The following is a 61,966-nucleotide window of genomic DNA, read 5'->3' as shown; positions in this document are numbered from 1 at the left end:
CTATTGGAAATGGATTTTGGCAAACATACATCCATGTCAAGATAGGATAGCAAATGGACACGGACGGTGCATCTGAGAACATATTTTGTTTGGATAAATCTACTATGCCACTTCAAGTGTACCACTCCATTTGACAGCCCCTCAAATTATTTTTTTTTAAAAAAATTTTTACTTAATGATTAAAAAAATATTTTTAAAGTAAAAATATTTTTAATATATTGGTATATTTTTTTATTTTTTAAAATATTTAGATATATTTAAAAAATATGAAAAAAATAAAAATAAAAAATCACATTTTTCGCCTAGCACAACTCATTTTGTTTCTCTTGTTTTGCATATGGAATAAATCGAATGATCAATGTCAGTTGTAATCCCACTAATGAGCCCATTTGCTCTCACCCTCTACACATTTAACAGTAATAACCCAAAAATGCCACCCCGCTTATTTCTAGGACGCACGAATTAAAAACCAAATCAAATAAATAAGTAAACAGACAACGTAAACCTATAACTCCCTACGATCGCAAACGAGAAAGACGAAGGCAAAAAACTCGAGAAATCTGAAACTAGAATTCCACCATAAATCAATAATGATGAATATGAACCCAGATCCCGTAGCCACGGAAAAATACAAGATCTCCGTACCAAAGAAAATCGGCCAAAGTGCAGGAGATTCTCGAAAATCCAGAGAATCAACATTAAAAAATAAAATAAAATAACATATGAGTTTATCAAAATTTTGAATACTATTTTGGTGACCATTTCAGTTAAGATACTGGAACGAAATATTTTAATATCGATACTATTTTGAGATTAATTATATATTATATATAAATATTTATATGTATATATAAACTAACAACTAATAGAATAAATATATATATATATAAGTGTGTGTACATATATATATATGAAAGAATTGAAAATTTATAAAATGAATATATGTTAAAAAAATTACACACTTGAGTTGAGATACAAAAACAAAGAAAAAAATAAAAAAATATTTAAATTATTAAAAATAATTATTTTTAAAAAAGGAAAGAATTGGGGGATATATTTAGAATTACAAAAAAATTAAAATTATATCAATATATTTTGTATTCTAGAATTAATTAAATACTATCTAGATTTAAAATTTACAAAATACCATCTAAATATAAGAAAATTACAAACATAATCCAAAAATAGAATGATGATCGAAATGCCAATTCCGGCCAAAATGGGCCAGAATTTGAAGTGAAATGGAATATGGTAGTATAGTGTACTAAATACTATACCGGGATGAAAAATTCTGCCTGTACCAACTAGTACAGAACGGATTTAAAAACTTTAGATCTGACTAATAAAAATAAATCAAATAGAGAGATACAGAAGGCACAATGGCCCTACCTTGAGAAGTATAACCTCAAAAATATGGTCCGTGTCATGGATGTGTTCGAGAGAGGCGAGTATGACAAACAAGAAGCACAATGAAGAGAAGAGGGAACCAATAGAATATGGGAACCATCAAGGAAATGGAAGCACAAATTTCTAGACACGGGAACAGAGAGAAAATGGTGAAGAGGGAAGAGTAGCGTGATGGAGAGTAGAGGATGAGAAACAAACAGGCTCGGGCCAAGAAAGAGAAAATTTCGAGAGAAAAGAGAGATGGTAGTTTTGGACTGGATTTTTATACAATAGAATATTCATATGGTCTGTATACAGTAACTTGCCAAATATGACCAACGGATGCTTGTCACTATAGCTCAAAGTAATAAACTTATTACTTTAGCTAAAGAAATGCAGGTAATTTTAGAACAAATAAGGCAAATATTTGAAGGGTGTCCAAGGTGGTAACACTAGAGCTAGACACAATAGCTTTCGGTTTGAGAAGAAAATTGAGATATCTCAATCACGCTTTAACCTTGTAGATAATAGAGAGATTGTTGATCTAGGTACATCAAACTTGGCTTTATTCCTGACAAGCTAAATCTCCCCAAAAAATGAGAGCATGAATAAGAGAGGCAATCAAGTAGAGTTGAGTATTGCCTAGAAAGTAATACAACTGGTGAATGGCACCACTTAATTTCTAGTTAGGGAAAGAAGTGGGAGTGTAGCAAATAACATTATAAAAGTAGCATTTGTTAAAAGGCAGGTTATTGATCAACTCAAATGCCAATCTCATGTTCAAAAGACCTAGTCTATAGTCACTATAAGAAAACTGCTTATTTACGACTAGTTAATTTCAGTGAAATGATTATTTTCAGCTAAAATTGGTTACAAATGATCTTTTGATTGTAATAAATTAATCACAAAAGTTCGATTTTCTTGTAGTGAGCCGAGATCCGAAGACCAATTTGATGTCATGTAGGAACAAAAACAAATTAACCTTGTTTTTTAACATAACTAAATTGAATACAAAATACGAAACATAAATACAAAACTCAAATTGAATGTAAGTATATATTGGCTAGCTATCAAGTTTGTTTTAATCACAGATCGACGATCTCGATCGGGTTGTACATTATCATGTTATGATCATTAGCTTTCACCAATATGTGTGATCCATTATGTGAACGATTGAGTTTTGTAAGCATGGGCTTCTGTGACCGAGGGAGAGTATAAAGATCACATATTCATTGTCGATTAATTTTGTGCATATGACGTTAAACTTGATTTCCCATGCCTAGTTTCCTTATATCTTCGACTAACAATGTAATGTTAAGAAATGAAGACCCTCCCTTTTCTGTTGCCTCCTTTGCCATCTCTGCAAGCTTTCTTGTTCTTTCTCTTATGTCTTCCCTTTCTTTTCCTTCGGTCATTATCTTTTCTATAGTCGCCCTAACTTCCTCCCTTTTCACCAAGACTCCAAACTTCCCTTCCTCCCTTGCGGGAACTGCTATCTCCTTCCTCACTCTCTCACCAATCTTCAAGACTTGCACAACTAACTTCTCATTAAATAATTGATTTGCAGAAAGAGGCCATGTTACCATTGGCACGCCAGCACAAACCGCTTCTAGCATTGAATTCCAGCGGCAATGAGTGAAAAACCCTCCGATCGCAAGGTGTGACAATATCAGTACTTGAGGAGCCCATCTGCAGATCAAGAGGCCTCTCCCTTTCGTCCTCTCTTCGAAACCATCCTCTGATATCCACTTCTCCAGCTCATCTTTTCCATTATTTTCTCTAATGACCCAAAGAAATGGCCTTTTGCAAGCTTCCAAGCCTAGACCAAGCTCTATTAATTGTAAAGATGTGAGGCAGCTAATGGATCCAAGACAAGCATAAACAACAGAGTTCTCAGGCCACGAGTCAAGCCACTTCAGGCACTTGTTTTTTTTTATCAATGGAGGATGTGCTACCTCTTCGAGCCTTCTCCAAGTCCGTCTTGTTGGCTAGTGAAACCGGGCCAATACACCAAACTTTATGATCTCCTTTTGCCTTGCGATACTCCTTAACATATGCTGATTCCAACTCCTCAAAACTGTTGATCACTATACCATATGCTTCTTTTTCAAAAGCCCTTATCTTTGCTTGATGATCTTTAAAGTCTTGAATGGAGTGATTCAAGCCCGATGGTAGTTGTGCTTTAGTTAACTCAATTCTTTCAGGTAAACCCGGCACTAAAAAGGGCTTTGAATTGGAGGCACTCATGTGGACCTGAGATGCGTGCAAACTATGACAACACAAGAGATTGAAACAACTTATACCATCAAATAAAAGTCTTGGAATGTTAAACTTTGCAGCAACATCAATTGTCCAAGGAAGATTCTTGTCAGCCAATATGCAGTTCGAACTCGATTCCATGTCGTCAAGTAATTCTTCTATTGGATGTTTAAGCTTACTAACAGCAACAAAGAAGTTTCTAATTAAGCCGCGTGAAGGGATTGAATCGATACTTTCACATCCCTCTGGCAGGCCCACCTCATGGAGTGGCAATTGAAGTTGGACAAGTTGGATTGGGAGGCCGGATTCAACAGCACAACCAATGATTGGCCGGAGTCGGGTAGCATTGACGGTTGTGGTGACAATCGTGATGATGACACCACGTTGTGCGAGTAGCCTGGCCATGTCAGTCATGGGAATAATGTGTCCCGGTGACATCAACGGGATCATCACAAAGTGAAGTTGGTGGTCGGCGCCAGAATATCATGATGCCATTGCAGTATTGGGATTGCTGGATCAATTGAAAAAGAATTAACCAGATTAATTATAAGGTTCAAATCCTAGACGAATACAAGTTGGGGTGTGGCTCTTCCTGCAAAAGTAGATCAACTCATCCGTCGTCAATCGCCAGTGTTTCGTGGAGCTGTGGTGACCTTTGAGCAGAACGTAGTACATACGCGTCGATATTAAAGATATATTAAAGGAATCTAGTTGGCTGTCTGTGTGGCGTTCACGTCTCCCTCAAAATTTTATGGGACGTCGTGTTTTTGTTGCATTTAGGTCCGGTTGCAGTTAATTCTCTGCTCAAAATTAAAATTTTTATTTTACTATTATAATTTTTAAATTTTTTTATATAAAATATAATAAATAATTTAATTTATTTCAATTTTTTAAAATTTTTAAATAATAATAATATTAAAATATAATATTTTAATATTTTATTTTAAAATTCAAAATTTTTTACTATCAAACCGAACTTAGGAGCTTGACCCTACTCATCATAAGATGGTTTATTGGGAAAAGATAATGGGATAACCAAATAGCACATCCAAGCGGAAATACTAATAATTTTAGGAAGGAGTTATGTTGAAGTTACTTTTGTAATTTTTTTTTAAAGTATTTTATTGATAGAAAAATTTTATATATTATATTATTATTTTATTTTTATTTTATTAAATAAAATGTAGTATATTTATTATTATTAAATGATAATTTATTATATATATTTTTTTATTATTTAATGATGATAAATATGTCACATTTTTTTTAATATAATAATAATAAGACGAGAGTATGGTATATATTATTATTTTAATAGATATAATTGATTAAAATAATTATTTTATATTTAAAAATATGAGATAACTAATTACATTAATAAAATAAATAAAAAATACGTAAAAATTAACTGTACTTAACATTTCTGTTAAGGAAAAATTACGATTCGGAGTTTCCTGCGGTCTGCATCTTTCCAAAAGTTTTATGTTCGATCGGTTTACTAAAAAGTTAGAAGTAGTATCCACAGATATGATCAAATTTCAAAATTATCGTTCTATTAGGACTGTAATGATCATCAGTACGTCATCACCAATATAAAGATGAAACATATCGTATTATGTACTGCCAGCACTTCAAAAGTTCGAGAAATGCGCAACGATCAGCATCCTAGGTCATGCTAGATCAACATGAACATTTGTCTGGTTTAGACAATGAATTGAAATGAAATTAAATAAAAATTAAATTAAATATTATTTTTATTTTGGTATTGAAAAAGTTGAATTATTTATTATATTTTATTTGAAAGTTTAAAAAATTTATAATGATTAGATGAGATAAAATTAAATAAAATCATTTCAGTATCCAAAATAGACCGGTTTTGAGAAGTTGAAAAAGTAATAGATCCTATCAATTATTGATTTGAAATAAGTTGACAACCATAGCCTGAAATTTCGATTTTAATGTGCTACGGTGGCCAATAGTCTGTCCGTCATGTCAACATTTTCTATCACGTTTTGTTTGGATAGTGAAATGAGATTAGATAATCTGTAAATAATAGTAAAATAGTTTAACTGTAAAATAGTTTAACTAATATGTTTTATGGAATTTTAGGAAGGGAATGAGAAAAAGTTAGATAAAAATATTATAATGTTAAAATATTATTAAAATATAAGTTTTTAATATAATTTTTATTTTAGTATTTGTAAAAGTTGGAATTGTTTTTTGTATTTTGTTTAGAATTAAAAATGTTTTAATGATTAAAAAAATATAGGATAAAATCAATCAACATTCAAAAAATTAAAAGAAAAACTCAGGTAGCCAAAAATTTTGTATTCAGATTCACTTTACTCAAGCACAAGTTTCTATTCATGTCTTCAAATGAAGTCATTTCAATGATGCTAACTCCTGAACAGCCATCCCCTCCACTGTCTCTCATCATGTCCCTCATCCTTGCTACATCATCCCACCTCCCTTTCATAGCATAAAGATTTGACATTAACACGAAAAACCCACCATTGCTGCAATCCAAGAAAAGTAACTTCTTGGCAAAACATTCCCCAAGCCTGACCTCTTGATGGATGCAAGCAGCGCTGAGCAAAGCTCCCCACACGGCAGAATCAGGCTTAATCTCCATATCCTTGACACAATCCATTGCTTCTTCAAACAAGCCTGCCCGAGCAAGGAGACCAACCATGCATGCATAGTGCTGCAAACCCGGCACCATGCCAAACTCTTCTCTCATGATTTGGAAGTACCTTCTTCCTTTATCAACAAGACCCCCATGAGTACAAGCAGCTAAAACACCCAAGAAGGTAATTTTATCAGGTTTTAGTCCTTGAACTTGCATTTCAGAATAACAGCCAAGAGCTTTATGCTCATGCCCATATAAACTGTAGCCTGAGATTATCGCATTCCATGTTGCCAAACATGGCTCTTTGATGCTCTTAAACACCCGTTCAGCACAATCTATTCTTCCGCACTTGGTGTACATGTCTATAAGAGCAGTTCCAACAAAATCTTCCACTTCTAGATTGTTTCTTAGGACGTAAGTATGAAGTCTCTCCCCAAACTGTAGGTATCCAAGTTGGCAACAACCTGAAAGTAAACTCGCAATGGTAATCGCATCTGGACTGTGATCAAACCTCTGCATTTGACAGAACAACTCCATGGCGTCACTTGGCCTTCCAGCCTGTACACAGCCAGATATCACAGAATTCCAGCTGATCAATGTTTTCTCACGCATCTCAAAAAACAAAGAAAAAGCAGCTTCTATATCATCAAAGTTGGAGTACATGCTTATCAGGCCATTTGCAACCAAACTATTATCACTCAACCCAATCTTTAATCCATAACCATGGAATGTGAGTCCAATGCCCAAGTGAACAGGATGTGTAATCCCATGGAGGATGCTGACCATAGCAACTGCATCCATCTTCATCTCTAATTGCTGCATTTGATTAAAGCAACCCACCACCAAATCCATCTTTCCTTTCTCAGCATGGCTTGAAATAATTGCTGTAAGGGAAACCAAGTTCTTCTGGGGAAATGACTCATAAAGCAGCTCGGCTAATTCTGTGTTCATGTACCTTGCATAAACACAAACAAGTGTAGTAATCACAGAAGTGTCATTGACAACACCAGTTTTGATTGCATAACAATGTATAGATTCAGGATGAGCATTTGCTGACAGAAGGCTCACAATGGTTACTGAATTGGCTTCCACACTCTCCTCCAGCATTTGTTTGAAGACAAGCATAGCGTCATCAAAATAACAGTTCTGCCCATAGGCGCCAATCATGGTATTCCAAGAAACCACGTTTCTCTCAACCATTTCCTCAAACAAAAGTTCTGCAGCTTCCAAATCTGCACACTTAGAATACATAGAAGTAAGCACATTCTTGACTTGAGAATCCAAATCAAGGCCAGCCTTAATTCCAAATCCATGAATAGATTTCCCTTGAAACACTAGCTCATGCTGACCACAAGATGGAACCAAACTAACCAAAGTCGTCTGACAAGGACTAAAACCCTCTCTAAGCATTTGAACAAAGAGTTCCAACGCATCAGAATCATACCCATTTCGCGAATACCCACAAATCAATACATTCCAAGTCACAACATCTCGATCACGCATATAATCAAACAACTTCTGTGCATTCTTTATACATCCCAATTTCATGCATAAATCAAGAAATGCAGTACTCACATATACAAATTGGTCAAAGCCCAATCTTACCAAGTGGGTCTGAATCTGATTTGCTTGTATCTTTTGATTGGGTGAATTCAAAGAAGAAGACGACGACGATCTACAAGCTTTAAGGAGCAAAGAGAAAGTAAGGTCATTTGGTTTCACGTTTGATTGCAGCAATTGGCGGAAAAGGCCCAACGCCTGGCCAGAGTTATTGCTTTCAACGAGTGATTTAAATACGGAATGGAAGAGAGAAAGGTTAGGACTTTTAAGGAGACTAACCGAGTAGGACAAGTTCATACTCCGGACATGTGCAGTACGGATTAAACATCCAAGCGTAGTCTCAGCGTCTTGGGTTCGACTTGCCTCCCGTAACTCACCAACAAGACATCTCCCGTTAATATTAAGACCGCATTTGGACACTGAAAAATGTCGTAATTACGTGAATACTATTAAAATAATTTCAATTAGCATATTTTATTAATATTTAGAAAGTGATAGGAGAAATTCTGAATAAAAATATTAAAAAAATAAAAAATTAATTTGAATTTATTTTTTTATTTTATTTTAAAGTTTATAAAATATTAATTTTTATATTTAAATAATGATTAGATAATAATTAAATAAAAAATTTAATACTTAAAATTAAAAATATTTTATGTTCGAATAATATTTAAAAATAAAATTACATAAAATTTTGAAAATTTTGTATTTCTCCTATGCGTCCCAAATGTCCCTAAAACTATAGGCTTACACGTCATTAAAAGAGAATGAAAAAAATAGATGACATGGGATTATGTTTTGCAAAATGACATCGCTTCGTTAGTAACCACTTAGCACCGGCAAAATGGGATTCCACAATTGGCGGTAGGGGTGGTGATTGGTATTTGTTGGTCGTCTTCATATTGTATTAAGGCATGAGTACTACATTATATGAATCAACTCGAAACATGATAATTTTAATTAAATGGACCTTAAAACTCTAACATGACCTATATAAATAATAGGTGATACGACACGATCTGCTTAATCCATTAACAATTATATTTTGTTGAGTTAATTTGAAAAATGCCCATTTTACCTGTTTGACTCGTTTTAACCTATTTCATATAAATTGGTTGAGCGACTCGTCTATTTATTTTTTAATCTAATTAATATAATTTTATATAAAATGTAAGTATAAATATATAAATCATTCACAATTACAATTGGCTTCATAATAAAATAATTTATTATTAATATCCAAATCAATAATATATAAGAAATTAATATTTTCATATAATAAAATTATATTTAAAAAAAAAAAAAAGCTTAAGGGCATGGTTGGAGTTGCGTTAGGGGTATTAAAAAATGCTTAAATAACTTTTAGGAGACTTAAAAAAAATGCATAAATAGTCTTAAAGAATCTTTAAGGATAAAATTAGGTTATTTGGGTATTATATATTAAAGTACTTTCCTCAAACAATTTGATATTTTTCCTCAAACATTCTTTTTTCGGATAATGCGGAACATAATTTAAATTTTAAGAAAGACTATCAATGAGAATACATATATAACTTTAAGATAATTACAACTTTGCGCTTTAATCTTATCATAGCTACTACACTGCAACCTTCAAATGACTTTTTATGTCAGTGCTAACTCAAAAAGCACTTCTTCTTCTTTTTTATATATTGTTTTCAAATAAATATAACATATTTGAAAGTGCTTTAAACGTATGACTACTAGACAGTAAATAACTTTTTAATAGAAAAGCTTATTATTTAAACTCTACAATTATAAACCTTAAGCTAAAAGTTATATTACCCATCACAATCTCAAACATGTACTAATTTTTTGAGATATTGAATAGTCAAATACTAATATTAATATTACATATTTTCAACAATAAAAAAAATATTTTATTGTGAATGTGGAGATAAGTGCCTCGACCATGGTTGGCAAGCTAGAAAAGTTGCCAATTGTGAAGGTTAGAATGAGGAGCTGAAGAGCCTAGTGAACTCAAACAAGACAAGAGTTACCAGCCCAAGGCAAGATATGATTACTCACCCAGGATGAGCATGATCAAGGATTAACCAAACCAAACATGAAAACTTTTTGACATAACATGGAAGGGCTTAGAAAAGTGATAGTGCCATAGGTAGAAGCCACATTCCATCTGAAGAGTCAAATCTGAAGTGGTTTTGCAATAAAAGGTGAAGGCTAGACGAGTCACATCGTTCGACACAGCAGTACGACTTAAGCCATGCTCAAGGAAAGTTAGAGGACTAAGCGTGCAGACTATGCTTGGCAGTCTATCTTTGTCATCATGTAATGTGATAGAGAATGATTAAAGGAAATCCTTACTATATATATGGAATCAGAGATCGGTCAGAAATGACGTATGACAATCCCACTCCATCTAAAGGATCTAAATGTGAGACAATATCTCACTTTTGAGACTTTATTTACCAAGATCTGGCAACTGCTTCGGAGAGTAAGAAGAGAAGAGGCAACGAAAGAACTTCCGACGTAGGAAGGTAGGTTAGCTTCTAAGATAAAGTTGAGTAATGTGGGGGTGAATGTTATATGTAAGAGGAATTGCATATTTATGTGATTTTCCCCTATTCTACAAAAATGAATAAATGTTTCAAGCATTATGTTTATAATATTTTTGATGTTTTAACTATTTTTTATCTCTGATGCTAAAACTCTGTGTGGTAACCCTTGATCTTGGTATAGGTGAAACAAAAATCGGTGAACTAGTAAACTGGACCAGATTAGTGGGTTTGGTCCAGTCCCGATTGAGGGTTCGATCGCCATGCCAAATATCAAAGAAAAAATAGTTCCTAGATCCCTTTCAAATAGCATAACTAACAAGGCTAACAAAACTCTTACAACCTTTTCTAATGAACTTCTAAAGACCCGCACAACCTCCCTTACCCCATTAGAACACCAATCCCCCAAAAACTTGCATATTTTTGGTCAATAACCTCATTCCAAAGTGACTTCCCGGTCAATAACCTCATTCCAAAGTTACTTCCCTTCCAATTAATATCTCCATAATCATTTTCCTAACAAAGTTTTATTAAAGACCCTTGAATTAAGAATACACAAACCTCCATTCGAAATAGGAGAACAAACTTTATTCTAACTAACCAGATGGAATTTAGTTTCCTCTCTCTTCCTACCCCACATAAAGGCATGTAAAAATTTCTCAATTTGGTTGGCCACCCCTATAGACAATTGAAATAAAGATAAAAAGTAAGTGGAAAGATTGGAAACGGTACTCTTGATTAAAGTAGTTTTGCCCCCTTCAGATAGATATAACCACTTCCAATTAACCAACATTTTCTCAATCGTCTCAACAACCCTATCTCATATGTCATTAGCCTTAAAAGGCACCTCCAATGGAAGACCTAAATATTTCATAGGTAAACTTGCCTAACTATTAATGTTTTACACCATCTCACTATAACCATCTCAGACTTTCCAATATTCATCTTAAGACTTAAGACAGTTTCAAAACATAATAAGAGCACTCTTAATGGAATATGCATATGCAAAAAAAGAGTCACTTTTAGCTATTACAGACCAAAAGTTGGCTGCAATGGATTATGTAAAGTCAAAAAGTTTGGCTTTTAGCTACAATATTTGCAAAAGTAAAGTCAAATTTGGTGTAAACTGTTCAATGACCAAATGTTTAGTTTATTATTTTTTTGGTAACACTCTCTTTCTTCCCTCAACATTTTTTTTAGAAAACTGTCAGTTTCTTTGGCTTTTACTGCAACAATTAATATCAATAAGGTTTATTAGAATTATATTGAATTTATTCTTTGGCATTTATATTGAATTTTAGATAAGTTTAATTAGACATTTGTGGTTATTAATATTAAATGACAATTAAAAATATGATTTTTAACCAATAATTTAATTAGAATATAATTACTAATTAAAATATAATTAGTATAATGGCAAAATATGATATAAATAAATATATTAAAAAATATATTAAATTAATATTATTTTATTATTATATAAAGAATAAATAGATAATTCAATGTGGGGACTTGTGTGAATGGAATAGTCAAAAGTTAAATTTATCTCATATTCATCAAAAATATCATTTCACTTTAGCTAATCCATTGAAGATGCTCTAACATTGCCATTAGGACATGAATCTAACCACAAGTAGCATCGCATGAAATAAAAGTGTCCTATGCAAAAAGAAGATGAGAAAGTGTGATGGACTCATTATTAGCATTCCACCAAAACATCCGAAATAAACCTCCCCCCAACAGCGATATCCACCATCCGACCCAATGCCTCTATAATAATGACAATTGTGAAAGTGTCCAGAATTGGAGTTTGTGGCTGTTGATATGTTGCTAGACTTTAAGTGGGTCAACACTTAGGTAGTGGGTGTTTATGAAAGAATTCTCTGTTTATGAAAGAATACTCGTGTTTAAGTGGGTCAACACGAGTATAAGGTTTAAATGGAACAAAAATTCTCTGTGTAATTACTTTTGTATACACTTCTGTGCATTTCAGTGATATGATTGATTATGTATTAAAAATAATTAATCTAGCCAATCATATTAGTGGAGTGTACAAAGAGCACGTAAAATTGGTTGTACGTAACATTACTCTAAATAGAATAAGAGAAATTATCATAGTGATAACGTGTTTTTGTTGAATGGGGAAGAAATGAAATCTAATTAGTTGTTGGGAGTCTGGAAATAAATGAAAGACTAAGGTGCCGTTTGGATTGTGAATTGCGATGAGATGAATTGAGACGAAAGTTGAATAAAATATTATTTTTTTAATATCATTATTGTTTTGGAATTTAAAAATATTAAATTTTTTTATTATATTTTGTATGAAAATTTAAAAAAATTATAGTGATAAGATGAGATGAGATGAAATATTTTTACTATCCAAACAGGGCCTAAATTGGACCATGAGCAATTTTTGTCTACATTGTTTTCTATTAAATAAACCATATGGACTTGGGTCCCGTTTAGATAATGAAAGTATTTCATCTCATCTTATCATTATAATTTTCTTAAATTTTTACATAAAATATAATAAACAATTTAAAACTTTCAAATCTAATAAGATTTTATTTAACTTTTAATTTTTATCTCATCTTAACTCACTATCTAAACAGCACCTTAATATCTATATTGATAACTGTGATAATGCATTTAAAAACCTTGAAATTTTGTTTCAACTCTCGTTATTGGTCTTGTGAGAGCATTGGCATTGGCTTCATCAAAGTCATCTTTAAAATTTGATGAAAAGTGCATGTTTTCCATAAGTCGAAGACCTCCTTAGCCATATCCCTACATTGGATTAGCCATTTGATTCATCAAAATAATAATATAATATTATTTTTTAATAATAATATTTATATTTTTTTTAATAATAATATTTATATTTTTTTTAATAATAATATTTATATTTTTTTTCATATTTTGCAATTACACTAACCATTGGTTAATTAATAATTTAATTTGATACTTAAATTATTGTTTTCCAACTAATTTTTTTCCTTTACCTAATTATACAACAAACACATTTTGCCAACCCTTTTTCTAATATTAACATTTTATATTAATATTAACAGAGGTATCTTAACCACATCATTTAGAATACTATAATGCTAATATACAAACAGATGCATGTGGCTAAACCACCCAAATTACTCTACAATATCACTTCCAATAAAATTGCAAGTGTAATCAAATCTTACAAGGATTTTAAGGGCCTAGCTAAGAAAGTAAAGCTCTAAGAAAGTAAGCACGTAAGGGAGTATCAACAAAAGCACTCCCAAGATGAAATGCCTCCTTGAATTAATAATCTAGTTTACAAAAGCTTGTGACTTCTACAAATGCATCTCAAAACATATTTTAGCCTAACCCTCTGCAAGCTTCAAATTATCCAGGTCTTTGAAGTTGAGCAAATTGTTTCTCATAGCCTTTTCATTTGTAATGACTTTAGTTGGTGCCACCAAGTGCAAGAGTACTTGGGAAGAAAAACAAATCACCAGTCATTTTATAATCATTAATCTTTAAAGAATATACTAAATTTTGGAACAAAAACAAGAACTTTAAAGCATACAAACCCACAAACAAAATTGCAAGAAATGGGGATTGGGCTACCCTTGATCATTGTATGGTTTGATTTTCTTGCACTGGGCATGGTGAAAGTTTAAGGTCAAAGGTCATGAATTCCTAAAAAAGATGAGTAGTTGTAAGTTAATATACCAGCTAGTATAAAGCAGAAACACCTTGGAAATCAAGGTGAATTGCAAGAGAAAGCATTTAATCTAGAGCCCTTTATGCTTTTTGTAATGGTTAAAGTTAATGCACTCTATAATCCTTGAAAACATGTCGAACCAGGCATCCAAACAAAGAAATTAAAAATAAAAGAAACAAAAAGATGAAACATATAAAACCTACCAACAGCTTGATTACTCTACCAAGGCCATTTTTTCTCCTCTTGCACAGTGACTTTACATATCTTCACACCTGAATTCACACGTATCTTCACACATATTTACACACATATCTTCACACACGAAAATCAAATGGGATATGTTTTTAGTATTTTTCTTTAGGTCAGCAAACAGAAAAATGCCCATTTCTAGACAACAAACAAGGTTTGTAATTTCATCTTCACTCTTGAATTTCTACATCTAAGATACGAATACATAATATAACTCATCTTTGCCATTCAACAATGAGCCAACAACTGAAAATTTCTACTGCAATTATCACTTTCAGTGTTGCAACAGTCTCATAAAATGAATATTAACATTTTTGGAACCTATAATTAACTCTTAGTAAACAATTAAAATATAATGAGTGTTATTAGCAAGATAATAACACATAAAGGAACTCAACAATATCATCAATATGCATTGGAATTCATCTATAAAGGAACTCAGTTTAGCACACAAACACAGAGGCATAAAGCTCAAAATGGTTTTTCATGCTGCTTTTACCTTACACCCACCTGAGCACAAAGTAAGGAGTAACAGCTTCCCCATATCCTTGTGAATTCTGCAACCACAAAAATTGAAAAAATGCAGGTTAACAAATGGAAGGGATTTTAACCAAATAAATTTCGTTTCCAGAGGCGGGGGTGGGGGGGAGCAAAAAGGCATACTGATTTTTTGAGGAAAAATAGAAGCCCGTTGTACTGGCATCCCCTAGACCCAGTAGTGATTTCTTGGATTGGGCAATGATTTCCCCGACCTCTCAAGCGTGATTTACTCGAACGACACCACTAGGATTTCCTCATGCTCCCTCAAGCGCAATTTAGATGGAAAAGGGTGAGTTTATGAGGTTGGGTTTAGTGAAACCTAAATAAAAAATGGAGAGAAGGCGGGAGAGGGAGTGTTAGGCTCTAGAGGGAAGAGAGAAAAGGAAGAAAAAAAATGGAGAGGAAAAATTGACAGGGAGAAATGGAACTTTTTTTTGGATTAACGGGTGAAAGAAACTTTTTTTTGGAACTCTACTTGATCACTGAGTTCCAGAAATTTTTTCCAAGCAAAAATAGAGCAAAAACAGATAGCAAAAGCCCCAATCGGGGCTCACCATAAATCAGTAAGATCAAACCAAACTAGGATTGCAGGAAAAACAAATCCAACGAACCTGAAGATGAACTTCAACGCACGAATCTGTCCGGTCCTTGCGCTATACAAAACCCAAGATGAACCTGTTCCAAGAATCAAAGGAACGAAGAATAATAAATAGCTTGAAAACGAGAGAAAGAGAGAAAGGGGAAGAGAAAACTTACAGCCAGCCTTGGAGAAGAAGCTCGTTTGAAAATCAGTCCAGATCAGAGTGATTCTTGTGAAGAATCCAAGTGCTGTTTCGGTGGATTGAAGATGACCGAGTGCTGTTTCGTGCGAGAAATGAAAAAGAGAGAGGGGGAGAGAAAATGCGGAGAGGAAAATAAAGAGGGAAAGGAAAAAGTTGTTCGGTAATGGGAATTAAAATCGAGTAAAATAATAAGAAGATGAGTATGCAGTAGTGATGACTTGCAAAATTTCATATTGCAGAATATACAAGATCGCTCGAGCGGAGGCTTTTGGCTGCTCGAGCGAATTCAGGCAGATTCAAACGCTCGACTGCCGCTCGACAGGGAGTTCGAGCGGGTTGCTGGAAAACAAGGTTCGCTCGAGTGGAGACATTGGCCGCTCGAGCGAAATCAGACAGAGTTGAACGCTCGATGTGCGCTCGACACCCCGCTCGAGCGAACATCGTATTTTGACAGATTTAAGGTTTTCCGCTGTCACACCATATAAAAGGAAATTTTCACTCTAGGGCCGCGACTTTTGACTGGAGAACACTTTTTGGGATAGAAAAACATAGCTAGAGGGATTCAAATCATCTGTTTTGGAGAGGGAATTCCAATTATTGCACGTATGTTGGAATCATACATGAGAACGGACGGGAGAAAAGCGTTAAATCGTTCCCTTGAGCTTTTGAAGACGAGTTGCGGCTGCAAGGAGGATTTTTCAGTGTTTATTTTCTTCCAATCTTCTCAGAACAATTATGATGAATTCGTTTATGTTGAATTCCATTTCTAGTATGAGCTAAATTTTCTTCATTCTAGGAAAATGATGTAACCTATTTCCGAACTATGCTTGATTGTCTACGCTAATTTAATGCAATTCTCTCTTTATTTATCTGATTTATTCTGAGTTTATTACTTCTAATTAACTGGTCATTGATTAGATGATTTTTAATCTTGTGATTTGCTATCGAAAGAGAGAATCATAGGGTAGATCTTGAATATTTCAGCATAGGTAAGTATAGAGATCGAAAGACTTGTATGAACCTATGTAGTAATTAAATCATTGATCTTATTGCTTTCTTGATTATTAAATTTGCATATTCTTGTGTGAATTGATAAACAAGAATCATTTCCAATTGACTATCGAAAGAGACTTTTGGATGAATTAGAGATTTGCTAATAGATAAAAGAGAATTAAATTAAGTTAGTTGGATGAGAAAAGCATAGTAAAGAATTAGGTGAAATCGATTTCCTAGAAGTTTTCTTCCCCATTAAGTTAATCTTCGAACGTCAGTTTTATTTCCTTTGCATATTTCTCTTTGAGTCGATTTTAGTTTAAATTGCAACTACAAAAATCTTAGTGATTCCTCTAGATAAAATCAAGTTTAGTATAATTTTGGTATTTGATAAAAGTAAGATACCAATCCCTGAGGACGATTCTCTTGTTATTACTTTACTATAAAACTACGATACTGTGTACTTGCAGTTTTACACCGGTCAAGAATCGAAAGAACGAAGAATAATAAATAGCTTGAAAACGAGAGAAAGAGAGAAAGGGGAAGAGAAAACTTACGGCCAGCCTTGGAGAAGAAGCTCGTCTGAAAATCAGTCCAAATCAAAGTGATTCTTGTGAAGAATCCAAATGTTCTTTCGGTGGATTGAAGATGACCGAGTGCTGTTTCGTACGAGAAATGAAAAAGAGAGAGGGGGAGAGAAAATGCGGAGAGGAAAATGAAGAGTGAAAGGAAAAAGTTGTTCGGTAATGAGAATTAAAATCGAGTAAAATAATAAGAAGATGAGTATGCAGTAGTCTCTCATATTTGAAGTAAACTATAAATTTACTGTAGGTCAAAACTTGCCATTTACTGGTTTGACTAATCCAATGCAGTGGCTTTTTATACATATTCATCATTTTATATATTTGCATTGGCTTTTGATGAAGCCAATATCAATGTTCTGATAAGCATAAAATGCTGCTTGGGTATGTGGGGATATTTGGACTTGCGTTGTTAATGGGTTGGGGCTGTCTGGGCCGAAGCCCATCTCCACCAATTGCAGAAATAAAGTTTGAGACTTTTCTTTTCCTGAAAATATGTTTTGCGTTTGAGAGAAAAGTATTTATACCTACACATTCCTCAGAAGAAACCGAGGGAGACAGAGAATAAAGATTGCAAAACCCTAACGGGAAGCTGGGATGGCATATATGGAAGTGAAACCAGTAGACCTAGAAGAAGAAAAAGAGAAAGAGGAAGATGAAGAAGAACCTTCGTGGTCATCTGACTCAGAAGTCGGAGACACGTTGGACTGGCTGGACTCCAAGGACGATGACCAAGCTGTCGGGGGGAATTTTATGATCAATTCTTGGCGTCCCAATGCTCATGGAGGGCGTCATTCTCGACATAATACATCCACGCTCCAGCCGCTCTCCAATCGGAACCAGAGGTTCACCCATCACATTCGCGCTTCGCCTTTGGAGGTATATGTAACTTCTTTGCTTATATTTATTCTTTGTGCAATTTTCCAATAGGAATCAATGGTAAGTGTTTCATTTTGTATTTTTGCTCAATTATAAGTTAACTGTGGCTTATCATCCACAGAGGCAGCAACGGGTTGTTTTTCTTTTTTTTTTGTTGAGTAAAATTGCTCATATAGTTCGTAATGACCATAAATTAGTTTCAGCTTCTGGGTATTATTATACTAATCATCTTCAAAATAATTGGACAGTTTTGGTTTCGATTATGTTGGTAAAATTCGGGTAAGTATGTGATATACAATTTAGATTGTCTTTTCAACACGTTTGGAGATAGTTGGTTTGTCAAAAGGTAATATCTTAGAGCTTTTTTGGCACCGAAGATTGTGTTTTCAACGCTAAAGTGGGATTTTGAAACATTTTGTAGGAAAAAATGTGTTTCTGCTAATTGCATAGTTTTTTTTATTAGCACTGCAAGTCCGACAATAAAGTCCAGAATAATCCCTAGGGTGCACAAGCCCTTGGCAAGGAATTTCCTTTAAGTACACCTTGGGTAATTCAAAGGGAAGCTCCCATAGTCTGATGATTCGAACTATGGACTCCTATGGGGAAGCTCCCAATTGAATCAACCCCCCTAGGAGTTCTAATTGCATGGTTGGTTTATCCTTTTATTTAAGACTAGTCTTCATGATAAACAGTCTAGTTACTTGATATATATATTTTTTATGTATGTATCTATGTATGCCTGTTTCCATGTTTGGGTTGGTTATGTTTGATTTGATATGTTTGCTTCTAGTTTTCAGTTTTAACCGATTTGATTGATAGTGCAGGAGTGGGAGGGGAGGTTGAATGTGGGCATGTCAAACTCTGTGACGACTGCCATTCGAGAAAGTGTTCGAGATATGGCCATTGGTAAAACTAAAACAACTGAGAAAGCAGACCGTGCGACTGTTGAGCAGGTAAACCTTTAGTAAACTTTTGTCAACATTTTATAAGTACGAAAAAAAGGATCAAATGGTAGGCTTTCATAGTTTATCTTATTTTTTAGATTCTGTTGTTTTCTTTTATTCGAGTTGCTATTCATTGTAGGGATGCATTACACCCGGTGTGTTGAAGAAGATATTAGAAATTTTTTTTGGGCTATTTATCTTCCTGACCCTCGGTAGTGTATAGTCTCTCTTTTAGTACTTTAGCATAATCAACAATGATGTTCAATAATCTAACCATTTTTTGCCTTTTAAGAATTAGGTTTTTAAATGGTTGTTATCATAACTTGGTTGTGTTGGGAACATAGCTGCATTATTTTTCTGACCAGCCCTCATTTCAATTTATAACATGTTTTTGAAGATTGTTTGTAGCTTCATATTTTTTGCTTTGGATGCATGAAAAACTAGATTACATGGAATACCTAACTAATGTCCAATTCCTCCAGGCCATTGATCCTAGGACTCGCATGGTTTTATTCAAGATGCTAAATCGAGGCGTATTTCATGATATAAACGGCTGCATTTCAACTGGAAAAGAAGTATGCAGACGCTGCTACCTTTAGTTTCTGTACCGATGCCTCCTGTATTTTCTTGTTTCATTCTTAGGATGTCGGTATCGTTGGGTTAAATGTCCTTATCATGCAATCGTTTTACTTTTCATTTTTTTTTTTTTTGGTTGTGACAGGCGAATGTTTATCATGCAACCAGATCTAATGGTCAGGAACTGGCAATCAAAGTATATAAAACTTCTGTTCTTGTATTTAAGTATGTCTAGGCAGCACTTTTAGTTTGCTCGTGAATTTTACTTGCAATAAAGTCCATGGATCAGAGGCCGTGTACTTGTTTGTGGGTTAGTAATGAATTTAACTTGTTGCACCTAAAAATAACAGGGACAGAGATCGTTATGTACAAGGTGACTACCGTTTCAGATATGGATACTGCAAGCATAACCCCAGGAAAATGGTAAAAACATGGGCTGAGAAAGAGATGAGGAACCTTATGAGGTAAGGCCAACACATTGTTCCTGATGATTTCACTTATCATTAGGATATTGAACTTTAGTGGAAAGTAAATGAGATATCAAGTTCTGGTGGAGTAGAAATGCGATCTTGTGGCATATTCTGAAGTTGTCCCAGTTTTTTGAGAATCGGTCCTGTCATCTAGTGTTTAATACGGTCGTTGTGAAGTGCAGGCTAAAGGCAGCGGGAATTCGGTGCCCAACTCCAATTCTTTTGAGACTTCATGTTCTGGTCATGGAGTTCATAGGTATTGTATTGATAATCACTTATAAAAAAAAACAGTTAATCTCCTATAAAAAAGAATCGTGTTGATGGTAGATGTGCCAGTTGTCTGTAGTTCTGGTAGTTATCATCAATACAGAATGAATACATTCATAGCCAGTTAAATCAAGCGTTTATTGTAGATATTTCTTCTTTTCCTTCTAATTTGGTCTCGTGTATGGAATTGGGTTTTGGCTTCAAACGTACAGTTACATCTCTTGTTGAATTTTGGTCTTTATGCTTGCACAGGAAAAGCAGGTTGGGCTGCACCTCGTCTTAAGGATGCTGTTTTATCTCTGGACAGGTTATGTGAAGGTTATGTGGAGGTGTGTCCATATTTTTTTAGCCATTCTTCAGGAATTCTGGGTTGTGTAAAGTGGAACCTGATTTCTAGGAGGTTCCCACATGGCCCCCGTGGGGGCCGGGGTTTAAATTAGTTTAGTGGTTTCTGCCATATGAGATGGTGGAGCAAATGCTTCTATGATAACTTTCTTTTGGCAATTGAAAAAGACCATGTATTATTTTGCAATCGTGTTTAAATGATAAAGTATTTTCTGCATTCTATTTCAGATGATTATTGCAATGCGGACACTATATCAGAAGTGCAAACTGGTGCATGGAGACCTCAGCGAGTATAATATACTTTATTTTGAGGTGGGTGTGTGTGTGTATGTGCATGCGCATATATGTTCATCCTTTTCTTTCCTAATATTCAATTGATTCCATGTGCACTTGGTGAACATCTAGATTTATCTTGTGATTTGCAGGGTCACTTGTATATTATAGATGTCTCTCAATCAGTTGATCTTGACCATCCCCATGCCCTCGATTTCCTTCGTGAAGATTGTCTTCATGTTTCAGTATGTTCTTTATGAAAATATCCAACAAAAACGTTTATAATCAGTAATAAGAGTTTTTTCTTATCATTAAAGAAGAAATTTTAATAATGAGAGGAGGCATAGCTCAAGTAAATCAGACTTTCATTTTTCGGCTTAGTATCAGCAGTATGAGTTAATTGCGCATTGGTGACATGCAGGATTTCTTTAAAAAACATGGTGTAGCTGTTATGACAATTCGAGAACTCTTTGATTTCATAGTCGATCCTTCTATTTCTGATGAAGCTGTGGATGGTTATCTGGAAAAGGTTTGTTGCTTTAGACTGTCAAATTTACACAGGACCACCAGGAGATCTTTATTGTGACTGCTTCCAACTTATTTTAGGTGCAACAAAAGATTTTGGCTAGAGGAGACATATCTGTGGAGGATGAAATTGCAGACTGTGTCTTTGTGCAGGTAACTTTCTTGGCAGTGGTATATCATGTTACTGGAGTTTCGTTTCGTGTGTACACAGGCAAAGCATTCCTGAATAGAACCACTGCCCGTATCTTTGAAAACAATCCTTACACTATGTTAAATTTTAAGATATTGACATTTCCCTCAGTTTGATTTGCATAATACTCATAAATTCATGAAATGGGATATTACTTTTCGTCTTGGTTTTTATGTGTACTGAAGTTGGGGTTCAGATTTGATACTTGAAGCTGGTGTGAGTGTGTGTACATCTTTGCATGTATGGGTATGTGCACTTCTGAAAACCTGAAAGATTCAGTGATAGAATGGACCCCATTAAATTGTGATTATGTAAAAATGGTTGAATGTTCTGTTTGTTTTGTATGTTTTTACAGTCATTCATCCCAAAGACCCTAGAACATGTAAAGAATGCTGAGGAGGATGTGCAACGGATAACCAGTGGCCAAGACACGGGAGATATGTACTATCAGACTATCACGGGACTCAAGCATGCTCTTTCAATTGCTCAGCGTACTCCCATTGAAAAAGAAGCAGACCCTGGTAAAGATTCCTCTGTTAATCCAGCGGCTCAGTCTAGTCCTCTCACGAGTGTAATTGAGTCTCAAGATGTCAGTGATGAAGAGAACTCAAGCGATACAGAAGGGAGTTCCTCCTCAGAAACTGAGTTAGAGGTTCCTGTGGACAAGAAAGCTGCTAGAAAAGAGAACAAAAAGAAAGTAAAAGAGGAGAAGAGGGAGGCTCGGAAGAGTAAAGTGCCTAAAGCCGTGAAGAAAAGAAAGAAGAAGTTGGCCAAAGCTCACAAGACTAGATAGCTGGTAGCAGTAACTTATAATACAAAGTTGTATCACTAGAACATCACTCATAGGGGTTGCTCTTGTATATGACCCGTGTACTTGGGGTTTGCCTATTATTATGATCAATAAAGTTTTATTTACTGATTAAAAAAAAAAAAAACCATGTTTTATTTATTTGGGTAATTTTGCAAACGTTTATTTTTCATTACAAGAGAAATGGAACAATTTTGGCACCAGAGTATTCGCAAACTTTCTTCCTGGATCTTGTTCTTTTAATTTTATCCTTAAGTTCTGTAACTTGTAGACGTATTTGATGTGGGCAATGAAGATATGAATGGATTTGTTAAACCTTTAATTTACAGCGTTGTTGGGTTATTTGGAGCCGCATGTAATTCATGAAGCCAGCCTTTCCTCAATCTTCTGGTTGAGGCGCGCATTTTCATACTTGGAGATTGGTTTTATAATGCAAACATAAAACACCTCAATGATATTATATTTAATCTCCATTTTAAGATGTTAACTCGACCTTTCTCGCTATAATAAACCTGTTCGGTGAAGCTTTAGTCTAGGTACTTTGTGTATGTGTGTGTGTGTGAACTCGACCTTTCTCGCCATAATCAACCTGTTTGTTTGGTGAAGCTTCAGTCTAGGTACTTAGATATGTGTGTGTTTGGGTGCCCGTTTCCATGTTTGGGTCAGTTGTGTTTGATTTGCTATATATGTGTAGGTACTTAGATTTTTGTGTGCTTGTTTCCATGTTTAGGTCAGTTGTGTTTGATTTGATATATGTGTAGGTACTTAGATGTGTGTGTGCGCCCGTTTCCATGTTTGGGTCAATTGTGTTTGATTTGATATGTTCGTGTCTAATTTTCAGTTTTGACCAATTTGATTGATACTGATAGTGCAGGAGTGGGAGGGGAGGTTGAATGTGGGCACGCGACAGCCATTCGTGAAAGTATTTGAGAGATGGCCATTGGTAAAACTAAAACAACTGAGAAAGCTGACCTGCAACCTCTGCGCAGGTGAACCGTTCGTAAACTTTAAATAACTATGGGAAAAAAAGAGACCAAATAGTCGGCTGTTGTAGTTCATCTTATGTTTTGGATTCTGTTGTTTTCTTTACTTTGAGTTGCCATTTATTATAGGGATGTATTACACCTGGTGTGGTGTAGAAGATATTAGACAATTTTTTAGGGCTATTTGTCTACAAGACCTTTAATAGTGTATAGCTTCTCTTTGTAGTACTTCAGTGTAATCAGCAATGATGCTTAGTTATCTAACCATTTTTCTCTCTTTTAAGAATTAGTTCCTTAAGCAGTTGTTATCATCCCTTGGTTGTGCTTCAGAGAGTTGTTTATAGTTGTTATCATATCTTGGTCATGTTGGGGACCTAGCTGCATTATTATTCTGACCAGCCCTCGTTTCACTCTATAACATGTTTTTAAAGATTGCTTGTAGCTTGAGGTGTACATGCTCCTCACATATGCTCCTCACTAATTTCGGCCTCACACAAGTGACCAGAGACCTACTAATAGGGGCTTAGATTGAGCAGCTCAAGGGCGGCCAAACTTTATTCTACATTAAAGTATTAGTAACAGAATATAATATGACATTGATTAAGCACAAAATCTTTCTATTCTTCACTTTTTCTCCCACACACAGTAATCTTTGCCAGAGGTAGAAACCTGGAAGTTTGAGGGAATGAGGTTTCCAAGATCCATCTTTGGCCCAATCTTCATGATGATCTTATCATCAATCCCAGCTACATATAAATCACCATCAGATGCTAGTATGCTCACAATGCTTCTGGTATTGATCCCATTCCTCGACCTAATTGCAGTCAATTTGCTTATTTCCTCCTTTAAACCCCAATCAAAGAAATGGTCATAGAACTGCAAAGCATAAAACAATCACTTTTGGTCAACAAAGTTGGTATGATACCCTTATTAATTATTAGCCATCTTCAGAAAAAAAATTATATGAATAAATAAGATGGAAATTACAATGGTTGGGGTGCCAGGATGAGTTAGAATGTAAGCATAACCCTGCATGACTTTATCAGAGGGGAATGGCCAAAGATTTTGAGTAGACCCTGTGTCATGGTTGTCAATAAATGTCACAGCGCTTTCTGGCTTTATTCCAATCAATCCTGGTGGCTTTCCATTGGAGTCCTTTAACCTCCATAACTCCCCTTCCACAGCTGCTTGGAGAATCCCTTTGGTTGTGAAATCAAATGCAGTGACAGCCCCACCTGCAGACCCTACCCATTCAGCTAGAGCACCACGATGTGCATCCTGGTTGGGGTTAGGTTTCCTATCATCTCCATAAGCAAGAGAATTCCAGTTTTCCCCTACTGCAAAATCTGGCTTGGTTTGTTCCATATAATTTTTTATAATACTAGGGGCATAGCCCTTCACAAAATCAAATCGCCACCCATCATATCCAATCTCAGTCTTGAGCCAATTCATCCATTCTGACAACTCTTTCTGTACTTGTGGATTAAGATGATCAACGTCAGGTGCAGGGTCATAGCTCTCTCCACTGTCAAGATTCCCGGTACCATCCGAATAGGCTGTGTCATCCTTGCAAATGAAGGATGGACCCCAGTCAAGACGTGCATCTGGAGTCCCACCTTCAAAGATGCACCAAATTCCTCTGCCATCTTGCTTCTCAGCAGTTCTATGATTTATCACTATATCAGCAATGGCTTTAATTCCCTTCTCATGTAGAGCTGCAATCAGTACTTTCAGTTCATCCTTAGATCCATATTTTGAGGCATCAAGATCATATAGCCTTCCCGGCAAGTATCCTAGAATATAAAGAGTTTAGATTGAGCATCTTTTAGCTACTCTATTGTCAAAAAACGAAGCACAAGATCATATAGATGATAAAAATAAACATTTAATTTTTGGCTGTCTGTAGCTCAACATCTTATTTATATGCACGTTGTTCATGTTTGCATGTTACTTGAACAATCATACGTCCATGAGAATCAGATATAAGTCACAAAGCAGATTGGAAAACCTTCAAGTTGGCCAACCCAAAAGCAATTAACCCAACCGGCAACCCAAATTCAGATCACATACTCAATTTTCTAGCTAGAAAAACAGATTGAGACAACTAAACATGGCATCATTTGTAACAATATGTGATAAAATAAACCTGGGACAAAAAAGTGAGGCCAAACTCTGACCAGTTATGAAATGAACTTGACAAGAACAAGAAATTGGAGATACCCTGGGGAGCAGCAGATTGAGAGGGAGGAGGAAGCCAGACATGAGTGATTTCAGCATTAGCCAAATCAGGAACAGAGTTCTTCAGTGAATTGTACCATCCTCCTTTACTACTCGATTCCCAATTGAACCCCTATTATACCATAAGATAATAAACAATTATTACGATGCATGAATGCAGATGGATAGAAGATACAAAAAGAAAAAGAAAGTGGGTTGCATGCCATGCCTGAAATAGCAAGGCTGGGGCTGCGAAGGAGTGACATAGAGAGATAAACAGGCAGAGGAAGCAGAGGAAAGTCTTAAGCTTCATGTTATTTCGTTGGAGTGGAGGCTTCTGTCTGGTTTGGAATTCCACCGGGTGCTGAAATTATAGGCGAGATGCCGTGGACGTCAAGGGAGGACATTACAGAAATAAAGACGAAGAAAAATCAAGTAAATAAGATCATGGAAGAATGTGGAAATATTGGCAAAGAAAATCGAAGGAAGATAATGCGAGACCATAAACTTGACTTTGAATAAAGTGCAAGATTTTTTGTTCAAAACTCGACTCCTGTCTTTTCTCCGTAAACGCCGCGTCTACGTCGTTTTCTTTCGTATGAAGGCAGCCAGAATGTTTGACGTTTGCAAAGGAGTATTGGAAAGTAAGAAATATTCCATTTCTGATAAACAAATATCGATCTCACTAGTAATTCTCCACAGAATTATCTTCGTTCAACCATTTTGTTTTTTTCTGCCCAAAACCGCAATTAGCGTCACGCGAATGCTCGTTGAAAAAACAAAAAAAAGGTGGTCCTACATAACATGGGTACCATATGGTCTTCGTCCAAATTGACCCACCGTATATCTCCTCAGCTTTGCTTTCATATCAATAGCGATTTTTAACGAGTTTGTTTCTCTTCTGATAACTGCTGTTAACATGTTTTTTAGCTGTTCTTTGTTGTTGTTAATCATTTTATCGTTGTCTTGCTCTGTAGAGGTTATAGATTGTGGGTGTTGAGCGAAATGTGAAAGGGGGCGTTTGGAAAGCTATTTTCAGACTCCCTACAATATTTGAATTCAAAAAAATATTTCATCTCGTCACAATATTATAACTTATTTAAATTTTTATATAAAATATAATAAATAATTTAATCTTTTCAAATCTCAATTTAAATTTTCAAATTCCAAATTAATAATAATATTTTAATAATATTTTATTCATATTTAATTTAAAACTAGTTCATCTCATCTCTAAATATAACTATTTTCATACTCGCTTGGTACCTTGGTACCTCTAAAACCTTGGATCCAGACTTGTGTATGTACGAATATATGGATCAATATGGGCATGCATATATCTAAAAAAATTTAATATATTTGAATAATCATTTGGCATCGGGTATGATGCTTAATTGCAAGAGAGAAAACTTCATGACGTGGGTTTGCAATTATTTAGATAAGGAGCTGCTTGGAAGAAGAATGAAAAATGCATAAAAGAAATGGAAATTAAAGCCAATTCCAGGAGAGTTATTTTCCTGAGATAGTTAGCCAAAATTTAGAGCCATATCAGTATTCAAATATTTTATGATTCATGTTGATGAAATGGTTAAAAAGGAAAACTAATAAATAATATGCAGATTTGATGCGACGGGGCATAATTTGCATTTATTACGTAACCTGGTGACAGAGGAGAGGCTCGCGAAAATAATGGGTACGGACGTTCGGTTACGAGAAGGAAACGACCTGTGTTTGGCAGCCAACGGTAGACGGTGAATTCTCTACGAAATCAGCATGGAACTTAAGTCCGCATAGAGGTGAAGGGTGTTCCCGGAAGAAATGGATGTGGCAGGAGTGCATCTCAAACAAGATGTCTTTTTTTTTTTTTTTTTTTTTTTTTTTTTCCTTTGGAGAGCTAAAAGACGGGCTATTCTAGTTGATGATGTTATTCAACACTTAGGAATCTCTTTAGTTTTTAGGGAAGAAGATGAGAATTTTGAATTGAGATGAAAGTTTAAAATATTATTTTTAAGTATTATTATTATTTTTGAGATTTAAAAAAGTTGAATTGAGATTTAAAAAAATTAAATTGTATATTATATTTTGTGTGTGAATTTAAAAAAATTATAATAATAAAATGAAAATTTTGAGATGAGACATATTTACCAAACTTGCAAGTGTGAATGTTGTGCTCATCCTCAGGTGGAGTCCCTAAATCATATGTGATTTGAGGGGAATGGAGCTAAAACGGTTTGGAGGTTTTTCGCAGATGCATGCCATGTTCGACTTCCGTTGATCCGGAGTTGGGAGGGAATGATGAGGAGTTGGTGGCTTAGAGCAGCAATGGGTTCTCAAGTTGGACGGGTCCGAGGGGCTCTTCCTATAGTCATTTCTTGGGCGCAATGGAGAGCATGACGTGCGGCACGAATGGAAGGCATTAATTTCATAGCTGAAAATGTTATTAGATTTGTTAAAGTATGGATTAGAGATACTGCTTGTAATATGAAAAATTTCCAGCATATGGGCCGACATGATAGGGAGGTTATGGAGCGGCTCACATGTCCGATTATTCTTATTTCTTCAAAGCAAATTAAGTTAATTGCTTGGATTCCACCAGAAAGAGGAAGGGTAAAAATGAATGTGGATGAAGGATTTTGCGGCAACCTAGGTGAGTCTTGGGGTGGGGGTATTATTCCGGATGGAAACGGCGACGTGATTGGGGGATTTGCACATGCATATGGTCATGCCACTAATACCATTGCTGAGTGTAGAGCTCTTCTCGATGGACTTCGATTATGCAAACAATTGGAATTGAGGGATGTTTTGGTTGAATCGGATTCTGCTGTTATAGTGGGTTGGTTAGCATTGGGGGTATGCAAATATTGGTTCCTTTGAGATTTTTCAGAGGAGGTGAAAAGCATGGTGTGTAGGAGGTGAAAAGCATGGTGTGTGAGCATCATGTTTGATGTCGTCATATATATAGAAAAGCTAATATGGTGGCAGATTTCTTGGCAAAGCAGAGGATCCAAGGTATAACTTCAGACTTTGTGACGCGTTTTCCTGTCAGGGGCGCATTAGGGGATTAATTCGTTTTGACAAACTTGACATGCCCTTTATTAGACAGTGATTTTGTTGGGGTACTTGGCTGGTTGGGTTTTTGTTTTTTGGTCTGGGTTTTTTTTTGCACCTGAGTGTTCAAATTTGCACTTGAGTGTTCTTTGAACTCTCTACGATGACCTTGAGATTGTTACCATGGTATTTCTCCACTACAAATAAGGATTTTTAATAAAATTGGACTAAGTCATTCATGAACAGGTGACTTTCGTCCATTTAAAGAAAAAAAAAATAATATGCAGGTTTGATGATACTTTTTTCTACAGTTCTGATGACTCACCAGTCACCAAGCACTTGATCATTCTGGATTTAAAGATAAGTTCACTAGCTTGCATCATCCTGATAGGAATGTTCATGAGTACTGCATCAGCAATTTAGCCCTTCAGCTTTCAAAGTTCAATAACGTCCACAGATTTGAAGGGCACTCTTTGACAGATTTTTTATTTAATTCCCCATTAAAACTTGTTCCTCACATGAGTGATCTATGATCATCAGAGAAAATAGGTCGGAAAATCTGATCCAACGACTACGTCCATTAAATCAAGGTGAAGAAAATACACATGACTACGTCCATTAAATCGGACGACACCTTGAGCCCCAAAACAGATCCCATCATCTTCACTTCCTTCAGCCGAAAGTCCATGGCTCTTCCTCTCTTGCTTTCCTCTTATTTTTCCCATCATGTGGCAGCTGAAATGGATGATAGCAGTTGAAGCAAGGGATGGCAAGGGAAATTCACGTAACAAGCAACAGCAGCAGCCTGCACAATACACACAAACAGCAACCATGTTTAGCTTTCCTTGAATATATGCTGCTGTCCAGAATTTATGTTGTGAGTTTCACCTTCCTTTTCTCACATCTTTCTTCTATATCTTGTGTATTTGAGTGGATAATCATAAGGAAGGAAAGTAGGATCTGTAAATAGGATTAAACCCACCTGTTAGAGCTCAAAGTACATCAGAAAATTTGTGATGTTTTCTATTTGTGCTGCAGCAGTTTCCCCTTCATTTTTAGCTTATATCTTCACGCTACAAGGCTGGAACTTTGGCTTAAATTTCATTTGTAAGAAGACTAAGATCAGGCTTAAAACTCCATCATTTTTCCCTCTCTTAGTTCACGCTCAGCACCTAAAAAGATAGCAGCAACACACTTCCAAGTTCTGAAATTTTCTGCAACAGATTCTGTCATGGTGTCTTCCAACCTCATCTGTCCTTACATTTTTCCCCCAATATTTGTTTAGTTGGGTGTGTAACCAAGTGGAGGGAAGGTAGAAACATGCATAATTCGTGCAAACTACTGCTTGAAGAGGTGAGATGATTTTCTGCCTTGTTTTTGTTCCAAGCTGTACAGTTTCTACAAAAAAGTTCTGCTATCTCTACATACTGCTATATTTTTAACTATACTTCTTCCTCTATTTGAATCACTTTTCAATTATGTTTAGGCCTCCATTTTTTTATGTTAAACTATTGGAGATCAGCATGTATTTTTTACCTTCTACTCAAGCTAATAACTAAGTAAACAACCAAGGTTTCATTCAAACTAGTAAGTTTTCTCTTAGAATTTTCAGGTTTATCAAGAACTATCTATCTATTGCTGTTTTTCTGCTATGTCTACACATAAATCATGCTTATTTCCCTTTTTTCTTCAACGCTAGTTCATAGCTTGTGTAGTTGGGATTATAGTTGAAGGAGGGGGGTTTTGAAACAGGTATACAACTAACTTATTGGCTGTACAAGCTAGTGCAGAAAATTCAGCAACTTTAGCTCTCATTCCTCTTAAATTCTAGCCCCTTAGTTTGCCTTTATCTCATCTCTTTAACTCAACCTCAATATGTGACATTAGGAGTACCAAATGACCTTAAAATCTCAGACAAAAACCAGTTCTAAGTAGCTGGAACTGGGGGGAACAGCAACACAGCTCCTCTCTTTTCTTTCTATTGTTCAGTTCTTATCCTCTCCACCATTCCCTTGTTTTAGGCCACGTCAAGAGGTAGAAAAACCTTCATAGAAACCACGAAAACAATAGTGAAGTGTATAGAAAAAGGAGGAAGCTCGAAGGTTAGAGAAACAACTCAAACTAGTTCAAGTTTGAGGTGAAAAAAAAAACTCTCATCTATCTTACTATGCTTTTATTTTTTTATTTTTATTTTTTTTAATTTATTTTTTTATATTGGGAAACCTCTCTAAGGCAGGGCCATTTGGACCCACCCCTACAAAGTAAACCCCGGTCCTGTGCACTGCACCCTCAGAAGTTTCCATATCTTACTATGTGTCTGGTTTGATTTAATTGCTGCAAATCAGTCCCATTCCTCTCCTCTCTTCAGTTTCATCTTGAGCTTGATTAATTCTCCATGAATTTGTGTTAAACCCTTGAAATAACTCTTCATAGAGACAACAAACAGCAGCTAAGAGTAATGCAAAAAGCAACAGTCGCAGCTGCATGACCAAAGGAAAATCTCAACAGATGTAATGATCTGTTCCAGCCCTTTTACCGTTCCAAATTCTCCTCTCAAGCCATAATTGGCCACATCATTCAAGACCCCTTGTATAAGAATCAATCTTTAGAAGTGTCAAATAGCGGCTGCATCATAGCACATCTGAAACCCAACATTTCTACAGCTATTACAGCAGCAATTTGCAGCCCCTAGTCTCTTGAGTTTTTCTTCAACTTATACTTCTTTCTTTTTAGCATCAACTATAAGTTTATTAAATTCCTGTACCTCAACAACACTATAAACAAGCGCATAGTAGTGGTAGGAACTGAAACTAGCAACCTAAACAACAGCAAAACAGAAAAAGCAGCAGTGCTGCAATTTCTCAGCTTTCTCCAATTTCCAGTTGTAGTCTTCTATTATTTTGGTTCTTTTACGCCTAGTAAAAGTACTTATTTTCCTTACCTTCCCTTCATTTCCTTTAGTCTATTTTCACTATAGCATTACTAAATGATGACAAAAACCAAAACTTAGTGGCCATGACAACAAATAACATCCAAGAAGTGCAGCAAGAACTGCAACAGCAGTACAAAAATAACAGCAGCAGCTGTTTATCCAGCCCTTCACCACTCAATTTCCCTTCCATCAAACAATAGTTAGATGCTCCACCCAAGTTACTTTGTAAAGGCACCATTCAGCTACCATATAAGCTTTAAGTAGGCATAGAACCAGCCCAATTTGTAGGTGGCAGCTATATCTTCCAACCTTGGTTTCTTGAAGCTCCTTTCAATTTCTACTTCATGATCTGTCCCAGCACTTCACCTTTCATATTTCACTTCCGTAAGCCTTAATTGACCACACACACCCATAAAAGGTTCCGTATAGTAGCATTAACCAGCCTCAACAAAAGTGTCAAACCGCAACTGCCATGTAGCAAATGAGAAACAAGCTAGAAGTTATGCTGTAAATTCACAGCAGCAGTTTTCAGCCCCTAGTCGCTCAATGTTTGTTTTAATTGCTATCCTTTCTTCATCATTTTTTCCCTCTATAACTAGTGTTTTAATTTTTAAAATCAGGTATTATCTTCTCCTCTTCACCCTAACTAGCCATAGCAGTCTTGAATCTCAACTAGGAGCAGAATCAATAACCATAGCAGCAGGTGGTCCAACTTATTGGTTAACCTGCTAAGCTCCCTTTCCATTTTCCTTAAACTGTTCAAACAGCATGCATAAAACCCCCTTTCCTCTGTTTTGAATCCTCCATCAGCGAAGCCAAAATGTTTCCACCAAGAATAAGGTATGGACAACAATGGCAAAAAGGAAACAAGAACATGGAAATTATCAGCAATTACGTCAGGTCAATCATTTCAACAGCAAGTTTCAAACCTTGGGCCCATTTAGTCACTTTGCACAAATGATTCTTATCACTTCATTACCATCAAACAGCCACCAGTAGCCTCGTTTCAAGCCACCGCACAATGAAGGCTCACCATGAACTGCAGAGGCCAAATACTTTGGATCATCTACACAAGCCACCTTTCAACACTCAGATTCTAGTCTCTGTCTCGGTATAACTTCTATTCCTTTCTCTCCATTTTACACATTAAAATGATGGTTAGATGACTGTGAATGGAGATTGATTATGTACGATGTTGAAGTGTTGGATCAATGTATGGATGTTGGAGGGTCTTGGGTTATACACTAGGTGGACATCGGTCCCGTTTGGTTATAGAGATGAGATAAAATGAGATGAAATGTTTTAAATAGTAATAAATAAAATATTGTTATAATATAATTTTTTAATATTAATTTTGTATTGGTATTTGAAAAAGGTAAATTGTTTATTATATTTTGTATTAGAATTTGAAAAAGTTATAATGATAAGTTGAGATGAGATGAGTTTTTTGGCTTTAGTTAACCAAACAAGGCCTCATGATACATGTATGGAGGATGGATTTGGATAATAGAGTATGTTCAAGTGGAGGAAATTTAAGTAACAGGTAGTTTATGCAAATCTTTAAGTTTAAGTTGCATATGCACTTGAAAAGAAATGATGTAAAACTATGTATGAATGTAGGTTTCTATTTGACGTGTACATGAATGGACTGCACGAAATGAAAATAGCAACGAGTCCATGTAAGTATTATGCTCATGCTGAAAATGAAATGTTTTATGAAAATGTTTTATTATTCCTTGGGCTCTTCGCTCTCCTTCTTTTCGCAGAGATCAGACAGCACCTCACGGGCAATCAGTTTTGGATTATTCCCCGACAGCATTTCTATCAATCTTAACTCCCCACTCATTCTCAACAATTCCCAACTCTCTCTTTCGCCTATATTAACTTCCACGGATCTTCGTTGTCAGAACCAGGCAAAGCTCAGAGTAAAGTTTCGAAGCATGAATCAGTTACACAAGCAATCCATCGGGAACCCAACGAGATCACTAACACATCTTGGCCTCCATCTCACCACTGTCAACCACCACCACCCAACGCTACCACCGATGCCCAGTCACCGAAAACCTCAGTTTCAAGATCCACCACTCAAAACAGAGCACTAAGAACCACCCACATATACGACTCAGTCAAGCAACCCCACGTCGCTAGCCTTGCAACACCATCGTCGCATTCAGCAAGGGTCCAGCGACACCGAAACAGAGCAAGTTGTGCTCTCAGCCTCGAAGCCATCACAGGGATCCATCGCAGATCTCGCCACCAGCTCAGTTCTACTTCACAACTCCACGCACGGAAACCATCGCCTCAGCCTCTTTTCTCGTGCTCTTCAGTCGCCGGCCACTGTAGTCACCTTCGCCGCACCAACGCGTCGGAATATGATCAGAAGATGCTGACGCCAGGCCACCGTGACTCCTCGGGCCGCCGAGATCATACTCCTCCCCTTGTGCTTCTTCACCTCGCCGATCACCCAGATCCGCCATGGCACGCACTGACCATCTCCCAGCCACGCCGTTGTCAGCCTCTCACAGCCCAGCTCAGCTTCGTCGCATCCTTCTCTGTTAAGCTACTGTAATGAACTCTGATGCAAATGTATGTAAATGTGCTGTAATAGTGAAGAGATGACACAGAACAGTGAAGGAATTACCTCAGGCATTCATACGCCTTGGAGTATTCGAGGTCGCCAATTCCTCCATAGAAAAATAACTACCTTACATATAGAAAATGCTCCAGAATGATGGAAAACCCATTTTGGCGTGATACTTTAACTGATCCCCTTTGAAATTACATAAAAGCCCCTTTGTAAACAACATTCTTGACTGAACTAAAACACACCGTTTCTTATAACAAACTCTATTAATATTTAAAGAATAAAAACGCTGCCGTTCCCAACTCGTTATTCATGTGACGTCGTTTACTTCAACCCGTGCCTCCTGCTACGTTGTTTGGCACTTCCCAGACTTATACGAAGTCTCTCGGTCCTTCTCTTCCCCGTTTTTCTTCATTCACTTCGGATCCCCCTCTCCTCAGCAACCCTAAAGTCCCTCCCTTTAGAAGCGGGCTGTTCATTCGAGTTTCGAACCGGATATTTGCCGAAACCCAAATTGCAAACCCGAGTCGGGTTATAACACGAACCAGAACTCAAATGTATCCCGATTTTTTATAATCCGGAATCCAGGTTCCGGGCTGTACTTTTTTTTTTCTCACACTCTCTCTCTAAATGAAGTCTTTATTATAAAAAAATTTTTAATTGTAATTTAAAAGCTTATATTCTAGAAGTCTTAAAAGCTTTTTTTTTTTTTTTTAAAAATCTAGAAGCCTATATTCTATTGTAATTTATAAACATATTTTTTATATTTAAAACAACTATTTATCTTTTCAACTAAATGCAACTAGGAAAAAAAAATTTCAATCTTTATCATATAAAATACATGCAACACATAATGCAACTCACTGCTATATATATATATTACATTATTTGATATTTTATACATTACATTACAAAACAATTATATTACAAAATACAAAATTACAAACCATTGTCATGATTGATGATCATCATTTTAGGAAGAGCTTTTGGACAACTTGGTGTCAGATCTCCTTCACTGCTCCCCTTGCACGTCGAGCTTCTATTACATGCCATGACATCCCCTTGCACATTAATATATGTAAAACAAAGCACATGAAAATCAGTTAAATAAATACTGCTTGTAACCCCTACAACAACCCACAAATTTCACAATGCAACTAGTAATATCTGGACCAGACGAATATAAGAATGCTGTAAAAAACAATTGTCCAAAACACGCCACAGAGCTCCAACAGGAATCCTATCATGGTAAATATGGTGGGCGTGTGATTATTTTGAGTGTTAGAGATCCACTATGATAACAGCTAAAAGCAACCTCAAAACAATTATTAAACCAATGTGTCCCACATGTAGCAGGGTAAAGATTTTTTTTATAGGTTATGTAGCTAGGTGAAGATGATGGTCAATGGAACTAGCAAATTATCTTACTTTTTAATTAGTAAATATCATCTTATAAATAATCATAAATAAGGTATACAGGATGCAAACGAAAGTATTCTATTGCAGACGACAACCTTCTTTTATCTAACAACATCCAAAAATAAAAAGAATGATAAAGCAAGACTTAATTCTATTGATGGAAACTCTTGCCCTTAAAAATTTGCCTATTTCATTCCCTCATATAGTCTACATGAGATAAAAACTTATTTAGGCATAAGCCAGCCAAATATGAACACAAGCAAACATTTATTTAGGTATAAGCCAGCCAAATATAAGACGAGGGTCCATAACTCCAGAGCAAGTAAGGACTAAAGCAACAAATGATCTACATTAGAACCATTTATGTTAAACATACAATGCCAGTCCATATTATTCTCTTCCTCGTTATAGTTGCAACAATACTTAGTAATTACACATACTCAAATTTGTTTGCAACAATACAAGGACTAGGTGGATTTAAAATCTTCAAAACTTGAAGTCACATCTATATATTAAACAAGGAAATGCAAAGGGAAGAATAGAAATCAGCTAGCATGCAGCTAGCAATCAACTAATTAATGGCTTCTCGTGGAGGGATAGAACCAAACAAGTAATAAAAAACACATTATATCAACTCATATGACAGATAACAAATAAATAAAACCATAACTATATTTTTCTAATTTTTTATATAAAACCATAACTATATTTTTTCTAATTTTTTATATAAAACCAAATAACCAATATATAAGTGAAACCCAAATTATATTTTTTCTAATTTTTTACAAGAACAGGAAGCCTACTTCAAAAAATATGAATCCCAAGTTCACATGCCGTGTACTCAACATTATACATACTTCATTCATCATCAACACCAGACCACCAAACATACTCCAATTTGCCATCTCCCCAATGGAGTTCGCAAGAAAAACATACAAAAATAGACTTCATATTGTTAGCAAGGTACAGATAAATCTGACAAAGCAGGAAAAACCTCATTTGACAAGTTCCAAGCACAAAAAAGAGACCCAGTTCACCAGATCGACCTAGTTCACCAGATCTACACAAAACATAACAAAACTAGCACACATCGAAGTTGAAGGTTACGTTATAGAGCAATCCAAATAAACTAGGAAGAAAAAACCCATCCGACAGGTTCCAAACCTAAACAAAACGTAGAACAAAACAAGCAAACCCATAAAAATTTTCATGTCATTACAGAGAGAACAAACGTACTCATAAAAACATACAGATCTAACCCATAAAATACTCCTCAAACGTTCAAACATTCTCATCAAAACAAACCCAAAATCAACAAAGAGAGAACAAAACAAACAAAGAGAACAAGACATACCCGTGGATGAAAATGATGGCACGAGGATGAAAATGACGCTTTGATCGGCATAGGAGGGTAGGGTTTCAGCGTGAGAAAGAGAGAGAGAGAGAGAAGAGAGAGCTAGATGATGACGAAGACAGAGCCACAAAATAGAGACACAAAACAGAGACGACGTCACAAAACAGGAACAAAATAAATAGAGACCACAAAACAAGACGATGGCATGAGGAGGAAGGGGCATGAGGATGAAAGTGACGCTTTGATCGGTAGAGGAAGCTAGGTTTCGGCACGAGAGAGAGAGAGAGAGAGAGAGAGAGAGAGAGAGAGAGAGAGAGAGAGAGAGAGAGAGAGAGAGAGAGAGAGAGAGAGAGAGAGAGAGAGAGAGAGAGAGAGAGAGAGAGAGAGAGAGAGATGAAACGAAAGGGGGGGCCATGGAAGCTAAAGATATTGAAAACCCTATAAGTTAGAAACGGGTTGGTAAATAAACCCGGGTACCAGGTTTTAAAACCGGCACCCGGGTTAGACAACTCGTACCTAGACATGATAGGTCTGGGTTTTGCAATACCGGTTCTGGTCCAGATTCAATCTGTGCTGAAATCTGGAATCAGAATCCGGTTATCTAGGTTCCGGATAAAATTTCGGTCTGGTTGAACAGTTCTACTTTAGCTCCATAAATCCCCGAGCTAGAAGGTCTCATGACATTCCCCCCCTTTTATAGAACCTAGTCCACAAGGTGTGGATACAAGGCCCTCATTTTCCATAAATTGTCCCAACTGTTCTTTGCTTACGAAAGCCTCCTCCATTTAATCAACACTTTAGTCACAGCTCTTTCTCTTTGCTGTCTCATGCGTCAGTCTCTCACCACCTCCGGCTCGAGTATGACTTCACCGTCATTGTTGGTGGGTGGAAGGGTGGCTAACAGCTGGACTCGATCCCCTAGTTTCCTCTTCAAGCAAGACAGATGGAAAATTGGGTGGATTTGAGAGGAAGGACCTAGCTCAAGCCTATACGGGACGAAACCTAGCCTTCGAGTCATCTTGAAGGGCTCGTAAAAATGCGGAGCCAACTTCATATTCTTGTGCAAGGCTATTGTTTTCTTACGGTATGGTTGAAGACGGAGGTACACCCAATCTCCCACATTAAACTATCTTTCGGTTCTCTTCTTATTAGCAAAGTGTTTCATTCTAGCATGTGTTTCCTTGAGTTGCTTTTTAAAATGTTGATGATTTGTGATTTGTTCTATAATAGTTGGTCCATTGCCATGTTGTTTGAAGTCCCTGGAATATAGTCGAGTAACTTTGGGGGGTGATACCCATAAAGAGCCTCGAAAGGGGACATCTTGGTTGAGCTGTGGTAGGTATTGTTATACCATCACTCGGCCAAGGGTAGACATTGACTCCATCCAATGGGCTTAAGTCTCGTGTAACACCTTAGGTACCCTTCCACCACCTTATTTACTGCCTTTGTCTGACCATCACTCTATGGGTGATAAGCCGAACTGTAGTATAAGGATGTTCCTTGGAGAACAAACAACTCATTCCAAAAGGAGCTCAAAAACATGGGGTCTTTGTCAAATACTATGGTTTTTGGAAAACCATGTAGTTTAAACACTGACTTGAGAAACACTTGTGCCACTTCCTGAGCTGTGTACGGATGTGATAAGGGCATGAAATGTCCATATTTCATGAAACAATCTACTACCACAAAAATTACTGAATACCCCTTAGACTTTGGCAACCCTTTCACAAAGTCTATTGAAATGTTTGTCCAAGCTTACTGGGGTATGGGAAAAGGCTGTAAGAGACCAACTGGGGGTAATGTCTCATACTTCAAAGCTTGTCATATTTCACACTCCTTCACCCACCGTTTGATATCTTTTTTCATACCTGGCCAATAAAAGTCTCTCTTGGCCCTTTGATAGGTCTTTAAATAACCTGAGTGTCCAGTCATAGGATCAGTGTGAATAAACTGGAGTACCTTCAATTTGAAAGGAGAATCTGGTACTATAAGGATCCTACCCTTCCTCAAAATTATCCCCTGCTGTAGTGGAGTCCCCTTAGGGACCTCTTTATGGTTCAACAATTTCTCCATCAAAATAGAATATTCTTCACTTTTCTGGTAACTTTGCCTTAATTCCCCCACCCAATCAACCATAAGGAAAGAGATTTGTGCACACAACCCGACATCTTCCACTTTCCTTGATAAGGCATCTGCTACTACATTTTCTTTACCCTTTTTGTACTCAATAAAAAAGTTGTACCCCATCAACTTTGTAATCCACTTTTGTTAGGCCTCGGTGCCCACTCATTGTTCCAACAAAAACTTAAGTGCTTGCTGGTCAGTTTTGATGATAAAAGGTTGATCCAGAAGATACAACCTCCACTTTTGCATTGCCGTTATGAGAGCTAAAAATTCCTTGTCATATGTTGACAATGATAATAGTGCTTTACCCTTAAGGGCCTGACTAAGGAAGTAGATAGGTTGCCTAGACTGCATCAACACTGCCCCAATGCCCTTCCCGTTGGCATCACACTCAATTACAAATGATGTACTAAAATCAGATAGTTTTAGCATCGGAGGATGGGAAATAGCTAACTTCAAGGATGTAAAAGCCTTGCTGGCCTCTTCAGACCAAACAATAGAATTTTTCTTGAGTAAAGAGGTGAGAGGGGCAGTAATAAGCCCATAATTTCGGATGAATTTCCTGTAATACCTCATAAGCCCTAGGAGTCCTTGTAAGGCCTTCTCATTCTTAGGATTCCAGCCATTCTAACATAGACTTAATCTTAGAAGGATCTGCCATTACACCCTTAGCATTAATGATATGGCCCAAATAATTAACTTCCTCAACGGAAAATAGACACTTGGATTTTTTTGCATACAAATAGTGCTGTTTCAGCATACTTGAAACCTTCCTCAAATGTTCCGCATGCTTCTCCCGGGACTTGCTATACATCAAAATGTCGTAAAAAAAAAAAAACCAACACAAATTTCCACAAGAAGGGTTTGAATATATCATTCATTAACCCTTGGAATGTGGCAGGGGCATTGATGAGGCTGAAAGACATTACTAAGAACTAGTAATGTCCCTCATGGGTACGGAAGGCCGTTTTAGGAATGTCACTAGGAACCACTCTCACTTGATGATAGCCCGACTGTAAATCAAGCTTATAAAAAATCACTGAGCCAAAGAGTTCGTCCAACAACTCATCAACAACTGGAATAGGAAACTTTGCCTTGACTGTTTCCTTGTTAAGTGCCCTCTAATCCACGCAAAGCCGCTAACTACCATCGGCCTTACAAACTAGCAGAAAGGAGAGGAAAATGGATTGGAACTAGGCCGAATCACTCCCGACTTCAACAATTCTGTCACAAGCTTTTCAATTTCTATTTTTTTTGTAATAAGGGTATTGATAGGGCCTATTTGTTATGGGTTGAGTGCCCTCCTTGAGGACTATTTGATGGTCATGGACCCTAGGAGGAGGTAAGCCTTGGGGCTCATTGAATACCTCTTTAAACTCCTCCAATAGTTCAAAAAATTGCTCTTTCACTACTGTCGATTTTCCTTCAACTTCCCCCTTACATACAATCTGTAAAAGAATGTCCTTTCCTTTCACCAAAGTTGCCTTCAACATCTTTTGGCCATCTTCAACCACCTAGAGGTTCAAATTCAGCTCCTTAAACTCAATGGTTTTACCTTCCAACACAAAGGTCATGAGGAATTTAAAAAAAATCCCAAGTTATGGGGCCCAAAGTCTCTAGCCATTGGACGCGAGCACAATGTCACACCCGGCCAGGTCCAATAAATGAAGATGAGGGTTTAACAAGTTACCTTGAACCTTTTACTGGGCTGTCCTGTAGATTCCCTCACTGCTAAGTCCTTGGCCATTTGTCACTCTAACCTTCAAATTCACTTAATAATCAATGGGCAGTTTTAACCTTGTTATCAAGGTTGAATCTATAAAATTGTGGGAACTGCCTGAGTCCACTAATATCACCACTTGCTCGCCACCAAGGCTTTCGAGTAAACACATCGTTCTCACCATGGGAGTGCTCGCTATGGTAGCCAAGGAAATTTCTAGCTCTTCCTTGCTGCTAGCTGGTGTTTCCAGCACTGGTTTTGTCTCTTTTTCCACAACTAGTAGCTTTTCCTCTTCCTCACACAGCTTTCCATCCACATCCAATAGGCAAATACAAGAAGTTTTACAAGTGTGTAAGGGATTCCACTTCTCATCGCAATTGTAACATAAGCCTTTGCTTTTCATTCATTTGTTTGGAAGAAATTGGTAGGGGTGTCAAATTATGTTAACGGGTCATGTTCATGTCGTATCAAGGCATGTGCATTATAGTTAATGAGTCAACCCAAACACGACCCGTTAAGGGTTTTGTGTCAAAATCCTTAATCCGAACACGACCTATTAAGATAACGGGTTGACACGGTACGACCTGTTATGACCCGTTAGTGAAACCTAAAAAAAGGTTAACACGACACGACACGACTCGTTAAGACCTGTTTATATTAATGAACACAAATACAACCAATTAACTCGTTTGACCTGATTAATTTTATATAAATATTACAATCACAATGTCTATAAAAAAATATAAAACTAACTATAATTACAAAATTACAATCCAAAAATAAATACACCGAAATTAAAATGAAAATCCCAACAATACCAGATATGATAAATAATAAAACAAAGTAACAAACTCACAAAGCCATGCATACTGCATAGTGCATTGTAAATATTAATATTATAATCCCAAATATGATGATACATATACAAATCTAAACAAATTATGAACCCACAGTATATGGTGTAGCGTCCTCATTGCTCTTGTTGATGTTCAACTCCATTATATCTTCAGTTAACTCGTCCAAATTCATTTGTTGTATTCTTATAACCAAGTTATCCGTAATTCTACTATCCCATAACCAAATTTTTTTGTTTATCCAAAGTCCTCATTGTTTACAAATAGCATTGCAATGTGCGTGAGGTTACAAACAAATCACAAAAGTTTTTTGTTCTATCTTTTTTATGTTTTTAGATAGAAGGCAGAAGTGTAATTTTTATTTTCTTAACGGGTTGACCCGTTAAGCAATCGTGTCTTAACGAGTCAACCTGTTTTGACTTGAACCCGATAATGCTAAATCCAAATCTGCTTTTATCATGTCGTGTTCGTATTGGGTTAACGGGTCGTGTCACATATTGCCACCCCTAGAAATTGGTTTGGTGCCGCTTGTAGGTTTTCTCCATTTGTTGGAATTGTCATTGGAATAGGAGCCAGTAGAATAGTGTCCCCCTCCCATTGAAGTGGATCTGCCCCCATAGATTTAGAGACTTTTTTTGGTACTGTTAAGGTATTCCTCTTGTATCTTTGTTAACCCATATGCTGCATTTAAATTTACAGGGTTTAACATATGGACCGGGATGTGAATTTTATCTTTTAAGCCGCTAAGGGAGCATCTTAGTTTGTGAGAATCAGAGAGGCCTCTTAAGCTGTTGGACAGAGCCTCAAACTGCCCCATGTAAGTAGCCACATTATTGGACTATTTCAACCTCGTCAACGTCTCCATAGGATCGTCGTATGTTGTGGCTCCAAAGCGGAGAAGTAAGGATCTGGAAAATACTTCCTAATCAGGACATAAGCCTCCATCAGTGGCATTTTGAACCCACACCAAGGTCTCTTCTTCCATGTGGTAAGTAGCTATCAATAATCTTTGAGGCAGTGGTGTTTGATGGAATTTGAAATAGTAGTTTGCTTTAAAAAGCCACCCAATTGGATTGGACCCTTGAAATGAGGAAAGTTCAATTTGACACCCCTGTAAAGGAGTTTGCGTGGATCTTGGTTTTCCAACTCATGGTAGAGTGGTGGTGGTAGAGGGGGAGGAGGAGGGGGAGGTTGCTGCTGTGGGTTGAAAAAGGTTCGGAGTATATCCTTAATTTCTTGGACATTCATTTTCAATACAAGTATATCTACTTTCACTGTAATAAATTCTTGTTGGTGGTTTTCTACTTATTGTTGTAATGCCTCATATTTTTGGTGTTTGGATCGGGTGTTTTCTGCCATTGGAGTAATAAGAGATGTTTGAGTGGAATTATGATAGATTGGTATGGCAGATGGTAGGGTAGGTAGGATGTGGATTGGATGGGATAATTTGGAGTGTTGGGATTTCTGGGTTGGACAGAAGCTATTTGGGTAGATTGGATAAGACCGACAAACAACATTCTTGAATGAACTAAAATACACCATTTTTTATAACAGACAACTAATATTTAAAGACTAAAAACGTTGCCATTCCCAACTCTTTATTAATGTGACGTCGTTTGCTTCAACCCGTGCCTCTGGACCCCAACTGCCAGTATTCAAAATCCCAATGGAAAGCCACCAAACAACTATCTGACCCCATGCGACTTTAAGACATGCCCCACGTGCAACATAGTTGACTTCCCCACATTTGGATTCTTTGGATCTAGGTCCCTCTATCCTGTCTCCATTGGCACTTGTAGCTCTAACGCCAGATCTGTCATGCACCCCTCCAAAATGCTACGAAAAATGTGGATTGTCCGATTCTTGCTATCAGGCTATATTTCAGAATTTCCTTATCAAGAATTATTGAGTCATTGACTCCAGAACAATGGGTTGCAATGCCTCTTTTTGTGGGTTTGGATCACAATCGTATTTGATAAATCTACTAGTTGGATTTTATAACCTCTATTGTGGTAGTCCTCTCCTTAGCTTAAGCCAAGAAATAATAGCTGGAATCTAATTTATTGGTTTCATTGTCCATTTATTTTTATTTATTATTGTATACATGGCAATTTCCTGTCAATGATTTCTTGTTAGCCTGCCCATCTTGGCCTCTTGTGTCCTCTCATTTGGTGAGGTTTGGATAATGAGAGGAGATGAGATAAGTTGAGATAAAAATTGAAAGTTAAAAAAAATATTATTTTTTAATATTATATGTTTGTTGAAAAAGAAAATGGGCCATAGCTTCATTATCGTGGGCAACATAACAATTGCTTAGTTGCTAGCAGCTAGTCCTACATGCATGCATGCAGACAATTTGCTCTTTCATAATTAAGAAAAAAACTATCAAGCTTATATTTTTTTTCCTTAAAAAAATTTGAAATTATTACGTCTTTAAAATTTTTTCTTTCTCGATATAGCTATAATTACTTAATTTGTTTTGTATGAAAATGTCAATGAGTAAAGCTGAATTTTCCAAGCGAAGAAGATTATGGATGGATATATTGAAAAAAGTAGATCAAATTCCAATCATAAACATATAATAGCATGAATAACGATAAAGTTACTACTTTTCCACAATCAATTTTGCATCGCCATAGTCGGCAGTGAATACGTATTGATCAACAAGGCCAAAATGAGCCATCAGCAACCAAACAAGACTAATAAGATGTCCACCTCTACTTACTTGTTGAGCATGAGCGTCTAGTCTACAATGATTTGATGCGTATGACAACATCTCCACCCACACTTTGCTGATTACCTTCCATTTCTCGATCCCCTCCAATTTTTGTAGCTCTTTGGCGAGGATGCATGCATCAAACAATATAGACTTGCTTTTATCTCCCTTTATATAAATAGGTTTAACATCTGTATTCACTGCGAGGAGGTTTTCACAAGCGTCCTCTTCCTTATTCTTTGGTCCTAGTCCCATTTTTCTAAAGAATCTTTTAGCCTCAGCACATGTATCTCTATATCTAATATCGCTAATGCTTGCCACATCAGACATCATAGTAGGTTTCATCACTAAAAAATATAGCATGTATTCTGAAATGAGCTTACTGATGAATTTATGATCGACTTGACTTCCATTATAGCCGAGTTCTTGTTCATCAGGTTGAGCTTTTGTCTCGTGATCGATTTCACTTCCATGATAGCAGAGTTCAGTAGCAATGTGCCAAAGCAGAAGGCTCTCGTCAAAGGTAACATTTTCAATATAATCTGTTTTTAGTGTTTCAAAAAGTACTACTTTTCCTCCGAGATTTTTTTTGCAATATTCTTTGAGAACGTAAGCACCTCTAGCTGAACTTATTTTCTTGATATGTTCTGGTTGATCTGCTTCTTTAGATTTCTGCAACAGTTCGTCAAAGATAAATTTCCATAGATCTTCTCTTAAGGGGTCTTTGGGCGCATATTTCAACTCATCTAGAAATTGCTGAGCACCCAATGGTTCAACCACATATTTGCGTACATGATGATGCAACAAATGAGTAGTCTTCTTATAAATGCCAAGGCACCACTGATCATTTTCTTCATTAGATTTTTTCGAAAGTTGCTCGAGGCAGTATGTTATCAAATTAAATCCTGCCACTGATTCAGACCACCTGCGAAGTAATGCTGATGTAGCTCTCTTTGAAAACTTGTTGCCAGAGTCATCCTTGCTACATGTAGAGCCCCTTGGACTCCTAAATTTGACATATCTACTGAAGACGGTCCAGAGTACAATTGGATTTGTATTTGGCTTCATGCCCTTGCATGGAGGTCTAGACCACCTTGATCTTTTAAATTTGAGATATCTTTCAAAGATGGTCAGGACAAATGAATTTGCATTTGTCTTGTCGAGAGAAGCTACAGTCCAATCCGAGAAAATGAGCTTGAAGATTGCTATTGCCTCCAGGCTCAAGGCAACGAGCAGCAGGATGTAGGTAACTCGAATATCAAAATTATTTAAACCATTCTTGCAGTCTAGAAAAAAGAAGATCCCAAGGGACACCAAAACTGAAGCAAAGGTAAGGAGGCGGAAAAAGTATCCTCTGCGATTATGCACTGCAAATAACTTGGTATAAAGAATTTCGTAGATGAAATTGAGTTCAACCTCCAACACTTCAAGCGCATCTTCAGGAGTTCTCCCAGTAAAACATACCCTGCTCTCCTGTAGATCCTTGTGGCTAACGAGATCAACAATGAGTCCCTTGAAGATTTTGAAGAAGTGGTAACCATATTTCACCACATCAAAGTCATCTAATTGCCGGTTGTCCGGTAGATAGAGAATACAATAGAAGGCGGACTTCGATTCTTTAATAATAGTATCTTTTATTTGTGACGTTGTTGCATGAATTCTAGCTAATTGCTTTGAAGAGAATGCCTACATGAAACTTGCGTAATCTGGTCCCGGATCTGGTTTTGTAAGCATGGATTCTCGAAATGTACCCCAACTTACAAGATATAAAGAGCGCGTCCGTTCAACATATTTGATGATTCCTACAAAGAAATTGAGGGAAGTTGGGAGCCATAGGTTGTTTTTCGGTAGTGTTTGGAGGAGGACATAAAACGTGAAGCCAACTTGGTTTATTAAGGAAACAAGGTGTCTTAGCCAGAGCTCATTTTCCTCGAAAGTACTTATGGTGTTTGGACCACCATGATGTAACAGCAGGAATGAAGCCCAAAATGCATAGACATCACTATTTTCACCGTGCTTAGAACTTTGGGTGCTGGTGATGAGCCCGAGAGCAAAGCTAGCTGCCCATTCAGCTAGAAAGTAGGATGACCAGACTAGCAGAATGACCAACCTATTTCCTGTGCGTTTTCTCATGGAGCACCCAAAAATAGAGTGATTTGCAATAAAAGGCTGATGAGAATTACTCCCCTGATATTCCATATCTCCCATGTCTTCCTGAGCCTTTCCGTAATGACCTCTACCATATCCTCCTTTTGGATTAAAGAATTGAACCAGATGAATATAATTGCAAGGTCCTATCGCGATTCTTTCTACTGGTCGACTTTTTAACTCGAGTGTAAAGTTCTCTTTCTTCGAGACAGCCTTGAAAACAAAAGAGAATTATAGGTAGGTAGAAACATATTTGAAATATTCGAATTGCAAATAAAAATAATAAAATTATAAGTGAAGATTTCTTATTTCCAGATCATGGATATTCAAAATTCGTTTGAAGTCTTGTTCAAATTGTAGGGTGTAGAATAAGATATAGACATGCACATGAATTGACCATTTAAAGTTGCTGGACTTTAACACTTACAAAAGCCTAAGAGAATAATGATCAATGAAATTATTAGTTCAGCTCCAAAAGCCTATATTTCACTTTCAAAATTTGAACTTTAAAAATACACACCTTATAGAGATTTAGGAAAGGCAACAAATGGCACATTGGATGAATCTCTTAATGCTACCTAAATGGATGTCCACCGTATCTCCCAAAAAAAAAAAAAAAAAAAAAAAAGAAAACTCAGTAATAAAAGACAAAACATATGCAGTTAAAAATTAATAAAGAAAAGCAACGTGATTTATATTCATCAACATATAAAAGCTAATGTTAAGAAAACTGGTATTGGTTTATGTCAAATATTGCGTGTGCTAAATTTTTTTTTTTTGAAATACTGATCTCATTAACCATGAAATAAAGGGGTACAATTCACAAAGGTCTAAAGTGACATAGATCCACTCGGCTACATCATCTCCCTGTGTACAAGATGAAAAACACAGCTTGGGCATCTCTAAACCTCATAGACATCTTCTACCATCACTGCAGCCACCTTTGCAAGCTGGTGTGCTGCCATATTTGCCTCTCTATGGACATGGGAGGCTGTCCAGTTGACACTTGAATCCAATACTCTTTTAGCATCTTCAATCAGACACCCCCCTAAGCTCTAGTCCACTGCTTTGCTCAGTAAACCATCCACCACACGCTTTGCATCACCCTCTAAACAGACCTGTTGTAGCCCTAGGTCTCTGCAAAATTCAGCTGCAACCAACAAACCATAAGCCTCACCATCGAAAGGAGTCCCTCTTAAAGGTCTTTGAGCTCTAACAGTGCCAACTACTTGTCCTTGGTAGTCCCTGACTATCACACCTATCCCAACTCTTCCCTCTTTTGCTCTAATTGCTGCGTCCCAATTAAGCTTATAGGAATTCTGCACTGGTTTGACCCACCTAAGTTCTGCTGATCCAACCTGTTTCCTTGTTCCTTTGTCTGTTAGAAGGGATTCTCTGAAGATGGATACTTCTTCTATGGCCTGTTGATACAGCCTAGTGGGATGGGTGAATCCTTTCCCATGATACAGCTCGTTTCTTCTAGACCAAATCCTTTTCAATACAACTGCAGTATCTTCAAGCTCAGTAGCATCTAAGTTCTTCACTAGCAAGGACCAGATATCTAAAAAGAGGTCACTATGGCAGGACATCTTCTGAATCTTTTTACAGCTTTGTTTCCACACATCCTGGGCCGCAACACAGCTCCACAAGGCATGACCAGATGTTTCAATGGCTTGGGAGCAGATAAGGCAGTTGTTGTCCTCTACAACCTTCCTTCTCTTCAGGTTAGCTAGAGTTGGCAGAGCCTCACTACATGCTCTCCACACGAACTGTTTGACACTTGGGGAGGTCTTTAACTTCCATATGAACTTCCACACATGCTTGGCTTGAGCTTTTTTTGATGACTCCCCCTGGAGATCAGCCTCCATCTGCCTGTGAACATGGCACCCACTCTTCACTAAATACTGGCCATTGGTGGAGAAGTGCCAGATCATCCTGTCTTCCTTACCCCCAGCACTGATGGGGATTGCTTTTACAGCTTCATACTCTTGTACAGTGAACAGCTCCTGAATGAGAGGATACTTCCATATTTTTAGATCACTGTCTATAAGATCACTTACTTTTTCACACTCACAGCCCACTGGTCGAGTAGAGCCAACTCTTTTTGATGGAAAGGATGTTAACCACCAGTCCTTCCAAATGTTGATATTGTGCCCATTACCCACTCTCCACACAAGTCCCTCTCTTAGAATTTTCAGACCTGCACACACTCCCCTCCACGCAAAAGAAGGCCTTGCCCCTAGTGTTGCATCTAAAAGACCAGTTTTTGGGAAATATTTTTGCTTTAAGACCATGGCAGCTAAGGAGGATGGGTTCTGTAAAATCCTCCATCCTTGCTTAGCAAGGAGAGCCAGGTTGAAGCTTTTGAAATCTCTAAATCCAAGACCACCAGCCTCTTTGCTGTAGCTGAGTTGGTTCCACCTTACCCACTGAATCTTTGAGGTATCCTCATTGTAACCCCACCAGAATTTTCTTATAAGTTGGTTCATCCTGTTTGTTATCGAGGTTGGCAGTAGGAATATCCCCATTGCATAAGAGGGAATGGCTTGTAAAACTGATTTTAAGAGGACTTCTTTCCCTTCATTTGACAGAAATTTGTTTTTCCAGTTAACCATTCTTGCCCAAGTTCTGTCAATGAGTGTGTGAAAGGTTGCCACTTTCTGCCTTCCCACTACAGCTGGAAGTCCCAGGTACTTCTCTAAGTTGCTTGTTGCTTTAACACCTGCTTGCTGCAGTATCTGAGTTCTGCATGCTGTCTGTGTGTTCTTGCTGAAAAGGATTGAAGATTTTTCTTTGTTTAGGACTTGACCCGAGGCCTTTCCATAGACTTCAAGGACTTTGAGGACACATGCTAGTTCCTTGGGTGTTGCTTGATAGAAGAGGATGCTATCATCTGCAAAAAACAGATGATTAACTGTTATGGGGCCTCTTCCAACAGGTGCAGGGGTGATCTGTCCAGCTTGTTCAGCTCTTTTCAACATTGAGGAGAGAGCTTCTGCACACATGATGAAAATGTAAGGAGACACTGGATCTCCTTGTCTAAGACCCCTCGAAGGCTTAAATCTCCTTTGTGGCTCTCCATTAACTAAGATGGAATAGGAAACTGAATTAAGGCAGGATTGAATGAGTCTAATCCATCTCAATGGGAATTCCATCTTGACCATTACAGCTTCAACAAAGCTCCACTCTATCCTGTCATATGCCTTACTCATGTCAATTTTAATTGCCATACCCCCTCTTTTTCCTTTCATTCTTGAGTTCATAGAGTGTAAAACTTCATAAGCTACTAAAATGTTGTCTGAAATGAGCCTACCCGGGACAAAGGCACTTTGGTTGAGTGAGATAAGGTTGTGGAGAACACCTTTCATTCTATTTGCAAGGGTTTTAGACACAATTTTATACAACACATTACAGAGGCTAATTGGTCTGAACTCAGCTACTCTCTTGGGGTTTTTCACTTTGGGAATTAGGGATATGTAAGTGTCATTAACATCTTGGAGGGACCTACTACAGTTTAGGACTTCGAGTACATAAGAGCCTACTTCCTCCCCCACCACTTCCCAATGCTTTTGATAGAAATGAGCTGGAAATCCATCAGGTCCAGGTGAACCCAAAGGATTCATCTGAAACACAGCACTTCTTACTTCCTCTCGGGTGAAAGGTTTAGAGAGCCAAGACTTCATATCTCCTGTCAATTTTGACTCCAAGCCATGCAAGCATTCATCAAAACCAGTGGGACAAGAGGTGGAAAATAGTGTGGAGAAATAACCTGTGAAAACTTCACCTATGCCTGCCTGGTCAGTAATTGCTCGCCCTTGTTGGTCCTCAATGCTTCTGACTGTGTTGGTTCTTCTTCTCTGAGAAGCCTGCTGATGGAAAAAGTGGGTATTCCTGTCACCAAGTCTTAGCCAGTGTTGTTTTGCCCTCTGACGCCACTTCATATCTTCTGCAGCCAGGGATGATTCCACTCTCTTCTGAAGTTGTTGCATTTCTGTTAAATGGGATCCAGTGCCCTTGTTCTGAAGGTGGCTTATTCTTTGTAGAGCCTCTGCTACATCCTTATGGTTGTTCTGCTGTGATGTTTTCCTCCATTGCTGTAGTGCCTTTTGGCATGTTTCCAATCTGTGCCTCATTGTGCAGCCTGAGAGGCCAGCTGGTCTGGTTCCATTCCACCCATTTGCCACTACAGTAGGACAATCTTCATGTAGATCCCATGCAGCCTCATACCTAAACCCTGGACTCCACCTTTTCCTACATTGGTTTGGGGACTGTTTGCTTATGTAGAGGGGGGAGTGGTCTGAATTTACTGCTGCTAGTGCAGTGCATGTTGCTCCTCTGAAAAGTTCTTGCCATTCCTTGTTAGCCATGGCCCTGTCTATTCTTTCCTTGGTAAAGTTCTCATCCCTTTAGTTATTTGACCATGTATAGAATTGTCCCAAGTGATGCACATTGTATAGCCCACATATCTCAACAACTTGTCTAAATGCTTCAATTTGGTTATATGGTCTGCTGGATGCTCCCTACTTTTCCTTTTGATGCAACACTTCATTGAAATCTCCTGCACATAGCCAAGCCACTGATGATTGAGGCTTTAACTTCTCAAGTAGCTGCCAACTGCTCTTCCTTTTAGTTGTCTCGGGATGGCCATAAAACCCAGTAAAATGCCATCTTCTGTCATTGATCTCTTCCTTAACCACTGCACTGACATGCCACCTGGTATAGCTGACCACTTGGACCTCCCATTCTTCCTTCCACAGCAAAGCAATGCCTCCACTCATTCCAATACTTTCAACATCAAAACATCCATCCATCTTCAGAATTCTCCTAATTACCTCCATTCTTTGTTTACTGCACTTAGTTTCCAAGAGGAAAACTAAGAGTGGGCCCTTTTCCTTAACCGGTTTGCTAAGGATCCTAACTGACCGAGGGTTCCCAAGCCCTCGACAGTTCCATACTAAGAGGCTCATTGTCCCTGGCAGGGCTGGAAACCAGCCTCTGCCATAATGTTACTGTTCTCCATGGAAACATTCTTCCTCTTTTGGCGTCTGGGACTAACATTGTTCACTATAGTTTTCCTTTTTAGACTATTTCTGGTTCTGCATTTGAGTGGTAGGTTTGTTACTTCTTCCAAGGCCCCGGCTCCCCCTCCTCCATCTTGGTTTAGACCCCCTCTAGCAAGCCTTTTCCATTTCTTTCCCTGTGTAATCTCAGTTCTTCTAATTGATTCCTTTTTTGTTTTTTTGTCATTTGAAAGACCTTCAACTGATTCTCCATTGGACATTAGTTCCTTATTACTTTCATTTAAATTGTTTTCTACTACAATCTGATCACCATTGGGCTCTTCAGTTGAAAGAAGATCCAACTCCATGCTAGAAAGAACTGTAGTATTTTGCAACTCAGATTCAGTTTTCAGAGATGTTACCTCGTGTTTGTGTTTTGGTTCCTGATCTCTGCAGGTTTGACTGTCCAGCTGTCTCGTGATGTAAGGTTCATCCATATGTCTAGTTGCTTTCCCACTGGTCAGTTTCACGCCCATAACGTCCTGCTTTCTACTGACCCCGTAGACTTTTTCCTGACTCTCCTGTTTAGTCAAATCTTGTTTTGGCGCCAAAAGGTCCTGTTGGATAGCATGGCTTTCTGGCCTAGCCTGCTCCTCTACATCTTGCTCATAGCCTCCCTGCTGTTGTTGATACTGGTTACCGCCCTTTGTGCCGCCGTACTTGCGTCCGTTGGAGGTGCTATTGTGCATAGGTTGAGCTCTGAGCCATGCACCAAACTGCTGGTGATCTGGTTCAGCACCTTGTTGTTCATAGCGCTGCCTTATACAGTTCTTCCCCTTATGAAATAACGTACCACACTGGAAACAGAAGCTCTGTAACCTCTCGTACTTAAAGGAGATCCAGACTTTTTGTTCATTAAAAATCAGCCACTTTCCCCTTAATAGAGGTCTGTGGAGGTTTACTGCAACCCTAACCCGAAGACATCTTCCCCATGCACGACCATCCGCTTCAACCTCTACTCTGATGACATGCCCGATGGATGCCCCAAGCTTTTCTCCCACTTCTTCTGTCATTGTGTCTAGAGGCAGGTTGTGCAGTTGGACCCAAAAGGGTTCATACCTAAACTTCAGACCATTTATGGACTCCGTGCCATCTAACTCTTGTAGCGTTAGTAAGCTTCTGTCATAAAACCATGGTCTACCGCTCAGCACTTTGTCTTTATCTTCTCTGTTCTGAAACTCGATCAGAAAACTTTGATCTCCAAGGTCCTTGAAACTAACCCATCCCTCTAGCCTCCACACTTGGGACATTGTTTCTCTGAAGCCCTCGCTGTTAACATTCTTTTCGGATAGTGCTTTACCCACTATGCAATGTTTTCCTTTTCTACTAGTATTCCTGAGATTTTCTTCTTTTACGTGGAAGCATTCATTTTCATCCGTAGATAGTTGAATCCTCTCCCATCTTCTCGCTAGTTCGTCAACCTCCATTCGTTACCTAAAAATCTTTGGACACTAAAACAACTGGCCACAATAACTGAAGCTCACAGGATGTGAGACCTGAAGCTTTTGGAGACCAAAAGCACTAAAGTTTTACTTTGTCTCACGAGAGAAGAGAAAACACTCCGGGGTTCTATCGAAAAGAAACCAGAAAGAAAGCTGCGTGTGCTAAATTAAAAGCATGGAACATGATGTGCCAACAAAAGGGGATTCTAGGGCCCAGAGTATTGGGAGAGATAGATATCAATTTGGTTTGGTTATAGGCATACAACAACCATGTTGACCTAAAATCATATCAATTTCATTTAGATTACTTTGGTTTTAGATAGTTGCATACTTGGTTTTTTATGATCCACATTTATAGTAATTATAAGACAACACTACAAATTAACAAGAAGCTATAGATAACTAGAGATTTCTAAGAATGGATCTTAAAATTCATTTTGTTTTGATCTAGATTTGGAAAAAGTGTCGATTTTGAAGAAATGGAATCTTGAAAATGACTCAAAGGCAGTGCTTTAAATCGGTCCGGTTGAGTAATAATTCATAATTTTTCCCGGACCGAACCAAACATCCATAGGGACCAGACCGGTAGTTATTGGTCCGGTCTGACTAAACTATTTTATTAATTTTTTCACTTTTTTTCATATAATTTAATAAAAATTATTTAAATTTCTAAGCTAAAATTAAGTGAATTATTAATATAGATTATGTAACTAACTCATTAATTTTACTATAATTATATTTATGATGTTGATAGTTACTATTCACTAATTTATACTTTACTCTTTAGTATGCATCATTATTAATAATGTTATATATTTTATATATAGTTAATGAATATCAAATAGTTTCATTGTACCTAGAGTATTCCTGCTTGCTTGCAACTTAGGTATTTAAAAGAAATTATCTAATTATATTAATTAAGTGTAAATAGTAGAGTATATATGAATGTATGATGTATTAACTATTTACATATAATGACATAAATCATCACATGATTTATGATTTATTATTAATTGATAGCTTATATTATTTTACATTTTATATGATCAATGAAAATAAATTAGATAAAAATTATATCATTAACTTTTATGATTACTATATAAAAAAATATAATAAATTATTAAAAATATTTATAATATATATATATATATATATAGGGTTTCAACCTGATTTGGTCTGAACTAGTCCAAAATATGTAGACCCAGGACCGGACCAAATGTCATCGTTCCATATATTTTGGGACCAAGACCGAAATCATCACATGATTTATGATTTATTATTAATTGATAGCTTATATTATTTTACATTTTATATGATCAATGAAAATAAATTAGATAAAAATTATATCATTAACTTTTATGATTACTATATAAAAAAATATAATAAATTATTAAAAATATTTATAATATATATATATATATATAGATATATATATATATATATATATAGGGTTTCAATCTGATTTGGTCTGAATTAGTCCAAAATATGTAGACCTAGGACCGGACCAAATGTCATCATTCCATATATTTTGGGACCAAGACCGACCGGTCTAAAAAATTTTAAGTTCTGGTTTGTATATTTGGAATATTTTAGAATTCTATAAATAATAGTAAAATTATTTAAGTTAAGATATTTTATTGGGTTTCATAAAAAGATAGAGAAAATTTTTTAGAGTTAATTTAAAATATTACAAATTTAAAATATTTTTAGAGTTAATTTTTTAATATAATTTTTTTTTTAAGTTTGAAAATGTTGTATTAATTTTGTATGTTGTTTTGAGGTTTATAAAAGTTATTTTGATTTTTTTGTTTGGATAATGATTAGGTAATGGTTAGATAAAAAAGTTAAATTTGAAATTGAAAATTATTTTGTATTTAAATAATGCTATTTTTGGATATATTTATTTTTTCGAAACTATTGGGGTGGGCGGACAGCCCCTATAACTCGCTTACATTAACAAAAAAATGGATCAAAAACTAAATCTGTAAAATAATAGAAAATTAACAAACTTACTTTCATTGCCCCTTTTATTAAGCTCATGTAACTCTCAACGACCAGCTAGCTTTCTTCTACTGCCACGTTTTGGGGCTAGAAAATGAGAGAATGAGAGATGCAGGGACTTGGAGAAAAGGAGAGAACGAGAGATGTAGGGACTTGGAGAAAGAGATCAGCTATTTATTGTTGAAAGTGAGAGCTGAGGTTGGGAAGATTGGAAAGTAAAGTATCAAAATAAAGAAGAGAAGGAAATTGTGGCTTTAAAATTACACAATTTCTAACATTATTAAAAAACAAACCACACACATTTCTAACATAACCCTTGTATTTTAGCTACCATACATTACAATTATTATTATTTTTATACAAGGGGTGAGGATTTTCGAATCTAGATTTTTTATTTGGAGAATCAGATCATATGCCATTAAGTCATCAAACTCTTAACACTATACATTACAATTAGAGGCATATCTAAGAACTAGGACGGCCGGTCATCAACCTCTACCTATGATTCTTAGATCTCCCGAATCAAAATGAGTAGGGTATTCATGCAGTATTCTAATTTGGCACATTTTAACAATTTAAGTGGATAGTCATTAAAAATATACCAAATTAATAATTGTTATTGGAATGAAAAAAAAAACTGAAATGGAAAATATCATGTCTCTTGGTCCTTTCTTCCCCTTTGTGGGTCCTTTCCGACTACGTATTGTCATAAGTGGCGTGTGCAAGCATAATTTAATTAATCACCTCATTATAGTTGTTATCTGATGGACACCAAGATGGACTAAGTCTTAAGGGATTCCATCCTCTCGAGTTCATATCATTGTCACTTGCGGTTCAATGGATTATTGAACAAGTATTAATTACTTTATGCAAGGGTAGAAGATTGAATCTTACTTTATGCAAAGGTAGAAGATTGAACAAGTATTAATTACTTTATGCAAAGGTAGAAGATTGAATCTTTCATTTAAAATTAACTCTATTGACACTCCAAGCACCAGGTTCAATGGATTATTGAACAAGTCTTAATTACTTTATGCAAAGGCAGAAGATTGAATCTTTCATTTAAAATTAACTGTGTTGACACTCCAAGCACTAATATGTTACACATGAGTCATTTACTTGAATCTTTCCTTTAAACTTAAAGATCAGAATATACTTAGTTGCAATGCTTTAAGTCTCTAAATTTGCTTGAGAATTGAGTTTCATAGCTAATTTTGTGACTTTTTTTTCTTCAAATCTTTTTGATTGCAAATTGTGGGATTTGAATTAATGGGCCTTTGTTTGCCTCATTATTTATTTCTAATTCTAACATGAGGAATATATTCATGGTATGTTACCATAGTCTCCTTGGATCTGGTTGTTATCGATCGTGTGAAGGAGATTTAGGAAACACTATTTGGTTCGGTGTACATTCAGGTAGCCTGAAGCCCAATTCCCACCATTAAAAAAATGAGTGTTAAAGGAAGGTTGTAACCATTGTTCATCAACATTTTAATTTTGAGGGATAAATAGAAGAACAGCCAAGATGGACTATTGATCGGTGCAAAACTGCAAGTGCACAGTATCGTAATTTTATAATAAAGTGATAAGAAGAGTATCGTCCTCAGGGATTGGTACCTTACTTTTGCCAAATATCAAAATTATACTAATTCAATTTTATTTAGAGGAATCACTAAGATTTTTGTAGCTGCCAATTAAACTAAGATCAACTCAGAGAGTACTATGCAAATGAAATAAAACTGACGTTCGAAAATCAAATTAATGGGAAAGAAAACTTCTAGGAAATCGATTTCACCTAATTCTTCACTATGCTTTTCTCATCTAGCTAACTTAATTTAATTCTTTTTGTTCATTAGCAAATCTCTAATCCATCCAACAACCTCTTTCGATAGTCAATTGGAAACTATTCTCGTTCATCAATTCACATAAGAATATGCAAATTAATAAAGCAAGAAAGCAATAAAACCAATGATTTAATTACTGCATAGGTTCATACAAGTCTTTCGATCTCTATACTTACCTATGCTGAAATATTCAAGATCTACCATATGATTCTCTCTTTCGATAGCAAATCACAAGATTAAATATCATCTAATCAATGGCCAGTTAATTAGAAGCAATAAACTCAGAATAAATCAGATAAACAAAGAGAGAATTGCCTTAAATTAGCATAGACAATCAAGCATAGTTCGGAAATAGGTTACATCGTTTTCCTAGAATGAATAAAATTTAGCTCATACTAGAAATGAAATTCAACATAAACAAATTCACCATAATTGTTCTGAGAAGATTGGAAGAAAATAAACGCTGAAAAATACTCCTCGAGCTCACTATCGAGCGGCCAAGGAAACGATTCAATGCTTTTCTCCCGTCTATGCTCGTGTATGATTCCAACGTACGTGCAATAATTGGAATTCCCTCTCCAAAAAAAAAATGAATTGAATCCCTCTAGCTGTCTTTTTCAGTCCCAAAAGGTGTTCTCCAGTCAAAACGTCCGGCCATAGAGTGAAAAATCCATTTTATATCGTCTGACGGCGGAAGACCCTAGATCTGTCAAAATACGATGTTCGCTCGAGCGGGGTGTCGAGGGTGTCGAGCGCACGTTGAGCGTTCGACTCTGCCTGATTTCGCTCCAGCGTCCTATCAAGCGCACATCGAGCGTTTGACTCTGCCTGATTTTGCTCGAGTGGCCAATGTCTCCGCTCGAGCGATCTTTGTTTTTCAGCAACCCGCTCGAGCTCCCTGTCGAGCGGCAGTCGAGCGTTTGAATCTGCCTGAATTCGCTCGAGCGGCCAAAAGCCTCCGCTCGAGCGAACTTGTAAAAGCTGCAATACGAAATTTTTGCAAGTCCTATCCCCAATTATAATTATGTTTCAAAAATATGAAACTTCTAAACATTGACAAAAAAAAAAAATAATAATAATAATTTTTTTTAAAGAAATAGAAAATAATTTACTATAAAAGAATTTATGATAAAAACTGAAATAAAAGTAAGTTGAAGGAAACGAATCACCATGTACCGGTGGCCATGTTGTAGTGATCAGCCTCGAGAAAATTGAAGTGTTTTGTAATTAACAAGTGCATAATTCAAGGAAAGTCATACAATGCCAATCATTATTGTATATTATTTATATTATCATCTATAGATAGAATTTGAAGAAGCTGTAATTTTTTCTTATACATTTTCAATATATGAAAACATAACATATCAAAAATAATAATAATTGTTTTGGGGCCCTATTTCCCCATGGATTTGTCCATTTTTCCAAGTTTCGATTCCCTCCTACTTAAACATACAAACAAAAGAATTAATCGTATGATATTCCATAAAAAAAATATTAATCTTTTCATTCCCTTTGCCCATTTCAAACCAGTTAGACTGTGTGAAATAATGATCCTTATGGCATATATACAACGCCAAATACTATTGGGCAACAATAGTACCTTCTGCCTTTTCTGAAGTTGAATTATTTCTTCATTTGCACTTTGTTATTTGCAACTGGCTTTTCAAAAAAAGTCACAATGAGATCCGTTGCAGTTCTCCTCTTAATAATATTATGCTCCATGAATTGTACGGCTGCAAAAACCTGCTGATATAACAAGTTAATCAGTATCATCCAATGATCTGAAGTTTGCTCCTCAAACTTCACGATCCTAACTGGCTTAAATCAAGCCCAAAAGAACTGAGTCTGGCAACAATGGACTTTAACTGGCTGACGTCAAGCCCAAAACCAATGAGTCTCGCACGACTCCAACTAGTTGAGATCAACCCCAAAACATATGAGTCCATCATGACTCCAACTAGCTGCGATCAAGCCAAAAAAAAAAAAAAGAGTCCATCACGACTCCAACTAGCTAAGATCAAGTCCAAAACTGATCTAAAGTATGAACGGTCTAGATCATTAGTATCGATGGCGAATCTCAACATTCTCACCTTACGGATGAATCCAGGATGATTCAAATAGTTTGTCAGCACTATTTGATCATCGCAATTGGACTGCAAATGACTTTGATCAAGCCCATAACTGATATGAAATTTGAACGGTCTAGATTGAAAGTACCGATGGCGAATCTCAACATTCCCACCGTACAGATGAGTTGGAATGATTCAAATAGTTTGTCAGCACTATTTGATCATCGCAATTGAACTTCAACTGGCGTAGATCAAGCCCAAAATGATCTGTAACTCTGAATAGTTCAGATCGAAGGTACCGATGGCAAATCTCAACATTCCCACCACACAGATGAGTCCGGAAAGATCCAAATAGTTTGTTAGCACTATTTGATCATCGCAATTGGACTGCAAATGGCTTTGATCAAGCCCACAACTGATCTGAAACTTGAACAGTCCAGATCGAAAGTACCGATAGCGAATCTCAACATTTCCACTATATTGATGAATCCGAAATGATCCAAATAGTTTGTTAGCACTATTTGATCATCGCCATTGACCTCCAACTGGTGTAGATTAAGCCCAAAATGATCTGCAACTTTGAACAGTTTAGATCGAACGTACTGATGGCGAATCTCAACATTCCCACCATACCAATGAGTCTGGAATGATCCAAATAGTTTGTCATCACTTTTTGATCATTGCAATTGAACTCCAACTGGCGTAAATTAAGCCCAAAATGATCTGCAACTCATGGATGGTTCAGATCGAAAGTACTGATGGTGAATTTCAACATTCCCACCATACGGATGAGTCCGGAATGATTCAAATAGTTTGTCAGCACCATTTGATCATTGCAATTAAACTCCAACTGGCGTAGATCAAGTCCAAATTGATCTGCAACTTTGAACAGTTCAGATCGAAGGTACCGATGGTGAATCTCAACATTCCCACCGTATCGATGAGTCTGGAATGATCCAAATAGTTTGTTAGCACTATTTGATCTTGCAATTGAACTCCAAATGGCATAGATCAAGCCCAAAATGATCTGTAACTCATGGACGATTTAGATCCAAAGTACCGATTGTGAATTTCAATATTCCCACCGTATAGATGAATCCAGAATGATCCAAATAGTTGTCAGCACTATTTGATCATCGCAATTGAACTCTAACTGGCGTAGATCTAGCCCAAAATGATTTGCAACTCATGGACGGTTCAGATCAAAAGTACTAGTGGGAAATCTCAACATTTCCACCGTACTGATGAGTCTGGAATGATCCAAATAGTTTGTCAGTATTATTTGATCATCTCAATTGAACTCCAACTGACGTAAATCTAGACCAAAATGATATGCAACTCTAAATAGTTTTGATCAAAGGTACCGATAGCGAATCTCAACATTCTCACCGTAACGATGAGTCCGAAATGATCCAAATAGTTGGAAAGCACTATTTAATCGTTGAAATCGGACTCCGAATGGCTTAGATCTTGCCCAACAAAGATTTGAAAATGGACAGTCTAGATCATCTGGCGCTTGTCTTACACGCGCCACAACAGGGCGTCTGAGGCAAGTGTGGCGTACACGCACCAGGGTGCTCCTAAGGCGCGTGGGGGCGCGTGAGCGCGTGCCACTCACGCGTCTTCAACCCTGGGACGAGCGTGAAGGTGCGTTGGAGCATGTCCCTCACACGTCTTCTTCCTCCCGCAACGAGTGGGGCGCATGGGCGCGTGTCACTAACTCGTCTTCTTCCTCTGGCGCGATTGAGGTGCGTTTGTGCACTCTCCGACTTCTAGGGGCACGTACAGGCTCCTCGGGCATCCGTTTTTTATGCTATTTGCGGCAACAGATTCGTCTTGATGTGAGGAACATCATTGTGTAGTCAAAAGTTGATTTCGATCAACTTGATTTTTTCTGGACAGCATGAAACCAAAGCTCTGATACCAATTGTTGTGCCTCTAGCATGTCAAAAAATCACACAAGACGATAGAGAGACAATATTTAAGTGGGTCGGCAACTTGTCTACGTCCATTGAAGCGAAAACTCAGTATTTTCAATATATTTGTACAAAATTACAAACACTCATAAACAAGCTCTCTATCTCTCAAATGACCCTCTGTTCTGGGTTTCTCCAGAACCCAAATTTCGCCCTCAACCTTGCCTTGATCTCTCACCGCAGTAAGGATGAAAGTGAGATTAGGTGAAGAGGGTCAAAGTGTTCACACGTGTTGTCTTCAGTAATAAGAACTAGCAATCGTTTTATTAAGGGATAAGAATTTAATCCAATAGTTTATGTGAGAAAAATATAAACCTTATTATAACTTATTTTTGGGTATATGGATTGAAATGTGCAAATCTATTGCAGATTATTTAGCAAAAACCACATGGAAACAATGATGAAAGCGCTTTCAAAGTTGGTGGAATTTGGTTGCAATTGGCAAAGAAGATCATGCAACTTTAGGTGTCAAGGTCAAGATCTTTAGATCATATACCATATAGGAAAGATTATGCAATGCATTGAACATAGAGAATTATTAAAATTCTCATTTTCCTATTGGAAAATAATTTATAAAAATCATAGAGTGTGCGGCACTTGGACACCTTAAAACTGTATGTAACATTATTCTTCTTAATATATGCAAGGGTGAAGTATCAGTTAAAGTCTCTACCATGAAGCCCTCTATTAGGGGGAATGAAAGTTGTATATAGGAATGAGAAGAATCCAATGTAAATAACTTACTCATATATCATGTTTTTGTTAACTTACTATTGTTGAATTAGCAATTTATTGTTACAGGAACTCCTGCTTTCTTTGTTTTTCTCTCTCTTGCGCTAGTTCTCTCCAACGTCCTCATCGTCCCACCCAGAAAGCTTTTTCATTCATCAGAGGGAGGGGGGTTGGTGCTTCGGCTCCACCCACCTCCCTTACTTGTTGGCATTGGCCTTGTTTATTTTAGTTCATCTATAATTTTTTTTTC

The 61,966-nt window shown here is 36.8% G+C and overlaps 5 protein-coding genes, 1 long non-coding RNA gene and 1 pseudogene across 6 annotated transcripts; 1 reads left to right on the top strand and 6 right to left on the bottom strand.

The window, feature by feature from the left end:
• Positions 1 to 2,423: 2,423 nt before the first annotated feature.
• On the bottom strand, positions 2,424 to 4,128 carry LOC122296644 (annotated as a pseudogene).
• A 1,783-nt stretch (positions 4,129 to 5,911) lies between these two features.
• LOC122296408 (pentatricopeptide repeat-containing protein At2g04860) lies at positions 5,912 to 8,229 on the bottom strand. Its single transcript, XM_043106079.1, has 2 exons — positions 8,114 to 8,229; positions 5,912 to 7,956 (listed from the first exon to the last, which is right to left on the bottom strand). Exons 1-2 carry the CDS (start codon positions 8,160 to 8,162, stop codon positions 5,954 to 5,956), a joined length of 2,052 nt encoding a protein of 683 aa, XP_042962013.1. The 5' UTR covers positions 8,163 to 8,229; the 3' UTR covers positions 5,912 to 5,953.
• Positions 8,230 to 17,717: 9,488 nt separating this feature from the next.
• On the top strand, positions 17,718 to 22,696 carry LOC122296409 (serine/threonine-protein kinase RIO1-like). The gene is made up of 12 exons (XM_043106080.1): positions 17,718 to 18,095; positions 18,920 to 19,048; positions 19,522 to 19,614; positions 19,761 to 19,840; positions 19,966 to 20,079; positions 20,268 to 20,341; positions 20,605 to 20,681; positions 20,926 to 21,009; positions 21,123 to 21,215; positions 21,392 to 21,499; positions 21,577 to 21,648; positions 22,041 to 22,696. Exons 1-12 carry the CDS (start codon positions 17,814 to 17,816, stop codon positions 22,476 to 22,478), a joined length of 1,644 nt encoding a protein of 547 aa, XP_042962014.1. The 5' UTR covers positions 17,718 to 17,813; the 3' UTR covers positions 22,479 to 22,696.
• Positions 22,697 to 24,004: 1,308 nt separating this feature from the next.
• On the bottom strand, positions 24,005 to 26,150 carry LOC122296410 (alpha-amylase-like). Its single transcript, XM_043106081.1, has 4 exons — positions 25,923 to 26,150; positions 25,697 to 25,826; positions 24,464 to 25,269; positions 24,005 to 24,352 (listed from the first exon to the last, which is right to left on the bottom strand). Exons 1-4 carry the CDS (start codon positions 26,004 to 26,006, stop codon positions 24,101 to 24,103), a joined length of 1,272 nt encoding a protein of 423 aa, XP_042962015.1. The 5' UTR covers positions 26,007 to 26,150; the 3' UTR covers positions 24,005 to 24,100.
• Positions 26,151 to 29,094: 2,944 nt separating this feature from the next.
• Positions 29,095 to 32,929, bottom strand: LOC122296411. Its single transcript, XR_006238485.1, has 2 exons — positions 29,724 to 32,929; positions 29,095 to 29,546 (listed from the first exon to the last, which is right to left on the bottom strand). It is a non-coding gene; the product is annotated as an uncharacterized LOC122296411 (long non-coding RNA).
• Positions 32,930 to 44,333: 11,404 nt separating this feature from the next.
• LOC122296643 lies at positions 44,334 to 47,557 on the bottom strand. Its single transcript, XM_043106447.1, has 3 exons — positions 47,501 to 47,557; positions 46,206 to 46,805; positions 44,334 to 46,115 (listed from the first exon to the last, which is right to left on the bottom strand). The coding sequence occupies exons 1-3, from the start codon at positions 47,555 to 47,557 to the stop codon at positions 44,334 to 44,336; spliced, it is 2,439 nt and encodes an 812-aa protein (XP_042962381.1).
• Positions 47,558 to 47,647: 90 nt separating this feature from the next.
• On the bottom strand, positions 47,648 to 50,959 carry LOC122296642. The gene has a single exon (XM_043106445.1). It carries the CDS (start codon positions 50,957 to 50,959, stop codon positions 47,648 to 47,650), a length of 3,312 nt encoding a protein of 1,103 aa, XP_042962379.1.
• Between the last annotated feature and the right edge of the window lie 11,007 nt (positions 50,960 to 61,966).

Source organism: Carya illinoinensis, chromosome 15 (assembly GCF_018687715.1).
Source record: "Carya illinoinensis cultivar Pawnee chromosome 15, C.illinoinensisPawnee_v1, whole genome shotgun sequence".
NCBI lineage: Eukaryota > Viridiplantae > Streptophyta > Magnoliopsida > Fagales > Juglandaceae > Carya > Carya illinoinensis.
Note: the sequence above shows the minus strand (reverse complement) of the source record. Positions and strands in the feature narration are given on the sequence as shown.

Bases quoted from the DNA above. Each gene is read 5' to 3' on its own strand.
- LOC122296408 (XM_043106079.1), bottom strand. From the start codon at position 8,162: ATGTTTAATCCGTACTGCACATGTCCGGAGTATGAACTTGTCCTACTC. The intron at 7,957-8,113 runs GTTAGTCTCCTT...TGCTCCTTAAAG, and splicing joins GTATGAACTTGTCCTACTCG to CTTGTAGATCGTCGTCGTCT.
- LOC122296409 (XM_043106080.1), top strand. From the start codon at position 17,814: ATGGCATATATGGAAGTGAAACCAGTAGACCTAGAAGAAGAAAAAGAG. The intron at 19,841-19,965 runs GTATGTCTAGGC...TAAAAATAACAG, and splicing joins ACTTCTGTTCTTGTATTTAA to GGACAGAGATCGTTATGTAC. The intron at 21,649-22,040 runs GTAACTTTCTTG...ATGTTTTTACAG, and splicing joins CAGACTGTGTCTTTGTGCAG to TCATTCATCCCAAAGACCCT.
- LOC122296410 (XM_043106081.1), bottom strand. From the start codon at position 26,006: ATGAAGCTTAAGACTTTCCTCTGCTTCCTCTGCCTGTTTATCTCTCTA. The intron at 25,827-25,922 runs GCATGGCATGCA...ATGGTATAATAG, and splicing joins CCCCAGCCTTGCTATTTCAG to GGGTTCAATTGGGAATCGAG. The intron at 24,353-24,463 runs GTAATTTCCATC...TATGCTTTGCAG, and splicing joins ATCCTGGCACCCCAACCATT to TTCTATGACCATTTCTTTGA.
- LOC122296643 (XM_043106447.1), bottom strand. From the start codon at position 47,557: ATGGCAGCACACCAGCTTGCAAAGGTGGCTGCAGTGATGGTAGAAGAT. The intron at 46,806-47,500 runs GTTTAGAGATGC...TTTGTTTTCAAG, and splicing joins TGGTAGAAGATGTCTATGAG to GCTGTCTCGAAGAAAGAGAA. The intron at 46,116-46,205 runs GTAAGTTGGGGT...TTCTCTTCAAAG, and splicing joins GGACGCGCTCTTTATATCTT to CAATTAGCTAGAATTCATGC.
- LOC122296642 (XM_043106445.1), bottom strand. From the start codon at position 50,959: ATGGCTAACAAGGAATGGCAAGAACTTTTCAGAGGAGCAACATGCACT.